This window comes from Desmodus rotundus, chromosome 3, assembly GCF_022682495.2.
Source record: "Desmodus rotundus isolate HL8 chromosome 3, HLdesRot8A.1, whole genome shotgun sequence".
NCBI lineage: Eukaryota > Metazoa > Chordata > Mammalia > Chiroptera > Phyllostomidae > Desmodus > Desmodus rotundus.
In genome coordinates, this window is record NC_071389.1 from 133,360,931 (window position 1) to 133,426,267 (window position 65,337).

A 65,337-nucleotide genomic window follows, 5' to 3' on the forward strand; every position below is an offset into this window, starting at 1 on the left:
GTGAACACCAGAACCTGATCTCTCTTTCTCCACAACTGTACCCATTTTATATTCTTCTGATCCTGCGGCTCATTTAGGATGGAAACAACTCGCTTCACATTCCCCAGGGCAAAGCAGACTCAGCGCTCTGAGGGGGGCGGGCAGTTTGACCCCAACCCTGGCTGTGCTGACGGGTGCTCCCCACTTAGACAGACCTCCGCTGAGACCCCCTGTCCAATACGTTCGCTGTGTCCCTCAGAGATGCAGTGACATTTCCACAATGCTATGACGGGACCACTTGGTACTCAGGGATTCTTGTCACAAAAAAGGGACCACGTGATGGACAGCTACCTCTAATACATCACACAGAGGGTCAGTTTTATTTTTCCCAGAGGCTTACACAGGACTGGAGGGATGGAAAGAAGGACAGACGTGGGCACAGAGTTTGGACACATCATTTTCATGTCTGTTTTTGTCACAAGGGATATTTTCCTCTTAGTGGCTCTACCTATATCTGGTACTGGTAGTAGATTTTCATCAGCTTCTAAATGAATCCATGAACAAAAGCAAGTAAACATTTTTGTAAAAACCTTCTGAGGTCAGGAGACACGTGACGAAGGCCAGCTAGTATAGAAACCTTGGAGCCAGAGCAGTGTCCTTGTCCTAGCAGACGCGCACTGCCCCCTGGTGGCCTTGTGAGAAATGGCATGAGTGCTCAGGGGTCACTGTTCTGCCCGCAAAAGAAGCCAACCCCAAACTGAAACATCTTTTCAGGCTTGCCTTTATTTATTTATTTATTTATTTATTTAATTAAACTTATCGGGGTGCATTAGCTAATAAAATTATATATGTCCAAGTGTACACTTCTATGTTACATCATCTGTGTGTTCCGTTGTGTTCCCACTACCCGAAGTCACATCTTCCTCTGTCACCGTGTTTGACCCCTTTATGCCTTCCTTGGACCTCCCCAGCCCTCTTCCCTCCGGTATCCACCACACTGTTGTTACTACCGATGAGTTTTTCTTCCGTTGTATGTCTTGTTTGTTCACTTGCTGCTTTCAGTTTTATACCCACATCTGAGGAAAATCATATGGTTCTTGACTTTTTCTGTCTGACTTATTTTGTTTAGCATGGTATTCTCAAGGTCCATCCATGTCATCACAAGTGGCAGTACTTCACCTTTGCTAATGAGTACATGTAATTTTTTATTGTACGTACGCACCACCTCTTCTTTACCCACTTACCTAGTGACGGACACATTGGCTGTCTCCGTGTCTTGGCCACTGTGGACAACCCAGCAGTGAACATAGGGGTGCATGTGTCTTTGCGAACAAATGTTTTCAAATTCTGAGTAGATACCTAGAAGGGAGGTCACTAGGTCATATACTAATTCTATTCTTAATTTTTTGAAAAATCCATTGCATTCCTATACACTAAAAATAAAATTTTAAAAAATGGAAAAAAACAATTCCCTTTGCAATTGCAACAAAAAGTATAAAATACCTAGGAATAAACTTTTAAAAAGATGTGAAGGACCTATACACTTAAAACTACAAAGGATTATTAAAAGAGACTGAAAAAGACAAAAAGAAGTTGAAAGATATTCCGTGTTCATGGACTGGAAGAAAAAACATAGTTAAAATGGTCACATTACCTAAGGCAATACACAGATTTAATGCAATCCTCATCAAAATCCCAATGGTATTTTTAAAATAAAATAAAAAGTCATCATATTTGTATGGAAGCACAGAAGATAATGAGTAGCCAAAGCAACCCTGAGAAAAAAGAACAAAGTCTGAGGTCGCACACTCCCTGGCTTCAAGTTACAGAACGAGGCAGCAATAGTCACAGCAACGTGATATTGGCAGAACAGCAGATACACAGACCGCTGGAACAGAATTGAGGGCCCAGGAATAAACCCATGTGAATATGGACAAACCATTTTCAGAAAAGGGGCAATAAAAGTACAATGGGAAAAAGACAGTCTCCTCAATAAATGCTGCTGGGAAACTCGAAAAGCCACATGCAAAAGAACGAAGCCAGACTACAGTTGGTCCCCTTGTACAATAATTAATTCAAAGTGGATCAAAGACCTAAATATAAGACCTAAAACAATAAATTACATAGAAGAGAACATAGTTACTAAACTTATGGCCTTCGAGAGAATTTTATGAATTTGATCCCAAAGGCAAGAAAGGTCAATAAAAAATAAATGGCTGGGACTACATCAAACTAAAACCTTCTGCACAGCAAAAGGAACCACTAACAAAACAAAAAAGCAACCTACCAAATGGGAGAAAATATTTGCAAACAACAGCCCCAAGAAGGGGTTGACTCCAAAATACATAAAGAATTAGTACAATTCAACACCAAACAAACAAAATCCAATTTAAAAACGGGCAGAGGACCTAAAGAGACACTTCTTCCAAGAAGGCACACAAACGGCCAACAGATGTATGAAGACATGCTCAACTTCTCTAAAAAATGCAAATCAAAACTACAAAAAATGCCGCTAAAAGTGCAAATCAAAACTACGGTGAACTGCCGCCTCACCCCTGTTAGAATGGAGACCCTCAACAAGAGAAGTAATAACAAGTGTTGGAGAGGTTGTGGGAAAAACAAGGAACCTTCAGTCACTGCTGGTGGGAATGTAAACCGTTACAGCCACTATGGAAAACAGCACTGGGGGGTCCTCAAAGAAATTCAGGCTTGCCTTTAGATCGAATTACACTCTGTAAGATTCACTGTTTGTGGGATGCATTCCAGTGTCCAGTTGTCTTGGCATTTCTCACTAGAAAAAACAGAGGCCAGCTCCCAGTATTTCAGGGTGTCCATTGGGCACCCAGTCACGCCCAGGGTCCCATGACAGCAAATAAAAAGGAAGTATGGGAAATAACATATATACTTCACCATATTGTGTTTTTGCATTAAAAACTGCATTAGCATAGCAACCAAATCATATTTATGAAATCCTCCTCATCCTATCAACAGGAAAATATTTTTTTAAAATAGGAAGTGACAGCTAAACATATCTTTATAATGCCATTAAATCCATAAAGAGTTTTCAAAAAATGAGATTACCCTGTGTCTGCAGTCAGCTTTTCACTTTATAAAAGCAGTTATCTCATTCCTATTGATTTCTCCAAATATATTTTTCATTGCTGTATAGTGTTCATTCTAAAGTCTTGTGCATGAGGGAGTGACTTGCTTCTGTGGTTCCTGCTTCCACCTTCCGTCAGCCACCGAACCCCCTTTTTCTTTGGACTGGGACTTAAACTGCAGTCGTCCCAGGCCACTTCCACGTCTAAAATTATTCATTGAACTTCCAGAACCCTTCCACTCGGTCATTTTCTCCCAGGATGCCAGGGCCTTCCCACCATCATCTTCATTCAATGTGGAGCTTCTCCAGGGCCAACTGCTGCTCAGTCTAAGTGCACTTTAGCCCTTTGCACAGTGCTTGGCATATGGGAAATACTACTTATTTTTTTAAAAAACACTATGAATCTGAATGAATGAGTTAACTTACTCACTGGGGCAGAGGATTTTAGCTCTCCATTAAAATGACTTTTCTTTCTCGAGGCCCAAGGATGGGCTACCTCTCCCAGCCACCCTTGTGACCACGTGACAATGTGGTTTGCTGCCAAACAAGAGGAAAGAAATTCACCTGTGCCATTGCAGGCCTAGCTCGTGGGGTCCTCCCTCATACATTTCTCCATGGTTTCCTCACTCTGCTAATAGATGCAGAAGGCATTGGGTACCCTAAGGATGGAGGGGCCACAGCGTGGGAGAACTCTGGTTTCCTGAGTGATCACACAAAAGAGCGCAGGCTCTCCAAACTCAACACCCACCCAGCAACGGTATTTGCAATCATGTGGTGATTGCTGGGAAATTATGGGAGTCACGTGGTCACGCAGCATAACCTGAAATGTAGAGCCAGTTCAGGCGGCTCCTCTGGCAGCCATCAGGCACCAAGACTCAGCCTTGTGGTTAGACGCCTGCTAGTAAGTGCTGGGCAGAAAGACGGACGATGGCCTCCAGTCAGGGAGGGCAGTCAGCGCCCTGCAGGGACTGCCCACGTCAGTAGTTCTCTCCCATGACAATGTCAGCAATAACTCTCTTGCCTGCGCCTGTATCACCCCGGGTTTCCTGCTCTGTGTCAGAAAGTCCAACGTTAAGGGAAGTACTAGCTCTGCCTTGAATCGCTATGTGAACCTGACGAGTCACTTTCCAGCCCTGGGACACAACTTTATGTGCACCATGGCGGGGGCAAGGGTGACGCTGGCCAGGGATTTGAAGCCCCGGAGTCACCTCACATCCATGTCATCCTCCAGTAGTCAGCAAGTCACAGTTTCTCTTTGGGAAACTGCGTGTCCATTCTGGATTGACAACTGAGGCAAAGAATCCTTCATGGGCTGCAAGGTTTAAAGAGCCGCAGAGCCATGGCAGCACCTCAACACTTTGAGGAAGAACAGAAGGTGCTCCTGGAACCTGCGTGACACCAGTCACAGGGAGCTAGGAACCTGGACGGCCTCCTAGCTTGATGCAACTTCCAGCAGTTCCTTGTATAACCCACAACTTACAATCAGTGAATTGAGTCTTTGGGGAATGCAGGGAGAGGTCAAGCCCCACAGAGGCAGAATCCTTAGATGAACGAAGGGCATAGGCCACGCAGGGCAGGGCTGAACTCTGCCAATGGGATTAGCTTTGGAAATGAGGTCCCCAGCACACTCTACCCTCTGTGGGTTTTCTTCCACTGAAGATTCATACTGGTACACACAGCCACACACAACCACTCACGTAAGAGGAGGGGTCGTAAGGCATGGGGTCAGAGGAGGAGTGACGCCTGGGCAGGTGACAAACCCAAAGTGGAAGATGGAGACTGCTCTGCTTAGGGACACCAGCATCCATCCTCCCAGGGCACAAGCAGGGACCACAGCACGGGGAGCGGGGAGATGCAAGGATGATGGGGTTCGGGACCCCCAATGCCCCAGGGTTTTGCCTGGTGGGGATTGCACCCAGGGCAGGCAGAAGATGAGACAGCTTATGGTCTGAAATCTGGGTGGAAACAAACAGGATGATCCCTGTCTGCACCCCCATTACCATCCTCAGGATGGTAATGGTTAAAGCAGATAAATTCTCCGTCTCATCCCCCATGAATGTGAGGACCTGCATGGAAAAGTGAAGATTCCCACAGGCTCCAGGATGTTACTGTCGGTTCTCTGTCCATGACCCCCTGGGCTCCCAAGGCCGTGGAGTACCCTTCTATGCTCTCGATTTTTATCGGAGCATGGAGAGGCTTGGAGCCTTGGAAGTTGAGGACTGGGTCTATAGTAGCAAATGGCAAAGCACTGGGCCACTTACCTTTGAATTTGGGTAAACATTACCTGGCCTAAGTCTTACCACCTCCTTTAGAAAAAAGGCTTATCTCACTGTCCCACTCCTGATGAGATGATCTGGGAATGAACTAGACATACCAAAGCAATGCACACAGGAGAAAGACAGGGCAAGCTTCTGAGATACCTCTTACAGCCCCCTGGATTCCACAGGTCCTGCTGCTTAGTCCCACTGGGGCCAGGAGACCCCATGCCTGGAGACTCTCAAACACAAATGTGTTGGGCTCTATGGGTTCCCTGCTCGGTGTGCAGTGCTAGTGCTGACCACCAGGGGCATCCTGAGTCCAGTGGGTTCAGCTGGAGCAAGGAGAGCAGGAGGGTCACAGGCCCCTTGCTTCCTTCCCTTTTCCTGTTCAGGCATGAGGTGCACCTCTTAACACTAACACCGCTCCCTAATACCTGAACTGGTTAATGGTGGGATGGGTCAACTTATCTTTTGTTTCAGCCACTATGCCCTGACACGTGAAACTTGACTGAGGCCACACTGCTAATAAATTGCAGAGCTGAGATTCAAGTACAGACGCTGGTCTCTTTAACCAATTCTGCTCATTCAGCAAACGGTTATTAAGCATGTACTATCAGAAGGACATTGTGTGAGAAAATAAAGAAGCACAGACACAAAGTCCCAAAGGGGAGGTTCCTGCCTGCATCTGAATTGTGAGGGTATGTGCATACCAAGAAACTGATAATCAGGTTGCATGTAATTAAACTGTATTACAAGCTCAGGGGGAACATTTTCGTTTTTTTTTCTCCCATTAGTGTACTGCTGATGCATCAGATGGGACCCTTAGAAAGACACTAATGCTTAATGCTGTCACATTCCTCCCTCTCAATTGCTTCGTTAGCTGATATAATCTTTTTGTTGTGGTTGTTATTTGTCTTCTCCAATCAGGTTGCAAGCACCATGAGATCAGGAACCTTATCTGCCTCATTTTGCGTGATGCACTCCACGCCTACAACTGTGTCCGATGTACAATAGACAATAAATGAACTCGATAAGTATTTATTAAGCATGAATAAGTGCATGAGTGAAAGAATAAACGCTCTATGTTGGCAGGACTTTTATGAAGCTAAAAAACTGCATCCTCTAAAAAGGAATTACCCTCTCCATTTACCACACTATTTTCTTATTTTATTTCTCTGAAGGAATCTTCTATTTCATTCAGCAAAGAGAGGACATCAAAAGATCTTTTAAATGACCCTATGTTTAAATGTCGATAGGCGCTTTGAATGTCTATTGTTGTACAACAAACATCTTGAGAACATAATGGGTTAACAACACCAAATATGTATCGATTCTCCTGTTTCTGCAATCTGGTCGGACAGATCTTTGTCTCCACGTGGTGTCTACTGGAGCTGAAATGCATAAGAGTGTTTCTCCGCTGACTCATGTCCAGAATGCCAGCTGTGAGGACTGGAGCACCTAGAGTTGGCCAGGTATGTCTCTGTCTCTCTCCACATGGCCAAGCCGCATTCCCTCGCAGTGAGGTAGTGTCAGGATAGCTGAGCTTCTTATGCATTTCTCTTCCAAGAGAGAGGAAGCAGAAGCTGCCAGTCCTCCTGAAGGCTTGACCAGGAATTAGTATTCATATTCACTCGGTCTAAGTAAGTCACAGGGCCAGTCCAGATACAGCATGGAGGAAAAATAGGTTCAGTCTCTTGGTATGAGGAGCGGCATGCATATACAATGAGGAAAAGCATGGTGGTGGCCGTCTTCAGAGACTATGTATCACATAATGTGGTTCTTTCAATGTTGCCTTCCTGACCGCCTGGGAATTGCTGTGACTGCGTACCAGGCTGCGACAGGCAGGGATGATGGACAGAGCAGTGCACGAGCAGCAGAGATCGCACCTCCTAGCTCCTGACTCCACACTGCCGACATGCTGACTTTACTTCATTGCTTAGTGTGGCAACAGCTCCCCCCAAGTCCCTATTGCCAGACACCTGCCCGTCTCTCCCAAATTATTACTAATTACCATCATGATGATTTTTCAATTTATAAAACACCTGTCTTCTGCACTATCCAGTAGATTCATAAAGATTTCCTCATTGACCATCACAGCGTCCCTGTCGAGAGTTTGAAGGAGGTAGGTGTATTCTCATTTTAGGAATGAAAAAAGGTGACACAAAATGAGGCTCTAGGCAGGTTAACCAAGATCACACAGCTGGTCAGCTCAAACAAAGGGAAGAGGCAAAGTGTGTGTGTGTGTGTGTGTGTGTGTGTGTGTGTGTGAGAGAGAGAGAGAGAGACAGACAGACAGACAGACACAGAAAGGGGGAGAGAGAGAGGAGAAAAACCTCTCGGTGAAAGGAGAGTTATCAAAATTATTTTTTTGTTTCTCTTCCAAAGTTATATGGCAATCACTTAAGTGTCTTAATATATTGAAAGATTTCTAGGGGCACCACACTTCTGGTAAAATCAAAGATGGAATCGTCCTCCCCAATGTCATTGTAATGACATTTAACCTGTATCGGATTCGTGTCCATTTTGATTCTCTCTAGCTCTATGTCCTTGGACAAGATACTGGCCCCCATTTACTGATGGGTGTGTTCAAAAGTTTTACAGATGAAATGAAGAGACACATGGCACATCATGTATGGTAAGTGCCTCATGAAAGGGACCTAATAAATAAGATAAAAAATAAGTGTAAGATCAAAAGTAAGTATTTTTGATCTTAAGAACATTAATATGTGAATCAAAATAGGATTTTTAAAAAGGCTTTTCTCTTCATTCTATACCTAGTAATTAAAAAAAACAACAACAGAACCGATTACTGGATGGCACGTTATGAAATGCAGCTGAGCGCGCACATTTAGTCCTCAGTCCGTGTGACCTCACACCAGTCACTTAACGTCTCTGGGCGTTAGAATCCTCATCTGTAACTTAACAGAGCTGGACCACATGATCTCCAAGGAGTTTTTGCATCTCTGACGTCTGCGGTTCCGAGGAAATAGAAAGTCTTTCAATTCTTTACTCAAGCTATCGTTTGTGACCACTTTGTCCTCTAGTGGCGAGAATCAAGGGAAAAAATTCTTTCTGAGAAGTTTCATTTCCAATGCCCATATCAAAATCTGATAAATGTTTTGATAAATGCTTAGACTTGCTTTGATATTGTTTGTTACACTTGCTGTGTAAAAATAGTCAGTTTGTAACGACAAACATTTGTGTAGTTTCTGAGGATGGGAATTCGTGGGCAGCCTAGCTGGATGCTTCTGGCTCAGGGTCTCGCAGGAGGCTGGAACTGAGGAGTCCTAACTCGATGTTAGTCCGCCGGAAAAGCGGTCATCCGAAAGCCTGGGTGCAGGACGCACTCCCAAGCTCTCTCACAGGCTGATGGCAAGAGGCTTCGGTTCCTTCCCGTGTGGACCTTTCCATAGGGTTGATCGAGACCTGGCAGCTGGCTTCCTCCCGGGTGAACATCTGAGAGAGGGAGAGAGATGCTTACCTATATGCAAGAGAGGGGGGGGCAGAGAGAGGGAGAAGGGGTGAGGGAGGGGGAGAGAGAGAGAGAAACTGCAATATCTTTGCAAACATTTCAGAAGTTGTATATTATGGATGAGTAAAGTAGAATTATGAAGACTCAACCTGAATCTATTTCAAAACAACTATTCCACAAAGAAAGCAAGCTGTGCAAGTACGGGCAGCATATATATGTATATGTTTGTTTACTATGTATCACATAATGTGGTTCTTTCATATACTTTATACACATACAACTAGTATAAAAATACTCAGGTAATTACATGCAAGCTTAGTAGTGTATAATGTATAAATATATATAAAACATTTAAAGCCTACTTATCTAGTTTAAAGATTGTGTGTGTGTGTGTGTGTGTGTGTGTGTGTGGTTGCCATACAAACAAAATGCTCATGGAAGTGATAAACACCCAGCCTGTGTAGGGATCGCCTCTGATGGGAGGGGGGAGAAGTGAAGTTGGGGGGGGCGCACACAGGGGCTTTAAATGGCAACATTTTATTTCTCCAGTTGAATTTTGACTACAAAGCATTTGTTATATTAGTCTATCTGCCTTTCTGTAAGTCTGAAAGGGTTCATTTAAAAATCAAATTATATAGTTATTTCCTCTAGAAAAGAAAATAGAGAAATAGGACTATAGACAGAGTGACTTCATTTTGCATATATGTAAGATTATATTATACACACATTTGCATAAAGCTAGATTAAAAATGACAAAATGTTAACATTTGTTGATTTTAGGTGAAGGGGTCTTGGATGACAGTTGTGTAGTTTCTTGCTTTTTTTCTTTTTTGTTCCTTCCAAAATTTTAAGAGAAAAAAATATAGCCATTTCCTGTAAGGGAACACACTTCCTGAGAGAATAATCATCACCGAAGGGGGACACACCAAGCCGCTGCAGGCACAGCCGGTCACACTCTCAGCATCACAGCATGTGCTGGAGAAACAGAAGCCAACGCACTGGAATAATCAATGGGTGTTTCAAAACCTCACAGCGAATATGAATGATTATTACCCCCACCTCCCCAAATAAAATGTTAGCAACTAATTCTTCCATCTGCCTTGTGACTGGGCCTAAGTAATTCTTTAAGTGTGTGGCTTAATTTTAATAAAATGGCGGCATGGGAATGAGGATGGTGATGAACAGGACGTGAAAATGCATCAGTCCCTTGGCTAACTCACTGCACTTACTGCGCTGCACACCGGGCTGGGGCCCCTCCCGCCTGCGTCTGGCCCCTTCTTCTGGCAGCAGCTCTCGCTTTCCCCTCAGGAACCCGCTCCTCCCCACTCACAGCCCCATGGTGTGGATGGGCGTGACCCACCTCCAGGACCGGTCTCTGAGAGTCTCCTGGGACTTTCGGTGGAACTCTCAGGAAGAAAGAAACTCCTTCTGCTGAGGATTTAATTCTGGAGCTGCTGGTTGACATCTTTGCTTCAGAAGACAACACAGAAAAGCAGAGCCAAACCCTAGATGGGGGCGGCAGGAGGAGGGGGCGGAGAGAGTGAAATTGACAAAGAGCTTGAATGTCTCAGTGACATTGTTGGGGTCCTAGATCCAACTCCCAGCTATGCAGGACAATAAATTTTCTTTCTTTTTTTGTTACTTTGAGTTTCAATAACTTGAAGTTAAATGAATCTTGAGAGGTATACCTATATGCAAGTTCTAAGTCATACCAAAATTCTCATTGTGAAAGGCAGGTGCTTATTTGTCAAGGTAAAGGAGCCCCTCCAACCCCTCTGCTCTCTGGGGGAGCTCTAAGAACAGGGGATTCAAGTGATCGTAAGATCGGGTCCAGGCGGATGAGACACTCCCCCGTGCTGCTTTAAGAGGGTCCTTAGCCTGACACCCTAGGGTTTTGTGAAAGAGCCTGACAGATGTGAGAATATCTCATCAACTTGTGGGTAAAATGTTATGTGTACCCAAATATCTGTGCTTTCCTGGGGAAAGACCCATAGAGTTCATCGCATTAATAAAGCGACTGATAAACCAAAAGAAGTGAAAATCACTTCTGAGTGACCCAGGAGCAAGTGTGGTGTCAAGTCTGAGTTTTCATGTCTCTGTGTTTCGGGTGCTAGATGTTTGAATTAGAGAATTTGAAACAGAGAATAAGCAATGTCACCATTTTGCAGTGGTGACATCATGAAATAACTTGTTTAAATATAAACCCATTACATGTTTAAAATATTCCATTTAAAAAGTTCATTTCATCACAGGCCACCTGCAGTAACTACTACCTGAAGGATGGGTGAAGCATATAGATTTAACAAATGACAGAAATCTGCTTCCTGGAAAGGTTCAAATATTCCCCCAGTGTCATGTAAACAAATAAAAGACTGTAGTTTGCTTGTTCTATTTGCATAAAATAATAATTCTCAGCAGTGTCAACACATTTCCCATGCCACCGGTTAAATCTGGGACATTCGTGTGTGCATTAAAAAGCCTCCTGTTGCCATGGGGAACCTAACACCACACATGTGTTCCAGCTGCTCTTTAGGGAGAAGAATATTACACTAAAAATTAAATCGAAGCTGTTGCTTATCAATAAGAACAATCGGGAAGAGAAAGAGGAAAGATTGCCCTGGAAAGAGCAGAAGAGGCTAGATTCGACTCCCAGTGAAATACTACATTAATGTCTCGTGGGCCTGGGGTCTGGAGAGACTGATATTCAGGCAGCAATGAGTGTCTCCAGACCCCAAGCACCGCCTGCACGTGCCAGTTGCATTGTTTGTCTGGGTCACGAGACAACAGAACTCCAGAATGACAGAGGCAGAGTGAGGGACACTGAGCAGGACTGTCCACGAGGGAGCCCAGCATAATAACGAACACCATCTGGAAACTTTGGCTATTGGTCCCAGGCAAGTTCTGCCCTAAGTAGCTAAAAAGAGTGGAAAATAACTTTGCCTTTATAGCGTGCCTGGTTAGAAGTGGAGCACTTACTGACCCTTTGAAGTAGAATCACAGAAATTAAGTATCGACATTTCCGTGTTGGATGGTTCTTTTTTGTTGGAATGGCAAACCCTTGGGCCCTACTCCAGACCTACTGACTATAAGGTGAGAGCAGAGCCACCTCTCATGTGATTCTGAGGTCGGCTAAAGTTTGAGAAATAGCAATCAAACTCAACTCCCTCACCCCATCTCCCCTGCCAGAGAGTTTGCTACGAGTGCCCCCACAGGAAGGCGTGGCTATCCTGCAAGGGTACATTGTCCCAGCACCCACCACGGTAACGCCCCCTGGAACATCCTGCTGCACAGCAGGAAACAGTCACAGAGTGGCTGAATGTGATTCTCAAACTTGGCAGCCCAGATTCCCAGATTTCCTAGGCTTTCATGCAGAACACTTCATTGTTATTGACATTATTTTCCTAAAAATGTGTTAATAACATAATTAGTTTACAATGAGGATCCTTTATTGTGTTGTTTCTTCTTGACTGCTATCACTAGATCCCTATTTTATTTTGCAACCCCTTGGAGTTAGAAGGGCCTTATTTTTACAACCATAGTAATAATTACTGTTACTGATGTTGATAGATATATGTTGATTTAAGATTTTAAACCTTTCTCTGAGGTTGACTGAAATAGAAAGCAGCTTGTGTGTGTAAGAAATTAAAAAATGTTCAACCCTATATATTTGAAAAAGCTTCTTTTGATTGCTTTTAAAAATAGATTACTGGGAAAAATCATTTTTATCCCAGTAAATGATTATAGAAATATTAAATGAAAAATAATCCATGCTTATTTGCCTAGTGTTTTTGCTCTTTTTAATAAACATTAAATGCATGTCCCACTCTCATCCCCCATCAGTGTTAAGCCACATGCTGACTTCTCTGCCCGTACCCTCTGGGTTAATTTTGTGGGAATGAAGGCCTCTAAGTCCAAAGGAGACTTGTGAGGCCAACTTGCTTTGCATGGGAAACTGAATGAGCAGGGTAAGGGCTGGTGAAACACGTCTGAGGGAGGATGGCTGCGTGTGGCTCTAGACTGCCTGAGAGGCCAAGAAGAGGGAACGTTGCAGTTAAAATGGGTCTGCCTGCTGTTGCTGTGACCCAGAGTGGATTTTCTGGGCCAAATTTATGCCAAGAAGGCCATTTTTTATTTCCCCTTTTAGTGTTATTTGTGCAGTTTCTGGGAATATCTTGCAGATCTGAGTACATTATTCATATTCAGATTTTGGAAGATGTTAAAATAAAATGATATAAATTGTGATTGATTTGACTGTATTGTGATTGAAATTGCCATCCTTTGAAATGTCTCTACACTGAGAGGTAGCGGTCAACATTGAGTTGACTGTCGTTTTATAGATCTCCCTATGAAGGCACACACACAGTTTTACATAAACAGGGTCATAAGCCTGATATATTATGGAGAACACCTACTGGGTTTAGTCTTTTTCACTGCTTTCTCTTTCTTTTCTAATCACCTTCACCCCTAAGATAGCCAGCCTTGAAAGCTTAATGTATATCCTTACAAATCGTTTTTCATTGTGCAATCATATACACACGTATTCATATATGTCACATTAGTAATGTGTAAAGTAAAATAATTATATGTAATTACTATTGTGTCTAGCACATAGAACACGATCAAGTATTTAGAACAGTGCCTGAAACATTATAGATGTTCAATAAATACTCGTTGAATGAATTGATTCACTTTATAAAAATGACATTTGCTTTATGTATGTTTAGATAATTATATTCTGTATGTATATATAATTATATAATTATAATTATGTGTATACTTATCCCATCTTTCTGTATCTGGCTTTTATCACTCAATGCCTCTGGGTACTCTCTCCATATATTTAATTAATTGTTACGAATGGTTGCATAATGTCTCACAATCATGAAGGTAACATCAATTTACTTAACTATATCTCTAATTAATAGTCACGATGTTATTTTTTTGCCACTATAAATAAACATCTAACACCTATTGAGTGTGTTCCATAAACACAGCACTTTTTTTTTAGCAGCACTCTATAGGTATAGTCCCTGATTTGAGACTATTCTCTCCATTTTAGGAAACTGAACGGGGGTGGGTAAGAAATTTGCTCAAGCCTACACAGTCAGTAAATGCTAAACTACTTAGTGTGGCTCCAAGGTGCCACTGAACTGCTTCTATACAAGACAGTAACCAACACATTCGTACATGTGCCCTAATAGAACAGTGCTTTATTTCCAGTTGACAGTTTCCCAGGAACGAAAATATTGTGGAAAAATATGTATATACTTTATACTGATTTATTGCTTTGTAAGAAGGCAGTAACAATTTACATTCCCACCAGCCTGTATGAGAGAACTCTTTCCTTCCGCAGATTATCATTAACAAATATTTTTTTTTGCCAATACGGTAGGTGAAACGTGATATTGTTATAGCTATATGCTCTTCTGACAGTAATGCAGTTGAGCATCACGTTGACCAGCCATCTGAATTTGCTCTACTATAAAGTGCTCCATCGGTCCGTGTTCTCCAGAGAAACAACAAATAGTGTATTCACGTGATTATGGAGGATTGGTAAGTCCAAAATCTTCAGGGTGGGCCCTGGCCAGAGAAGGGTTGCTGGTGCCGCTCAAGTGCAAAAGCTATGAGGCTGAAAACCCAGCCCTCCTTGCAACAGAGGTACTAGGTCAGACTGCCTGGATAAAACCCATCTCCCACCTGCCCACTGCGCTAAATTACAATTCCCAGCATGCAGTCAAACTCCCTGGTTGCAGTGCATCCTGGAAAGGCGTCTCTGACTCTCCATTGGCTACATAACGAAAGTGCTGTCGTTCGGGAAAATCCGCGGATTCTAGTGCAGGCACGCGCAGACACTGCGCCGGTGTCGTCGTCTGTGTTCTGCAGAAGTAATTTTGAGTACGGGAGCTTTAGACGGAAGGATTTAAGGACAGTTCCATTTCCGGTAACACAGGAAGCGATTGAAAGATGGCGTCCTCCAAACCGAACCGGCCAGCTACAGCGGCCGGGAAAAGTGAATTTTGTAAGCAGAAGCCGAAGCCGGAGAAGGTGGGTAACGTATGTGAGAACCGAAGTCTGAGTTTACGGTGTTTAAAGTTAAGTAGCCATGGTAGCTGGTTTTTAGTGTTACTGGCCCGGACTGCGGGACCGTCTGGCGGATTTGGTGTTGATCACGTGTTCCTAACTAATCGCTTTTGCTAAAGGCCCCCCCGAAGTGAAGGTGTTGCGGAATTCGTCTTTTGAAAATGGTGAGAATTAAGGTATTGCAGAAGGCGTTGGGGACGAAGACTCGCGGCAGTGGCTGGAAGTCATTGAGATAATGAGAGATGCCGTAGGAGTAGAAGGTCGCTCGTATTTGAGTGCACGCTGATAATGGAGACAGATAGAGTGATAAGGAGGAGATGGTCTGGCACGTCCTGAATGCAAGTTTCCCAATTCGTGAAAAAAATTTGGAACATTTGTTATTATTCCAGTTTGTCACATTGCTAAAATATTAGACGACACAATTCCTACTATTCAGTCTGCCCTGCTTTAAATTGCTGTCTTGTTTTGTTTTATGCTGTTTTTATCCATTTTCTTCAATATGAATCACGGGAAGAGAGGCTAGAGAAATAGCCTTGGGCCTCAGCAACCATTCTTATTGTAAATGTTAAAAACCTTGAACTCTCATCCTTATAGGCGTTAGAAAGTTATTAAAGGTGTTTTGCTACTTTTTATTATGAACGTATATAGCAAAGTATATGTACAGCTTAAAGAAAAAAACGTGTGAGAAAGGAGCGCCCAGACCATTGAGCAGAATAAAGAGCATTACGGAGCCCCAGAAGTCCCCTACGAGCACCTCTCCGATCATCGTACTCTTTCATTCTGAGACGGGAAGTAACCGTTCTAAGTCGTGTTGATCATTCTGTTCTTTTTCTTTATAATCTCTACTACCTATGCACAACGCGGTTTAATTTTGCCTGTTTTTGAATTTTATATGAACAAGACCGGACTGTAGGAATGGTTCTGTGCCTTGCTTCTTAAGTTTAATTTTGGTTTTGCTCTTCAGGGCAATCCTGTAGTTTATTCTTTTCACTACTGTATGATGTTCCCTTGTATTAATGTGTACTCATTTATATTTCATCCTATCATTGGTGGACATTTGCATTGTTTCCATCATTTGCTATTATAAACAATGCTGCTACAAACGTCTTTGTGTATATCTCTTGGTTTACGTGTTCGAGAGTTTTCTCTAGGTTGTGTACGTGGGATTGGAATCCTTGAAGTGCAGGGTATGTGCGGTGATGCTGCATCTTTCCCAAAGGCTTTGTGCCAGTTTATACTGGCACCAGCAGTGGATGAGGGTTCTCATTGCTCTACACACACACAGTTACACTCGGTATTATCTGAATTACGAATTTCTGTCACTTTTTGGTAAGTATGAAATGGTATCTAGTTGTTTTAATTTGAACTTTCCTTATTATTAATGAGGTTGCTCATCTTTTTACATGTTTTTGGGCTATTCGTACTTCTTCTATTGTGAAACTCTTATGTATTTTTCCAGTATTTAAATTCGTAGCCATTAAAGTGTTTGAATTTGGGCAAGGACTTGGTCAGATATGCATTTTAAGCAATGGCATTTGTAGATCCTGAGTTGTTTTGGTTTTTTTTTAAGGATATTGAGAAGTGAATGATATATGAAGACTAGCTAATTCAGTGTGATTTCAACCAGAAATAGCAAAGTGTATGTGAGTATCAGAAACTAAAGCAGGTTTACCGGACTGGGGGGTTAACTTGGACTATACAGACCTGCCTCTCAGACTGTAGTGTGCATGCACTAAATCTCCTGATAGGGTTGTTAAAACAGATTCTTGGGCCTCGCCCCAGAGATTCCAACTCAGTAGATCTGGAGGGGGGCCAAGAATTGCATTTCTAACACACTCGCAGTTTGTGTTCACGCTGCAGGTGTATGGATCTACCTTTGAGTAGTACTGATTGAAGTTATAGCTGTAGGATTTAAGAGGCTCCTGAAATCCAGAACCAGGAGTTTTAAAAAATGATGTGGGAGATAATTTATGGCCCTTCTGAGGCATTTTGTTTTAACGAAAGGAGACCTTTATGTACGCTTAGACAAGTCACAAAAATTTTTCCTTTATAAAATGGGAAAAATAATACTGTCCTTCCTACCTTTCATAGTTGTCGTGAAAACTCTTTGGGAAAACGGAAACCCTAAACCAGTGATTAATAACTGGAAGTGTACACCAGAGTATCAACTTTTACGAGTTTTATGCACATGCAAGTATATGTATGTATAGACACACGTACTCTCAGGCTTCACTTCAGTAAAATTTGAAAGGCCACTTATATTGAAAATAGTCTTGTAAGCAAAATGGTATTTGCATCTTTAACTCAACATAGTTGTTGTTGTTGTAGTGCGGTGGAAGTTACTTAGTACTCACAATGAGGCATGTGCTAAATTGTGTGGATCCAAGGAGGGTCCATGCCCTTATTGAACTTTGTCTTATACAAAGTTCAGTACAAACGGCTGAAATGTGTACAAGTAATTTTAATACAGTGTGCTGACGATAATGTTAGGGGCCTGTGGTTTGTTGACTAAAAAGCATAGGAAGAGGAAATGCATGGAGAGTACTGGAAGCTTGTAAATGCATGCATATAAATGTCCAGAAGTAGGTTAAAATCTGGTGAGCATTTTTTCTTGTAGATGAAGCAGAACTCCTCCCCTGATGGTGGGGAGGAACCAGCTTTTTCCAAAGAGGACAACCCCAGAGGACTCTCGGAGGAGAGCAGTCTTGTAACTTTGTTCCCCAAATACAGGGAGGCTTACTTGAAAGAGTGCTGGCCATTGGTACAGAAAGCACTGAATGAACATGTGTGCATATTTTGTATATTTCTTTGAGATTTTGCTCCTGTTTGTACCTTTTAAGTAAGTGTATGTGTGCTAGTGGATTATTTTTAAAGCACCAGCTAGCATAATTGGTTATTGTGGTTCCTTTGGTATTTTAAACAGCCTTCATAAGCTTTATTCTTGTAATCCATTTGTTTGTAATTTTGTGAGTAATAGAGTACTTTGAAAATTCACATACCTTTAAAATTGTAGGGATTTCATGGACTGTCTGAAATTCACCTGTGACGTCCAAGTTTCAGAATGGCTGCTCCGTGCAGTGGTAGTGGCCGTGCACCTGTGCAGTTCGAGTTGCTTAATTTTCATTTTAAATGAAAGCCCTGGATGTGCCAACTTCCCCCTTTGTTGCTGCTGCCATGCCCCTAGAGCAGTGTATTTGTTTTTGTTTTTTTTACATGTTATTTATTTTTAGAGAGAAGGGGGAAGGGAGGGAGAGAAGGCGAAAAGCATTGATGTGTGGTTGCCTCTTGTGGGCGATGTGTTCGGGGACCGAACCCCAAAGCCAGGCATGTGCCCTGGCCAGAGTTGAACTGGAGACCTTTTGCTTTGTGGGATGATGCTCAGTCAAATGAGCCATACCGGTCAGGGCAGAATATTTGCTTTTGTTTCTAAACTGTGTGTTGAAATCCATTAGTGAATTCAGAAGGCAATTTAGTGGATGTAACAGACCTATGATGTTGTAAGGATCGTCTTACGAAGCTTTGGTTCATTTTTATATGTGCATATATGTATATGGGTACTAGGCTGTGATATAAAATATATTTCTTGGCCCTGGCTGATGTAGCTCAGTGGAATGAGTGCAGGCATGTGAACCATAGGGTCACCAGTTCGATTCCCAGTCAGGGCACATTACTGGATTGCAGGCCAGGTCCCCAGCTCTCTACATCTGGGGTTGGATTTTCTCTTTCTCTCTTTCTCTTTCTCTTTTGAAATCCTCACCTGAAAACATTTTTTCATTGCCTCTAGAGAGAGGAAAGGAGAGAGAGAAACATCAGTGTGAGAGAGAAACATCAACTGGTTGCCTCCAGTGTGTGCATGGACTCAGGATTGAAGTTGCAACCTATGTATGTGCCTTCACTGGGAATCGAACCTGCAATCGTTTGGTTATGGGAAGACGCTCCAACCAACTGAGTCACACCAGCCAGGGTGCACATGCTCTCACATTCACTCTCTCTCTCTCTCTCTTAAACTCAACAGACAACCCAGCCTTATGTTGAATAGTTCATTGAAATATTCTTCAGAATATGCTCACTCACATGTCAGAAAATAGCATTTTTATTTGCTTTATTGAAATCTGGGTTTTTTTTCTTTCTGAGAGTTGATGCATAATTTACCAATTGCTGTTTCTTTAGGAACCTATGATAATTTGTTTTTACTTTGTTTGTATTTAGCTAATTCAAACCAGCTTGAAAAAAGTTGGAAAGGGAAGTCCATTGTCACCCTAAGGAGCAGTTGGTGGATAGCTTAACTCATAGTAATTGTTGGATTAAGATGGGCTCTATAGTTATCTAAAATTGAATGCGTTTCTGGACAGCTGCGTGTTTGCGCGTTCCTTTCTGTAGCACATTGACGCAGCCCTGGACCTGATCGAGGGCAGCATGACAGTCTGCACAACAAGAAGACCTTTGATCCGTATATCATCATTAGGGACAGAGACCTAATAAAACTGTTAGCAAGGAGTGTTTCATTTGAACAGGGAAATGTGCAATTACAGAGATTTTGCCTCATTTCTGACAACATATAACACTATATCCATCCATCCCTGCCTCCCTTAATCCTCCTACTTCCCTTCACAGGGTTTTCATTATTCTGCCTGGATATCACTGTGGTCTTTGAAAGACCACATCTATCACTGTGGTATTTTTGGAGTATTTTCTTTATTTTTTCAAAAGGCAGTATGAATTCTTCAGGATGATGTTGCATGTGACTGTTAAAATAGGTTCTTTAGTAAGAAAGATTTGTAAAAAGAAGACAATGGCTTATCCAAAGTATCTACACTGAAGGTACTTTTTATCAGTAGAAAACTTGAGCATCTTCCTCTGTCATTTGTTCTTCAGTATGTTTCAACTTACCGTTCTTTTGATGCAGGCACTGGAACTCTTAAACTGTGACATTACAGTTCAGGGAAACACAGTTTCAGACATTGGGCCCTTTAGAGGCTTAAACGAGGTTAGAACTACTTGCTATCTTTAGTTAATTTTCAGCAGGGAGAAAATTAAATAATTGTTATAATATATTGTTTTATGATTATTGTATTTTTTCAAGTGTGCTTTGTTTGATTACTCATTAGTAAACACTCTGTACTCCCTGGAATTTGAGGGAGTCGTCGCTCCTGGACCCTAACATATTACGGCCGACCTTTGACAATTATGGAGACGTCCAATTCTTAGTCAGAAGGTCTGCACACCATCACTCCTTTCACTGCAAATTTTAAATGGCCTTCAAGCTCAGTCTGTAGCACCTATGGAAAACACGGTGTCGTCTCATGTGCTCAAATACTAGGGAATGGAACAGATCTTCTTATTTGAAGGAATGGGTATAGATAGTAGAGAACAAACTCTGAAAATTTCTTTTCCTTAAAGATACGTTTTCTTTTGCTTGAATTTATTACGATGCTTATTTAATATTTCCATGAACATTTTTTTAACTTGCGATACGGAAATGTGTGGAGCAGATACTGTTTCAGTTAACTCCTTCTGATGCTGTCGTCTGGGTCTGCCTGTGAGACCTGGGTCTTGCTGCTTCCTCTCTGGAACTCAGTTGCCTTTCATGGGACTCTGCTGGACCTCATTCTTGTAAATCATCTGCTCTTTTCATGTGGGGCAGTGGCTGAAATTTTATACTTCTGTGAAGTCTAAATATGTTATTCAGTTCTTACAACAGATGCTTGAGATATTTTCATTTCCGCATTAAATGAGAAAGCTGGAACTGGAAAATTAAATGACTTTCCATAAACAGTGGCAGTCTCATTATTTGAGCCCACATTTTCTGACTCTAAATCCAGCCCTCTTCTCCCCTAAATCACAGTTCCAGAGTGTTATCCTAGTTCTGTCTGTCACAGTTGAGCAGGACAATTGAATAATGTCATTGTGCCCAGGGAGGGCTATTGACTATTATACCAAAGATCTAACAGCCACTAAAAGCAGTCGAAGGAACTGTTATTTCAATTTGGCAGTCACTGGCCGGGTATCTCGCAGTATAGTAAACCCCTCCTACCTTCTGCTTGGTTCAATAAAATCTTTATAAGTGACCAATTCACTTTTCTTTGCAAATTTAAGGTTTGAAAAGTAGTCCTAGATACTATTATAGTGAGAGTTAATTATTTTTGCTGTAACAGTGGTTGTCACACTTCTTTTAGCTACAGAAATCTTTCTTGAAATTAAACTTTTTATGAAAGTCTAATAGACAAAACTTAGCTATTTTGGGTAAATTAGAGGTAGAGTTCAGCCCACTCAACTCCACCAAGTCCCGTAGTTACTTCTGGAAGCTGGGTCTCCGAGGAGCCCAGTACTGACGGGGACACTGCGATGTACTACGCAGCTCTAGTACGAAGAGGGCACCACAGGATTTATCGCAGGTGATACCGATTCTGTTTTTTTAGATCGTGACCCCATGTAGTAGATTTAAAGATGTGATCTTTCAGAATTCTGCCTTTTTCTATTAAATAAAGCCTGGGATATTTCAAATTGCATTAAACTTTTTTTTTTTTTTTTTTTTAGAATTTAACACTCAAATTATTTAGTGTTAGCCTTTTGAGAGAGATCTGTTATATCCCTGTGTTCACAAGTTCATGACTGTCCTTGGACATGTAACCACGGCATATATGAGCTCTTTTATGGTGGGTATTTGTTGAGCAGTTCACTTAAATTTGATGAAGTTAATAAGTATCTATTAGATTGGTGTGAAAGAACAATTTTGAGGTACATCGGGTATTAAATATAAAGAGAACCAGTCACGCGCCTGATGCCTGGTTTGCCTCCTCTGATGTTCCAATCTCTGTAGGATTCAAACGAGTGGAGAAAATGTGAGACTATTGGTTTTGTCTGATTGTGAGAAAGTTTGCTTTTTTCCCCCTGTGGTATTTCAGGTGCTACTGAAAGCTTCCTGCTTACAGGGAGTATTATGAAGAGCTCTCCTTGGTAGATGAATTTTAAGGTTTAAAGAAATAATGGTGGAAAAGCTGAATGAGTCTTTTTAATCTCAATTTATTTTAACAATTCTGAATTTCTTAATCTCCCTTTCTGATGGTTTTCTGATGCCTGGCTAATGATGCAGGTTTGAGATCACAGGGGTTTTTGTTACGGAATAGCTTCTAGGAGCGATCGATCTTTCGGTGTCTCCGGGCCACACTCGAAAAAGAAGAGCTGTCTGGGGCCACACATTAAATATACAAACACTAGTGAAAACAAACGAAAATCTCATAATGTTTTAAGTAAATTTATGATTCTGTGTTGGGCTGCATTCATAGCCATCCTGGGCCAGATGCGACCTGCAGGCCACGGGTTGGACACCCCTGCTCCAACAGGCTAAGAACTGTTTATAAGAACAGTATTTATAATGTCTTAGTTTGATAAATGTATGACTTTGGAAATTAAAATTTTTACATTGTTCTTATATAGCATGACTGAAGACCTTAATGATTAAAAGAGAATTGGCAAAAGATTCTGAATTCAGATCACAAAGTTGGGAGATTTTTGCCACTGTTCAAGCACAAAAATGTAAACAAATGCAAGGAACCAAAGAAAAAAACTGTTAAGGAAGTGTATACACCATTCCCACCCCCACAGCCAGAAAGTCAGGTCAGTATTAAATGTTGAATTTCATTACATGAGGGGGAAACTGTTGTAATCAATTTTGTCAAAAACTTCACTGAGTATTTTAGGTGCAATTGCTGTATGTGTGTGTGCGTGTGTGGGTATGTAGAGGCAGAAGAGAACTGAATGTGAGAGTAAACAGGCTTATTTGAGCGACGTGCATGGGGGTGGGGCTTCACATTGTGAGTATGAACTATATCGAGGTGGTTGGTGTCACTTATGTCCCTGTAGCCACCAGAAAATTCAACGAGTTAGCCCCAAAAGCTCTCTACTCTGCTTCAGCTTCATTCCTGCGACCAGGAGCGATATGACTGCTCCAGTTTTGAAATCTTACACTCTAATATTGCCCTTTTTCCAAGTTATGAACACCTCTCTTTTTCAACTGTCTTCTGATTCCTTTCCTTTCCAAAAGTTCCTTTTCCATTTTGCCCATCTTTCATGCTCCCTTTTCCTTCTGTCCCACCTGCCCAGTAAAAGTCTTAAACTCGGATCAGCCCTACGACGACATCTTTTCCATGATGCAGCTACCAAACGTGGGTGGGGAAAGTCATACCTTTGCGTTCTACCCACTACAAATGTACGTTTCCAACCGCTGATAGGTCCTCAGAACTTGGTGGCAGTTCTGTGAATCCTCTTAATTTTCTAGGCACCCTCTCACTCCTAGCAGATGACACTGAATTTTATTTTACTGAAATATTTGAGACCATCAGGCAAGAACTCTTCCAACTTCCTCTTCTCTCACCTACATTTTTCCCATCTGTATCCTTTCTTTACCTGCTCTTTTAGTTCTGTCTTCACCTGTCCCCTGAGGGGTCTTGCTTCGTTATTGCCTCCCTTGGAAACTCTTCCCTTTCTGCTAGTTCTTTGTGCTGAGCACGTGAACTGTCCGTTTCTGGTACTGTCTTGTCCACAGCCCTGTGTGTGAAGTTTTTTGGGGAAGGTTTGATGAGAGGTCAAAGGGAAAAGGATGATAATAAAACAGCAGAGGTGCTGGATCCTGAGGCGGCCTCTGGAAAGGGAAGATGTGAAGACAGGAAGAAAGTGGGGGTTGGGGGAAGGGGCGTGATCCAGTCACTAAACTGCGCTTCCGCAGCGCCTGCTGTACTTCTTACGGCCTGTCCTGGAGTCAGTGATCGTCTTGTCTTTCTCCCCGACGACTGTACGCTTCTGAAACAGTGATGTCTCAGTTGATTTATCCTGCCACTTATTTGCAAGTGATTTATTTAGCCTGTGTATGCCTCAGTTTCCCATACATAAAATGGGGATAATGATAACACCCATCTCAAAGAATTATTCCTGAGAAGTGAATTAGTAATTGTAAAGAGCTTACACGTGTAAAGGGGTTAGAACATTGTCTTAAATATAACGATGCTGTGTACGTGCAAGATAGATAAAATTGTCAGTCGACTGTGGAGTGAATGGATGAGCTGTAGCTTTCTCTAATTAGTGTTCCGTAGTCACCAAATCCTGACAATTCTTGCTTTTCGTTTTGCATGTCTCTGCCTTTATTCCAGGCTTTTATTGCCTCTCCATTCTTCTGTACCTTAAAAAATGCTGCTTTGGTCTCTTCATTCTTCTCAGAAACTTCAGTCATTTCTAAATCATGTCCCACCTCCTTCACCCAACATTCAAGTTTCCTCAGAACTCTTTTTTCCAGTTTCCTGTTACACTTTTCTGAGTCATCGACCTTCCATCCCAGAAAAAGCGGTCTGTGTGTATTCAGCAAACACGTCACCTACTTTCCTACCCCTGTGCTTTTGTGCAGGTGTTCCCTTCAGCTTAGAGAATGTTCCCTTCTTTCTCACTCCCTTTGTGAATTAATCATAATCCTGCTGTTTTTACCTCATGGACATTCCTTTCTTAGAAATGACTCTCATCTACATTATTTCTGATTTAATTGTAAATATAATTTCAACAGATCGATAAAGAATTGGCTACTGGTGAATACTTTCTGAAGGCAAGTCAAAAGAAGTGGCAGAAAAGGGAAGCAATAAAGGTAACACTGCCTAGCTTACAACAATAATAGCTAAGTTCACAGAAACTTGAATTCTTACTTAACTATAAGTTGTGTTTTACTCATATATTTTTATTAATAATGTAGGCAAAGCAAGCAGAAGCTCTCAGTAAGAGGCAAGAGGAGAGAAACAAAGTTTTATTCCACCTAAAGAAAAACCGGGTGTGAAGCCTAAGGAAGGTAAAGCTTGTTTTCCAATTCTTGGTGTGATGATAAAGTCTATTACATTAAAAGTAAACCCTCAGTGAATTTATTTAAATCTCTTTGAGCGTTAATAACTGTATCTTCAATCAATTCACATAACATTTCATCCATCACTAATCGTAGGGACGGGAGACGACTGAGGTACCTTACAGGTTAGTAGCAGCCGATGCCTGTTAAGAGCATCCCAGACTGCTAGTCCTCTCCTGACCTCGGGATGGGTGTGAGAAGGACTCTTGTTTTGCAAGATAAACCAATGCAGTGACTCCTGTAAAAATCAAACCGAAGCCCTGAGATCCCTGAGCTCTGCTGCGGTGCCTCTCAGACAGAGCTTATCAGAAGTCGTGCTTTTCTTCTCACTGTGATCTGAGGCTTAAGGTTGATCCTGTGTTGTTAACGTGGATTTCCATCACCTTGGGCTAGGGGACACCAACGAAACAATGGGAGGGTTTTGTTCAGGGCTATTAAACAGATGCTCAGGGGAAACACTCTCGTGCCTCCTCTTCTCCGTTCCTAGTCTCATTTTCACTCCTGCTCTCCTCTTTGCGTGTTCTTTCCCACTAGTGACGTTGTGCTTTTTATTCCTAAAGCAACTCTGCAAAGCAGCCAGTGGCTCCGTGAGGGGAGGGTGTCACTGGCAGCATCGCTGATGACCTGTTGGTCACAACCAGGTACAGCATTACTGTTTGACATAGTGTCTTACATTACGTCAGTGTTGACCGCAGTAAAAATATAGAGGGGGTCAAAAGTAGGTTTACAGCTGTTCGTATGGAAAATAATGCAGTAACTAATAAATAATACAAGAATGAACTCTGTTTTGTGTACTCACAACTATAAACCTACTTTTGCCTGACCCCGTAGTGTATTTTACTAGGAAGATCACTGAGTACGTCAAAGCCTGAAACGTCATTGCATTGTATTTCCAGTTTGCACAGTGTGTCGGTCATGTACTTTGAAGGTCGTTTAATCTCAGCTTAGTAGGGTTAAAAATGTAGCTCTTCCACCATAGTGGAGGCGTTAACTCTCGCTTCTCAGGTTGCTGAGTAGTTTGTATGATATTTTATCTTGTGATTCTTTTATGCTCTGAGTACTATTCTTTAAATGACAGGAAGAAGTTGCGTTGTTTTTGCTGCTTTCTTTCTCTCTTTTGTTCAAGCTTTTGGCATTGATTAGATGGTTGAGTTCTGTTACAAGGACTTATAAATACTTGCTTATTATAGTCAGTGAACTAATATTTGGAAAACTTTAAGTTTTTATATGATATTAAATTAAGAGATTTTGACTTAAAACTTTAAGATTAGTTAATTAAAATTAATGAAGCCAAAGGGACTACATGTAATATTCTTCATGAAATGTGATTTTAAATTATTTTGACGTGCAAGATGGAAAATTGGCATGTTGACGAGCACTCTGAAGTTCTAAAATAGGGAAAAGAATACAAGTAAAAATAATCTCATTTCCACTATACTATAAGGGGAGAAATGTAGTTTAATACAGATGAACCCAGTAATTTGTTCAAATGCCTAAACTATAATGCCATTTTCATGTATACTTTCACTAATGTGTTTTTATGATTTTTTTTTCTCTTAAAGAAATTTCTAACTTTCCTTTAGGCAGATGGCAGGTGTTTTATATTTTATAATATAGCCTCCCCATTATAGTAGTATTCTGAAATTGTCTTAAATACATATTCTTTATGTTTTATTCAGTAAAATGTAAAGAATTAAGTGTACTGTATTTTTAATTTGTCTAGCTTCTACTGAAACTGAAATTGACGTGGCTGCCATCAGGGAAGAGACTAAAAAAGCAAAGAATAAGGAACTGCGAGCTGTTACACAGCTTTACAGAGGAGCTCCGGCCAAGGTGGAGGCGTGGGTAGAAACCCTTTGCTCCTCCCACAACCAAAAGGAGCATAACAACCAACCTAAAATCAATAAACAACCAAAAGTGCCAGAAAGTCAAACTGCATGGAACTCTGACAACCAAGGAATTAAAGAAAAGATTAACCAGAACAACCAGACCAGTAAGGCGGCAGACCATGTGGGCCGACTCAGAAAAACTGCAAGGAGACGGCAGACCATGGGGGTGGAGCTGGCTGTGGCGGTGGGGCTGGCTGTGGCAAGGCTTTGGGCTGTGTGGGAGGGGCTGACTTAGGGGAAACTGAGACTCAGAGGTAGCTGTGGGCTCTGGCAGTTGCTATGGTGGGAGATACTCCCAGTCTCACGCAAGAGTCCATTGGAAAGTGTGCTAGAGCTGAGCAGAGGAGCTTCACTGTTCCCTCCCTGGCACCGCCCCCTTACAACCTATCAGCTGTGCCAAGACAAAGAAATATGGCCCAAGTGAAAGAACAGAGCAAAGCTCAGGGAGAGAGCTAAACGATGAGGAGATTGCCAACCTATCTGATGGAGAATTCAAAGCCCTGGCAATCAAAATGCTCACAGATCTGATTGAGCTTGGTCAAAAAATGAAAAAACAAATTAAGGATACCCAAAATGAAATAAAACAAAATATTCAGGGAACCAGCAGTGACAGGAAGGAAACCAGGACTCAAAGCAATGATTTGGAACAAAAGGAAGAGATAAACATCCAACTGGAACAGAATGAAGAAACAAGAATTCAGAAAAGTGAAGAGAGGCTTATATACCTCTGGGACAACCTGAAACATTCCAAAATCCGAATTATAGGGGTGCGAGAAGGAGAACAACAGCAAGAAATTGAAAACATACTTAAACAAATAATGAAAGAAAACTTCCCCAGTCTGGTGAAGGAAATAGACTCCCAGGAAGTCCAGGAAGCCCAGAGAGTCCCAAAGAAGTTGGACTGAAAGAGGAACACACCAAGGCACATCATCATTGAGTTGCCCAAGATTAAATATAAAGAGAGAATCCTAAAAGAAGCAAGAGAAAAGGAAAGAGTTACCTACAACGGAGTTCCCATAAGACTATCAGCTGATTTCTGAAAAGAAACCGTGCAGGCAAGATGGGCTGGAAAGAAGTATTTGAAGTCATGAAAGGCAAGGTCCTACATCCAAGATTACTCTATCCAGCAAAGCTTTCATTTAGAATGGAAGGGCAGATAAAGTGCTTCCCAGATAAGATCAAGTTAAAGGAGTTCATCATCACCAAGCCATTATTATATGAAATGTTAAAGGGACTTATCTAAGAAAAAGAAGATCAAAAATAAGAACAATAAAATGACAACAAACTCACAACTATCAACAAATGAACCAAAAAGAAAAGAAAAACAATGAAAACGAAAACTAAGCAAACAACCAGAATGGTAACAGAATCAGAGAAATGGAGAACACATGGAGGGAGTTCAGTGGGGAGGAGGAGGGGAGGAATGGGGGGAAAAGATACAGGGAAGAGGAAACATAATTGTTAGGCATAAAATAGGGAGAGATTAAAAAATGGTATAGGAAACAGAGGACTCAAAGAATTTATATGTATAACCCATGGACATGAACTAAGGTGGGGGGGAATGCTGGAGGGTTGGGGGTGCAGGGTGGAGGGGGGGGAAATAGGGAAAACTGTAATACCATAATCAATAAAAATACTTAAAAAATAAAAACTTTTAGCTTTATATAAACACAGCATTGATATTAAAGCTTAATTTAAAAACCATTATAATAATTTAATTTTAACCAGCATAATTCTAAGAGGCAAAATTCTCTTTGCATTCTGAAATACCCAAGCCCAAATCATTTTGTTATTTGTCAGTGGAAACATCTCCATACCTTGTCCCATCTTTTATTGAAAACATATCAATTCCTTCCACATTATTTAGAATTTTTAACACTAACAGAGATAACATATTTTTGTAAGTCCAGATAAAGTAAAAAATATTAAATATTGCTAACTTGAAAGACATGTCTGTTTTAATTAAACCAACAAAGTTAAATTAACTTTATTACTAAATAATTTATCAGACTATGTGATCCTGAAAAGCATTTGGGAAATTTATGTAAACAATTTCTTTAAACCAGTTAAACACAGCTCTTTATATAAACTCTTTCTAATAATTTCTGGAGGTAGATATACATGCACAAATATAGACAGACACAACCAGATAGTTTCACCAAAAAAACTGGGAGCTCTTACCGCTGGAGAAGTTAAGATTGGAAACAGATGGAAAAAAAAAGTAATACAAAAACACTGAACTAGAACTTAGAAGTTATCTCCTTTTTTAAATGACTTTGAGATACTAGGGCATTCGGTGCCTTATGTGTAAGAAATAATACTCATTACTTTTTTCTGAGTTTGTTTTGTTCTTTATGAGTTTATATATACAGCTATTCTTTATAAACAAATTATTATATTCTCCATGTGTTTTTTGCAAAATTTTATACTACAGAGGGGTGTATCTATGCCTGTATACATTGCACCTACTGTGTTCCAGGCAGGCCTGGTCTAGTGTGATTATAGGGATACTTCAGGTTGTGTATGTAAAGATTTTGAAACATGGCTGCTGTAATTATCCGTCAAATCAAATGTCTTAATGATACCATTAGTCTTTAAATATAGCTGTGTCCCAGCATTTTGTTTTGAGGAAAATAAATGCAGATTTTTTTAGTGCTGTATCTATTAATAACAAATATTTAGGCTTACGCCTTTTTGTAATCTCATTTTACATTTTGTTCCTACATTAACCCATAAGCAAAACAAGCAAGGCCTAGTAAGTCAATTACCTTAATTACCCTTGAGTTCTAAGTCCGGGGAAGTGATAAACCAGAAACATCAAATTATAAGTGGGTAAAACCAGATATTTAGAGTTGAGTCAGCATGCAACAAGTTATGTAGAAATGTTTTTACTACTGAAGGCCAGTGGACTTATTTATGATCACCTAAAACTGGCTCACTCATTTTACGTTAGTGAAATCGCAGCTGTGGCAGCTGAAAACAGTGCTTATTCACAGAAGAGTGGGAAGCAAACAAGAGTTTGTCCTGTAGAGTCAGGATGTTGAACAGCTGTCTGTTTTGATTATGGCTTTACTGCAGCAATGTGGTTTTTTTTTTCCTGGAATGTATTAAATTTAGAAATACACCCAAATGTCATTTTTAAAAAGTCATATGTAAATGAGTTTGTAAACTTTTCTTCTTAATTGTATTAGCCCCAAAGAACTAAATGAGGCTATTTGTGCTTGACCAAAATGGTAATAATAGCACTCAGTATTAGTATTGGTGGACTGACAATGAGAAAGAGAGATAAGTATCTATTACGCAAGTATATCGGCCAGCTGGGATACACAACAGAGTAGTAACCTGTGAAGCAAACATACAACATCTTAAACGTTGTTTCTCATAATGCAGTAACATAATTCACAAAGACCTTAAACAAGATTTATATACATACGTGTGACTTTGTCTCGCTGTGGGTTAACTATAAAGTCAGAGAAAAGAAAAAAAATTAGTAGGTACTGATGAGGCTTTTGTTTTATTTTAAAAAGCCAAGTTGCTAATTATAACCATTAACTGTTACTTTGACTTTATTGTCAAAATAACTTTGACTTGATTTTAGTGATTTTCAAAGATTAATTTATATTTTATTGTATTAACTGCACTAACTTTATATTTTTAAAGCAACTTTTTATATAAATTTTAAACATTTTGTATGCCACTACTATAAATGGTAAATCATTTTATATGCCATTTCTAGCAGATAATGAATATAACTAAGATAAAGACATTGGAATTTAAAAATAAGATAAAGATTTAAATATTAGAATATTCAATGTGAACAATTTATTAGAATTTTTTTATGAAAATAAGTTCCTCCCTTAGAAGAATGATCAGTCAGTACTAGAGACAGTGGCGTCTCGCATCCATTCCAGTATGCCATTAAATTACCAATAGGGCATTTGGCAATCATAGAGGCGTAATCACTCCTCTCCCTCCACTGAGCTTTATTCGGAATGTGACCTTCAGAGCCTCAGGAAGAGAACTGCATCTGCCTTAGCCTTCTTGGCCCTTTTCTTTATTAGTCAGACACGTTTTGCACACCAGTTCTGCTCCCGCTGCTGTTGGAGTCCTGTGGTGGAACCGAGAAGGAGCGGCCCCTCTGGGTGCTGTGAGCATCCCTGATCATCATACTCGCCATTGGGCTTCTCTAGTCAGTTACTGTGAAGCTGCTGCGCCTTTAATTTTTCTTGGCAATTATATCCATGAAATCAGGAATGTGATGCGCTACTTACATATATAGTGTAAACGTTAAATATTCAACTTGAATATTGAGACAAGTACATCCATGCACTAGCTAAAACCTTCCCGTGTACCATCCAGTCCGCCTAGCACATTTCACAAAACTGCCCTGACTGGCCTCCATGGGGACCTATGGAACCGACCAGCAGTTTCTAGGAGACCCCAGAGGAGTTTTTCCCCCAGTGTTCGCCATGATTTGTCAGAGATGGACTCTGTGAATGAAATCTATTAGCCTCTAACCTTCACCTCCTGGACCAGTTAGCATGTATTTTCCCTTTCTCTTTCTTAAGAGCCCAGGGTCTTTTTATTATTGGACTGGAGTCTTAGTTTTCTGAATTTTATTCCACAAGATTGGAGTCCACCCCCAGCTGGATCTCCTACATCGAAAGCTGTAACAAAACTCCAGCAATCCTCTTGTTTTTGTGTTGTTACTAATTAGCTGGAATTTTTTTAAAGTTTTTTTTTAATTTGTTTTCCTAGGAAACACACACTCTATTAGTGCTATTTGCTAGCCAGGATAGGCACCTCGGCTACAAAGTGAAGTGAGTAGGCCTGACTCCTACCTGTCTGGAACGTAAGAGTTGAGTGGGAAGGACAGACAGCTATCCAATGGCGACAATTAAATTACTCCTTAAATAATATGAAGTAATTGTCTCAGTTTCAATCACTGATTTTAAAGAGAATTGTTCCTGAGCATAAGAAAATTACCTGAAAGTTTGGACATAAACTACCAGAACAGCAAGATTAAATTTAATATTTGGGATTACAGGGAGGACGGATTTGGGGATAATAGAAAATATTCACGGAGTGCTACTGGATGCCAAGTCCATGTTTTGTGGGTGTGTGTGTATTTTGTTTGTTTTCTTTGAATTGTTTCACCCAGCCTGTGAAGAGGTGTATCATTTACATTTTAGTATCGAGGAAATAGGTCCAGACAACTTTCATTCGGGACATGTTTCTTCGTCTCTGCATTTCGGCTGCCTCCCTGTGTTTGTTTCTGTGGATTAGGTAGAGCTGCTGTTCTCCAGTCATGGCAGAGTGGCCGTCTGTAGGAGATGCCCTGGGGGGCCCAGTGGTGCAGTCTCCCTGGTCACCTGAGTCGGGTTCTCCGGGCGTGTCCCTTGTGTGGGTTGTGCATGCCCTCCTGTTGCAGCTGAGCTGAGAGCTGCTGGCACATCAGTGGGAGGGATTGACCCTCATGCTGGTTTTTCATGAGGACTGGCCGTGGCTGCAGTGTAAGAGCTCTTGTGCAGGGGTTGACCCCACAGAGCAGGATTCGCTCTAGCAGGGCTCTGGTGCCTGGAGAGTCTGCCCTTTAAGGGTGTCATTTGCAAAGATACTGAATAGTTGGCTGGTGCTCTGGTGTGGTCTGAAGCTGGCCACCAGGTGTGTTGGTTCTGGAGCCTCTTGGGAGGTGCAGGCCAAGATCAGCCACTGCCTGTGCCCTGCCAGGGGTCACCTGGTATGAGGTACAGATTGATGCGCAGTTGTTTGCCACTTGTGCTGGGCTCAAAGGTGCCTGGGAGAGGGTAAGCTGTGAACCACATCTAGCTGCCACTAGTGCCAGGCCTGAGAACGTTTAACAAGAGGTATGGGGTATGCTGAGCCTAGATGTTGTTTGGGTTTGTGAACTTTTGAGAGATTTTAGGAAAGTCCAAAGCATGAGCCGAGAGAGACCATTTGTATAGAAAGACCACTGGAAGTGGCTTAGGTGGGCCCAAAAGTTGGTGGGTCGGGTGTCAGGGAAACACCAGGGCGGAGAGAGCAGTGTTAGCCAGGTTGATGGAAACTTAGATACAGTGCCTGCCTGTGCCTGCAGGGGGAGGCCTCAGCAAAGGAACGATAGCTTCTGCCGGTGCTTTCGTCTCAGAGAAAGCTGCCCCGCCCCCTGCTCCGAAGCCAGACAACTCAGTTCCTCCCTGTTTGACCCAGGCACCATTTGAGCTGCTGTCTCAGGGCTGGATGCCAGAGTGAATGAGTCCAAGTAAGTCTGTACAGGTCCTTTCAGAGGAATGCCTGGGACTCCAGAAGCCCAGTCTCCACTGGTTTTCACAGGCAGAAGTTAGGGTGCGGGGCTGGGACCCCTGGCTCCTCAGGGGGCATCCTCTGCAGCTGATTTTAACCACCATACATGGATGCGGGACTGGCCAGTTCTGTGTCTCCATCCCTCTTACCAGTTTTGATGGTGCCTTCTTCTGTATATACCCTTAGTTATACAGAAGAAGTTTTAGTTACATGTAGACGTCTTCTGTTCAGCTGGATTTCAGGCAGTTCTCAGTGAGGGTGGTTCCTGTAGTTTAGTTGTAATTTTGATGTGGGTGTGGGAGGAGGCGAGTACCACGTTTACCTACACTGCCATCTTGACTGGAAGCCTCGGCACGTTGCTTCTAAAATCTGCGGTCTCAACTCCTATGTTATACTGCCTGGCTTGTAAAAAAAAAAATAATAATAGTAATAATGTGCTTTCTAATGTTGCGTCAACGTGGAAGGAAAAACTCAGTTAATATATTGGTACTCTGAAAAGAGATTTGTTGCACGTGGACTACACTTTACAAGTTATTTTAACAAAACTGATGGGAATGCAATGAGTGGTTGAACTGGGGAGAAGGGACTGGCTCACAGAGCGCGGCGATAAAGCGTTACTGTCCTTGGAGATGAGAGTTAAGCGTTTACATCAGGAGAAAGGGATCCTATTAGACCTTGAAGAGACCTTGGACTTGTAAACAGGGGAACACTTTTGCCAAACAGGTAAACTCAGTCCGTTCTCCCTGCCTCTGCTCTAAGAACCCACCGCATCTCCAGAGGTTTAGCTGGTTACAGACGTGGGCACAGAGGTGCTGCAGAGTTGCACAACTCTGATAGCTTAACTGAGGTTTCCTTTCCTCACATCATGGGGAAATTTAAAAACATACTGGGATGGAAACGAATGTTTCTGGAAGAGGAACCATAAATAAATTCTTGGCCAATTATGGATTATTTCAAAATTACAAAGCAGAATTTTGCTAGGACATTTAGTAAAACATCCTTGAATTTACCTTCATTGTCTTTCTACATTGTTTCTCTTTAAATGCTGTTTGCTAATTTAAAAAGTGCCACATTGCAGCTTTATTTATTTACTTCTACAGGTGAAAATGCAAGCCTTGAGTGCCTTGGACAAGTAGTATCACAAAATTCAGAATCCTGTTGTTTTGTGTTACTACACAAATTTTTGATCTTGCTGAAATGAGCAAATCTTCGGTCTGTGGTTTCCAACACCATAGTAATTTTTTGTTGTACTGACTACAGCTACATAGGAAGGATATTAATTGCTGCCTTATATTTATCTTAAACATGTATTCATTCCTAGGATAATAAGCCACTGTTTTGATTGCAGCCTGATCCAACCTTCCCTGAAAATAGCTATTGGGATAAAGCAAATGTTTGCATTCTTCACTGTAGAAAGTAACCGTTTCAAACACATTGTATTATTTCCAGATTGTTTCTTTTACTTACTGCACATATTGTCCACACACTTGTCATTCTGGGGGCAGGCGCTGCAAGTGGGTCCTTTTCTATATGGCCAAGTGGGGTAATTTCCTCTATAAAGTAGAAGAAAAATCCATTAGAAGAGGTGACTTTTTCGTTTGTTTGTTTTTTACAATTGCAATTTACTATGGGTCCTTCACTGAATCCGCAGCATGGACGTCCACAGATTCAGAGGGTTGCTGAAAAGTGGAGAGAGGGAAGCAGAAATGGAAGCCTGTTAATACTTCGAGTCTATTCCATGTGCCTATGTCTGTGAACCTGTGTCTTAATCTACAGCATCTCATTTAATTCTTAAGACAACTCCGAGGGGAAGATTTTTTTATTTCTGTTTTATTGACCAGGGAACTAAAGGTCTAAAGATGAAGTAATTGGCCAAAAATCACAATATGTATCCCACTGTAGGTCAGAGTCAGAAGGAAACTAGATTTGGCTGGCTCCCGGGCGGTGCTTCCCTCCCCTCAGCGCCGGGCCCGCACGTGCTGCCATCCAAACCCCTGTCCGCCTTAGAAGAGGTATCGTGACCCACACGTACTCTCAGTCAGCGAGCCCCCGTGCGTTTCATTGGATGGGAGCCTTTTGGCTGGAAAAGAACCCAACAAAAGAGAATTGGAGATACGAGGGAATTTGTAAAGTGCAAATTGTTTTTACATACAAGATGCGACATGAATAATAATTAGAGTATGCTTTATGTGCTAGCACTCTGTTCTACGCCTTAATGAATTAGTCCTCTTATCCCTATGCGGAAGACACGATTACTTATCCCCATTATATAGCTGGAGGCTGAGGCGCCGAGTGTGAGTAGTTCACCAATGTTACAGACTAGAACCTGAAATAATATGCAGACATTTTGTATCCCCACGGGTGCCGTCAGAGTAGCAGGGAAGAGCTGCGCATCTGCACTCACCCTCTTAGGAACTCTGCTTTGGAAAGGTGTTCCTAACTTTATGCCGTGATAGCCACAGGTGGGGCCTACGGACTCTTTCTGAAAAGAGTTTGTTTTTAATGCATGAAATAAAGTGCATGTGATAATAAAGGAAACCAATTAAATTGAAAGTCAAAATGGTAAAAATATTTCTGATATGGTAATATGTGCTCCTCTGTTAAATATTAGATAAGATCGAGCAGGGAGTCTAATCACATTAATTTCATAGTGATTACTAATTTTTAAGATAATCTATAGTAACTAGAATATGATTGAAAATATCTGTGATATTTACAAAGATATTGCCAATATGAAGTCACAGGTGTTGCTGATAAGACTGGAGTGTCACCTTCGTAATGAAGTGTTATTTTCAGTAGAGGTTAGTGAAAATAAAGATGTTACTTTTTTCTAATCCAAGTACATAGACTTCCCTCCCCTAGTACTGTACGTTTACCTCCAAAGTTAACCCCCTTTTCAGAAATTATATATAAACATTTCATTTCCAACACAAAAATACATGTTCTAATCTTGTTTGGCTCCAAATTAATTTGGGTTATTTTGGAAATTAAATTTACCCTTACGCTAACTTTGCACCATGGAAAATGGTCAAAGGAATGTAGTAGAGATTCTGGTAACAATTATAAAGGTGTCCCAAATGGCCATTTATCATGGGAAAATCTTTCATTGTTAAAAAGCACAATGCTCATTGAGTGGTTAAGTTCTAGAATATTTGTAATAAAACCATTTATGATACTTCATTCTTTGTATAATTGTGCATTCTGAACTATAAAGAGAGAAAAATTGCTACTTCAAAAACAAACTAAAAATGAGGCAGTTTTACATTCTAGGGAAATGCAGGATTCGTCTCGGGAGAAACATGCTCCTGGGAAGGCCTGGAATTTTCTAGGTGGGAATGATAAAGACAAAGGGACCTAAAGTACTCTGTCCAAACACTAAAGTACTCTGTTTTAGTGTTTCCCCTGGTGGCCTGCGAGATAAAGGGTTGGGGCCCTGGGATTCTGGAAAATAAATCTATATCTTTAAAGAAAAAGATTAGTGTGAGTAAGGGTCCCCAGGGTGGTGGCAGCCACAGCATACAAGGTACTGTACTATATGATCCTGTCGTTTTCTCTTCTGTGCTATAATCCTCTCTTCCATAGTCCACTGAGTGAAGGTCTCCTACGCAGCGTGGCCTTGCTCAGTAGGGCCCGGGAGACAGTTGTGTCTGTGTTTGGGATGATACACATCAGACAGACTGGAAGCTGCCAGGAGGAGAAGGGTCAAAACCGTCCCAGGCGACTGAAATGAGCTGCGGGTGTGACTCTGGAGCTGCTGGAGTCCAGCTGACTGGAGAACTAAGTGCACGGCACCCCGTTGTGAGGAAGTCTCAAGTATTGGGGAGGATGTTGGGCTTCTTAGAATAATGTGGAATGGGGGCCTATGACGTTTTGTTTATGGAAGAAAAAAGCCATCTCGGAAGGCAGAAGGAAGTGAGAACTTCTAGCTTCCTCACCACCCCCCCATGCCCTCCAGTCTACCCGCACACCCCATGCTGAGAAATCTCCACATTTGAAGCAGGTCTCCTCTCTCTCTCACTTAAAATAGTTGCACGGCTTCTCTTGTGATGTGCGAAAAGTTAAATTTGCCGTGGCCTACCAGGCTCTGCAAGGGCTGTGCTGCCTCTTCCCAGTTGCGTCTCATTCAGCGGCCTAAGCACCCTGGTCTCTGTTCTTTAACCCTCCCCACAATTGGTTTCTCCACCAGACCATCTGTTCCTGAAGTTGCTACATGACTGGTCCCTGCTCATTCTTCATGCCTCAGCCTACATATGTCTCCAAGCTCTTCCCTGATCATTTTAGCTTAAGTAGGGGCCCCAACTATTGATGGCATTGCTTACAGTATCATTTATATTTCCTTAATTATTCCTATCTAATGCAGTTATTTTATTTGTATTTTTATTGCCTATCTGCGCCATAAATATAAATTTCACACGGGCAGGGAGTTTGCTTGGCTTGTTCTTTGAAGCTCAGTAAGCAAATGTATTTTTTGAGTAATTGAATGTACGAATGGATTTATATGATTGAGTGAATGTTTATCTTGATAGAAGCATTATAATTGGTTATAAGCTTTACAATTTAACATTGTTTATAACTCCGGAGGCAGGTGAGGTGAGTCTAAAGCAAGAGAATTCACACTTGTACCTCATTATTATAAGAACAATAATTATGAATATTTCTCAGTCGCCATTGCCAGGCATTGCATGCACTTGTTTCTCATGTAATTTTCATAGCTAATTGATACTGATCTTTTAGAAAGAAAGCAAACTCAGAGAGGTTATGTAATTTGTCCAAGCTCACATACTCACACAGGAAGTGAACTAAGGTCTCAAGAGCCTGTATCTTAACCATTAAGTCATACGTGTGCACATACATGGGGTCCAGCACAAATAACGTCCCCCTTTTTATCACAAAATCTTATTACAAAATCATAAGCATGTAATTCTGTAACATAATATCACACTCGAGCATACCATATGACATTTTAGGTGAAATTTTCAAAATAAACTATAAATTATTTCACCCATATTATTACCCTACCAACCACACTCAGGCAGGCCTTACTTCTGCCGGACCCTGCATCTGCATAGATAGATAGACAGATGGACTGTCCAGAAAAAGTCTGGCCATTGTTAATATAACAAGAATGGTTTGCATGACATTGATGTATCCTGACAGCTGGGGAGCGTGGACTGGAATGTGCATGTGTGAACAACGACGACTTCACTGTACTGGTCAGTGGGGGCAGTAGACGCCATTGAGTGAGCCTGTGTACTGTGTGGCCGTCACATTCAAAACGACTGAGTGAGGAGAGCAATGAATCTCTGTCCAACTTTGCATTAAGCTTGAACATTCCTCCATGGAAAATATTTGGATGATTCAGAAGGCTGCAGCTACGGGCAACTGGTGATTGACAGCTTTGTCACGACAGTGCAACTGCTCATGCATCACGTGCAGTTTTTTTGGTAAAACATCAAATCACCCAGGTGACTCAGCCCCCTACAGCCCAGATTAGTGCCCTGTGACTTCCAGCTTTTACCCAAACTAAAATCACTTTTGAAAGGGGAAGAGATTTCATATTGTCGATGAGATTCAGGAAAATACGACAGTGCAGCTGATGGCAATTGGGAGAACTGTGTGAGGTCCCAGGGTGCCTATTTTGAAGGGGACTGAGACATCATCGTTAATGTACAATGTTTCTTGTATCTTGTATCTTCGGTAAATGTCTCTACTTTTCGTAGTACATATAGTTCCTGGCTGGATATTTTTCAGACAGATCACACACACACAATTATCTCCCACTATTATTTCAATTTATATTATTAACAGTGGCAGATAATTTGACACTATGTATTTTTTAAAAAGTTAAATGTGATTATGTCTTTTATTTAATATACTATTTCTAAGAATTATAGGGAAATAGATGTGACCAAAGACCAAAGTTCAAGATTGTTCATCACATATTAAAAACAAAATACGGGGAAATATCTAAATTCCTCAGTAGGATGAGCTGCCCTGTGACTGTGAGAGCACAGAGGCCAGAAGCAGACCAATAGTCCGGTCACCACACTGACCACCTGAGGGGGCGGGCAGGCTGCTCAACCCAGCAGTTTCCTCCTCTGCCCAGCAGGCAGTAACAGGAGCTCCCTCACAGGCTTCTGTGGGGATGAAATAAGTTACTGCAAGTGAGGCACTCGGAGCAGTGCCTAGCACATGACAAGCATTGCACAAGCATTATCTCTCACTTTTTATAGTTGGTGTAATGACCTGGAAAATGCTCATGGTATAATTTTAAGTAGAAAATAGAGAACATGTATTTCCAGTAGGATCTCAGTTTTTTAAATATGTGTATGATGTATAAGCACACAAAGAAGTTTATAGGAAGATGGGGGAGAGGTCACATAACTTCCCCATTTTCCAAAGGGAGACAAATTGTACCTATTTAAAAGCAAACCTGTAAAAAATAAATAAGGTACATAAATTGAGAAATTCAATTTAGTTATTTTGACAGTTGTACAAAAATTGCAAAGTTTTTAGTAAGCCAATAAAGTAACATCGATCCCCCCATTTTGTGGTTTTATTGCCATATCCAATTGATCTATGTCCCTGAAAACGTTTTAGTCTCGTTACTGTTAAAAGTGTGTGCATGTATTTATGTAGTATTTATAAAGTGTGTGCATGTACTTATGCAGTATTTATAAAGGGTGTGCATGTACTTACGTAGTATTTATAAAGTGTGTGCATGTGTTTATGTAGTATTTATAAAGGGTGTGCACACACATACAAACACACAGAAAATGTACCAGAATGGTAACAAAGTAGATTTGTGGGCAGGGGAGTTAAGGCTGATATTAATTTTCTTTTTTCTCTTTATTTAGTTTTTCTGCAATGAAGATAAGTACTTGTAAAATGGAACTTAAATTTTTTTTAGAAAGAGGTTGGTTTGGACACTTACGCTGGTCCGTAGTTGCATATAAAATGTGCTCCGTTGGAAAGACTTTCAAAGCCAGAGACTTTAGGACAGTAGTGTACCGCACAGCCAACTTTGTAACTATCTGCCCAAACAACCTGGAAGAGCAAAAGGATATTTAACAAGAGAGAAAAAATGAACATTTGATTATGACTGGGCCTTCATGAACACCGTGAGGCACATTCACTCTAGTTAGGTAGTACCCTCCCTCCCCCCAGGGAAGTCTCAGGTGCTCGGAATTCAGGTGGAAAGAAGACTTGTAAATTATTATTATTATTTGTGTTGTGTCTTTGTGTGAAGTAAACATATAAAGAATAACAGATAATTTTTGAAAGTGCTGTGAAGAAACAGTAGCAAGATAGGGGGCCGCTGACCTGGAGGAGGAGGCTGCTTGAACTTCGGTGTTCAGGCAAACGGTCTCTGGGGAGGTGGCATGTGAGCCGAGACCTGAGCGAGGATGAGGAGGCAGCACTGTACTGCGAATGACTGTGCAGGAGAGCCCTGTGATGGAGGAAGAACACTCCATGCAGAAGGAGCACTCAGGCCCTGAGATGTGGGCGGCAGTGAGGAGAGCAGCTGGGGTCCAATGGGTCAGGGAGACCCCGGGGGCAATGAGGTCAGAGGCAGAGCAGCAGGTCACGTGGAAGTTTGTGTGTGTGTGTCACAGGCTCTGTTTTCTTGTCTTGGAAAAGATCCCTTTGGTTGTCATGAAGTAAATGGACTGAGAAGAGCAAGAGAAGAAGAGGAGGGAGGGGGAATTTGGGAGGCTGTCTCTGTGGTACAGGAAAGACAAGGTCACACTTGGATGATGGTGGAGTTCCTGAGGACGGATCAGGTTCGTGGTTCAGCTTAGACGTAAAGCTGAAAGGATTTTCTTTTCTTTTGCTTTGAGTGTGTGGCTAAGAGGAAGGATAAAAACCAAGTTCATGTTTTAGGCCCAAACAACATTTACTAAGGTGGGCACATCACAGGAGGAGGAAGATGGGTGGGAACATGGACGGGTTCTGTTCGAGTTACTTTTGAGATGCCTGTTTGGATGTTCACGTGCACACTGACTTGGCTGCTGCATAGGCCCACCTGCAGCTCCAAGCTATGAACCTGGAAGACACACCTAGATTAGAGCTCACAGGCAAAGACAGTAGAAAACAAAGAGTGAGATTACAGGATGAGGAACAACAGCCAGCAGAGGAGACTGAAAGGAGTGGTCAGTGACTAAGGAGGGAAACCAGGCTGGAGCAGCTCCAGGGGGAGGGACTCTGGTCAGAAGGGCTGCTTGTTCGCTTCATTTCAAAGCTGTCGCATTTTAGTGGCACTTTGGTGGCACTTCCTTCCTTATTTTTGAACAGGGACTCCACATTTTCATTTTGCACAAATTGTGTAGCTCATCTTAAAAGAAAAAGTACTTAAAGAGCTAGTGTCTGGAGCTAAACCAACTATTTAAAGCACTCCTTTTTACAGTCATACCAAATTGCATTTTAAATTATTTTTACACATGCATTTGTTCACAGCTTTGTGACAAGAACGGTGCTGAGTATGGGGGATGCAAAGGTGAACGGTTGGACCGAGAGAGAAGCCGTCAGGAGACGTTACCCAGGGCTCTGGCTGTGAGGAGAAGCAGAGGCTGTAAGGGAGTGCAGGGCACGGGCCCTCCCCAGTTAGGGAAGTACAGCTGAAACTGGAGGGAGCTGGTCTGGGAGCCAGAAGTGTTCCAGCCCAGGGCAACATCCCTGTGAACCCAAGTGAGACTCAGAACTGAGGTGGGGCCATGAGGCTGCAGAAAGAGATGAAGTTTACTTGAAAAAAAAATCAATCATAAAAAACACACTCTGGGGAGAGAGTACAACGTGAGGGAAGAGGGGGCTGAGGATGGAATCTGAGCTCAAAGGCGGGGTCTCAGGGAGGGGCGGAGCTCGCAGGTGGTTGGCAAAAGCTTAGGGAGGCCGGGTTGCACGTTCTGTCTGTCAGGAGCCCCGCTTGACAAAGGGGAAGGAGCTGGGGAGACAGCTGTGGTCTCCCATAGACATGCAGTGCTCTCCTTTGGTAAAGACGCCCCACCCTGTACCCCTGTCCGAGTGAGGTGTTTTCCCTTCACATCTCACGCCCAGGAATCCCCTGCAGAGACCTCCAGGTAACCAAGTAGTTTAGGCTTCTATTTCTTTGAGAGAACCTAGCTTTATGGCAATGAATTCTCAGGTTTGGTCTTTGTACTTTTACTTTCATTTTCCAATCATTTTTGTATTTATTAAAAATTTTAAAAAATGTTTTACTCACTGCATCTCAAAGTGATTTCACCTGGGTTATATTTAAAATGCAGATTTCTGGACACATCTCAGACCCACTGACTGACTGGCTGAATGAATGAACGAATGATTGAGACTCACTAGAATTGTCCTTGAACTCTGTATTTCAGCTCTAGTGATTCTTAGTTATGCTAACTGGGTTCACTGTTATCTATACTCCTTATCCTATCAATTTAGCTCATTTTTTTTTACCCTTCGGTCTTGGAGAACTTTCTTTAATGTTGTATTTCAAGTATTCTTAATCTTTGCCCTCCCCCCTTTAATTCTTTATGCTATTCTTCTTCTACTTTCTTTTATATTTCTGCTCTCTTTTTTCCAAGAGTGTGCAAATGTTAATATTAATTTTGTGTTTTAGTTGATCTCTTTTTTTAGAAGTTGGGTTGTAATTGACATACAGTAACATCCATCTGGTTTGGGTGTACAGTTCAATGAATTTTGTCAAAAGCATATAGTTGTGTAGCCTTATTCATATTCAAGAACTAGGACATTTCCATCACCTCAAAAAGTTCCCTTATGCCCCTCTGTGCATTGCCCCACCCCCAGCACCCCTGCAATCACTAACTTGTTTTTTGTCTTTGTAATGTTGCCTTTTCCAGAATGTTATACAAAGGTGATTACTTTAACTGTAGCCTTTGAATCTGGTTTCTTTCATTGAGCATAAGCCTTTGGAGATCCATTCATGTTGTTGAATCCATCAGTAGCCTCTGCTTTTCATTGCTGAGTAATAGTTATTGCAGGGATGTACCCCAGCTAATGTATCCACTCAAGCTGGACTCTGTAAAGCTTCATGGGCATTCAGATTCTGGGTTGAATTTGTGAGCAACAAAGTCTGAGTTCGCATTCCGGCTCACCCACTCACTGTGTGACCTTGGTCTTAGCCTCCTGGTCTGTTCAATGAGGGTAACACCAACTCCACAGGCTTGTTTTGACATTTTAAATGGGCTAATAAGAAAATGCTTAGAACAGCTTCTGGAACATAGTGCGCACTCAGCAAATGTCTGTGTTTAAGTCTCTTGTAATTGTTTTTCTGCTGTAAAGTTTTTGAAACTTTTTTATCAGGCAGATTACTGTTATGTGTTTCTTTATTTCATTTAATATGGTAAACAAAAACCGTAATTATAAAAAAATAAGAGCTACTCACTGAGAATTTAGCCAGTGCCAGGGCAATGTTAAGCACTTTACATGCGATATCATGTTTAAACTCCTAAGTCGAGAAATAGGTTCTGCCCTGATTTTTGTAGGTGAGCAAGGGAACCCAATTCTACTTGATGAGGAAGTAATGTGAGGACAGTTCATGCCCCCCACAGGATGCCTTCGTGTGCTTTCCCTTCTAGCAGAACCAGGAACGACTCTCTATACCTTACTAATAAAAAACACTGCATTTGAGGAACTCATTGGGGGCTGGCATATGTCTTTCCCTTCTAGCTAAGAACCCCTTCCCACCTTCTTCCCCTTTCAATCTCAGTATGAGTCCATCTGGCTCATTATCAAAAGTAGGGCAAGCTTGCAGCATATAAAAAGTCAGCTAGAAAAACTGTGAAACATGACACACTGCCTTTGGTTCTGTGAGAGTGTAAAAAAAAATTTTTTTTCAAGAGGATTGGGATGGGGTGGGGTGGGGTAGATATAACAACAAACATGACACCTTCTCGTGGGCATCTTCAACACTGCTGAACCTAAGCTGCAGCCCCGCACAGATATTGAAGTAAAATTATTCCCCAACTTTACAAAGCTGAACTAGTGGCAACAAAATATATAACTTAAATGCTCTTCCATATTAATATGCCAAAATTCTTCCACAATACTAATAATATCTAATGAAGACAGAACGAAAGTGTTAACATGTTAAGAAATACTACACCTTTGTAAGGTAGTGATGGATCTGAATCTGTTGTCCAGATACAACCACGCCGCTCAGGCCCAAATCTGAAAATCACTTGCATTTTGTTAGTAGAAGATGCCAAAGAGTGGGAGATTCTATTACCCACTGGAGGTAGTTCCAGCATGAATTTAGAATGGCAACCTCCAGGTCTGTGCAACCTTCGTGAACCTCCCAGGTCTGCGCAGGCAGACCTTTCTTCCACACAACTGTTGGGAAACCAGCTCCCAGAGGAAATGTAATCGTTGTTCAGTGCAAACTAAGTACTCACACCTTACTAGATAATTTGCATACATTGTATTATTTAATCTTTACAACACACCTGGTATCCAAATCCAGCTCTTCTTACCGACCAAATGACATTGGGAAAACAATTTCTTAACCATTCTGAGGCTGTTTATCTACAGATGGAGAACAGTGCCTCTCTTATAGGTCTGTGACGAGAATTAAATGAGATCTTAAACATGGAGAGCTAAGCACCACACTTCTTTAAAAAGCAGTTGGTGGTGGTGCGTCTTCCCAGACCCAGGGGTACTGGACATGTTCCCCACAGTGAGGGTCCCTCCGCTGAGGTGGGGTAGATTGTCCCTTAAAGAGGACAGGTTAGGATCACTCAGCTTGGGCTCTGATGCTTGCATGTGAGGAAGTGGATCTTAGGAAATGAGTGTTCTCATGTCATAAACATTAGTCCTCCTTTTCCCCACGGGATATAAGGGCAGATTTTAAAAGTATGCTCAGTTTACTTTGGGAGGGCCGTCTCTAAAATCTCAGGCCTATATGACATAGAATCAAGTGTGGCTTCCTGGAACTATAGATACAGTGTCTTAACTTGCAAGGTTTAAGTCTTTTGTCTATTTGACAGCCTTTTGAGTTCCACCTACTTGGTGCACCACGTTACTAGCCATCCTTCTGAAGTAAGATTAGCCACCATGCTAATCTTACACCTTGTACACCTCCTGCACCTTGTTAATCTTGCCTGGCCTTGCCTTCCCTTTCCTTTTCATTTGACAGACTCTCACTTAGTTTTCAAGAACCAACTCCTTTTTTTCCTGCTGTGTGAGCAACTCCTATGGCTCCATATCTCCCTTTGGCCAGAGAAGTCGCTCTGTCCCCTTTGCTCATATGGTACCGTGTCAGTTTCTCCAAACTGCACTAGCCATGCATTATAGTGAGTCCATTCACATGTATGTCTCTCCCCAAAGAAGGTCAACTGCTAACGGTCAGGGCCATCCCCAGCTCTGTCCCTCAGTCCCCGGCTCACATCCCTTGCCATTCTCCTCACTCCTAGTTCTCTGCGATTGTGCTCCCCAATACAGTGTTAGCACATGGTGATTTCTGGTGCTGTGTTTTAGGAATCTGGAGTAATACATATGACCAGTGCCTTAGTGCCTGGTGCAGGGTAGACGCTTAAACACTGCCCGAATCAGAGTTGGCATCCTCAAACTGACCGTTTCCCGGGACTTAAACACCGGAACATGTAATGTTACCAGGTACTACCTGTAGGCAGTCTGGATTTAGCTTTCTTGTCCTCTTGGACTTGTGGGAACTCAACAGAATTTATCTTCTGGTTAATTTTATTTGTAAACATAAACCAGAATTGATGGTTTATGGGATAAGTCCAGGGGAACCTTATTTATATTTCCAAGATAGGGACTAATGCTGCTGATGACCTCATAACCTCTCCTTGCTTACAATCATCTTGAGATGAAAACTTCACTGAAATTAAATGAGTCCTGTCCTCATCAAAATAATCTCTTATAACTTTGCCAAACTCATCTCACCTGTAATATTAGCAGTGAAGTCAAAGGCTTTATAAGGCTGAACTGTATTGACAATTTTTCTAATAACATTTGCTCTTTAAAAACACCTAATATTCCAAGTTAACTGCCTTGTTAAGAATGCTTTTGCCATCATACCTCGTTTTAGCACATTCTTGTGCATTCAGACCAGTGAAACATAGATTGAGTACCTTTAGTTATTGGTTTAACAAGGAATGCCAGGAAATAAAAGTAAAAAAGCTCTCAGTGGGAGGCTCTGGATGAGCTTTGGGACCGGGATCGTCAGTCTGGGGGGAAGAAAAGCCACAGCACGGTATATGCAGGTTTGGATGTTGGCCTCTCCATAGCGGGTGTGACTGTGGGTTTCTTTTCTCTTTTTGCGGTACTGGGTAGGTTCTCGGTCCATTTTTGAAAGACTAAGAGGATATGAAAGCATCAATTCTTATTGCTACTTCTGTCTGAGAGGCTTATTTCTCCCAATTTTATAGTTTCAAAACAACTGCCTCAAATTTTATAGAGCGCTCATACTTGAAAATCCACTCAAAGGCCTTTGATTGCTCACAAATGGAATAGAGGCCCACGGGAAGAGAGCTGTTATCAAAACTGTTCAAAACCTTGATGGGCCTCACATTTTACCTATGACCAGTTAACTAAGCTCTTCAACTACTATCTGGCTTGGTATTAGAGTCTGTTCTGCTTATTTATTTTTAAGAGTAAGCCTGTAATCCTGACTCTTGCATTTTTACAGATATACTAGTTTCCTGTGTATTTTCTTAACACTAGGCTCTGGTTTTCTCCTCACCCATGAAAAAATGGTTTCAGGAGAATATAGGGAAGATGCTTACCTGAGTGTAGTGGCCACAGACCTTCTTGCATTCCCGAGTCTTGAAGTCATAGTATTGAGTTTCACTGTACCAACTGGTGATGGCTGAAGACACAGAGAATCTGTGGAGAGACCCAGTCCAGATGTTTTCTCCCAGCGAAGTGAAATTTGAGTGCAGCTTGTGGGGTTGCTTCAGCCGCTCATTATGGGCAAACTTACAATTTCTTGCCCATGCTTTTGAGATCTGGGCTAGTTCTGGGTCCCAAGTCTGCAAAAATAAATATTAAACAGCAAGAGGGTCAAGAGTGGAATCTGTCATCCAACAATGTAACTGGAGTGAGCCGCCTGGGAACCTGGGGAATGTGGTGTGATGATGAGAACCGAGAAGGCACCGCTGCACACGGGTCCTCTGCGTAAGTGGGTCTTCAGGTAATAACCAGGGGCAGGAGGAAACATGCTCACTAGTTCCACGAATTTTAAAATCTAGGTGATTGACACAGACCAACATTTCACTGAAGATGTGTCACAGGTTTTCCTCACTATCTGAAGGTAGAACAGACTATGAAACCTTTGGTAAGCCAAAAGGGTGGGCAGCGAAAAAACAGTGAACTCAGGACACGTCTTGTTCATGGATGCAGAAAATAAATTGAACTGAAAAACAGATGTTCACAGACACAGATCAAAGCTGAGGCAGCTGGACGCCGAGGGGCTGAGTGTGGTTCCGGGAAGCAGGTCAGCGGCTGTTCTCGCCGCTCAGGGTGTGGCTGCCTCTAAAACGGCTGTGAAGCAACCACTGAACATTGCCTTCGCATTTCACTATTTCCCCTGCAAGCGAAAAGCCTCTCCAGGTTTCTTTTGGTGGGCGAAAATAGGCACGAATGTAGTAGGACTTTTGTAAAAGCAAAGTGGCAGAAAGAGAACTTTGGAAAAGTGAAGGATCCTGTGTGTGCAAAATACTGCGTGCCGTTTCACACATTGTATCAGATTTAACAATCACAATACCTTCCATCTCAAGAAGTTCAGAAATGTTACAAACCGGCTCACAGCCACAGAACTGGGATTCAAACCCAAACCTGAGTGAATCAAAACCTTATCTTTGCCCCAGACTCTGCTATCTTCTGGAGAAAATCAGTACTCTGCTAGCAAACAAAAAGTAGAGTTGGAGACAATACAGGCAAAAAAACCTCACAAAAATTAAAGGGAAGAAAAAGACAAAAAGAGAAGGGCAAGCCTGTCTGTGGCCAGAGGAAAGGAAGTGTGTAAAACGAGCAATGAAATGTACTTGCTGAGCTGTTGACAGAGCTACACAGGTCTGTTTTGATCACAGACGGTACATTTACTGAGCACGTAAATCACAATGAAAAAAATCATTCAGGGTTACCAAGGGTTTGCCTCCCAAATCTGCATGCATTCGTTGTTTCTGACGGACTGATGCCACAGACACTGACAGTTTTCTTACCATGTACAGCATGTCACTGGCTCTCGGCTTCACCTCTGATCGAAACTTGTTATGAATGTGAACACAGTCTTTGATAAATGCTTCATTGTCGATATCTGGCAAAGTATTTGTTGAATATGAGTAACTGGAGACTACAGAAACCACCCAGGCTGTCAGAGCCAGTGTGGCCCGCATGGTCGGGTGGTTGCTCTGGCGCGGAGTCCAGGGGCTGGGATTCGGAGCTGCGGCAGGTTCTTGAAGAGCCTGCTTCCTTGTCTCTCTGTGTTACAAAGCACAGACGACTGCAGCTTTAAGAAAGTGGAACATGAATGACAATAAGATTACGGATATGGGTTTTCCCATATATGGTTTGCTGCTTTTAATCTGTTTCCAGTGGTTCTCAGTGACACAGCACCTATTACAACATAGATTTGTTTGCGGCTGAGTCTGAGTTTGGGGGAAATCTCCAGAAATAACAGTTTCAGTTTTTACAGAGGTTCTGCTGGTTAAGTAAAAACATATCTCTTACTTCTAGAAATGTCTTGCAAAAATGCTTTTTAAAACTTTGTTTTTTGGACTCATCAGCACACAGTGGATGAAATATCTAGTTAGCATCATAACTTGACCTAGATAAGTCCTTTTAAATACATGATGAGGTTTCTTATTTCTCAGGGATAAATGATGTATAATTCCTTATACCCCTATATATTCCTCTCTGATTAGAATCTATAAGTATTTAGGCTCCAAAAGGCTCCAGTCACCTCTCCTTGAGGATGCGGATGGGTGGGTGGAAATGGACAAAGATAAAGATTCCGAAAAGGGAGAAAGACTATCATATTCATCAACTGAACAACAGGCACATCACTGTTCCATTGTCTGTGGATGATGCCTCCCACAGTAGTAAGTCGAGATGAGCCTGTTTCAGGTGTGCCAGTGTACGTGAGTTAACTCTATCTAATCTATAGCCTCTGAACACTTAGCTTTGTAGCACTCCCGTCAGAAATCTGCACTCCAGAGGTGGCTTTAGCACTCACTTCAGGGGTGGTTGTAGAGATCGATTTCAGAGTTTGTTAATTACATTAGGAAACGTCCCAGAATGATTTCCTCTGGCCACATGGATGGTTTGTAGGAAAATTGAACATGCCCTCCTGCCATTGCAAAAATCAGGTGTAGAGAAGCAGCCAAGCGCAGCTCTCTAGAGACCTGTCACAGAAGCGGGCCCCTGTCCCCAGCCTTGCCCCCGTCCTGACTTCAGCGTGTGTCACGGGAGCCTCTCCCAGGGGTGTGGTTGAAGTGTCGGTGGACAGAGCAGGGCTGTTTGTGTAACTGTTTGCTAATGAATGTCTAGGCCTTTAGCGGCATTTGTCCAAGACTTGTTTTCATAGTAACATACCTTCAAATATTGGGGTTGTGGGGAAGGGCAAAGTAGCCTTTGAGTAACCAGCTCCCACCGCATCAGGCAGCCCATTTTATGAAAAGAACCTGGCGGTGGAGGCTATGCTAGTCTGGGCCGGGGATGACAAGCACCAGCCTGAGTTCTGGTCATATTCATTATCTCACTATGCTCCCGAGACATACTATTTTCTCTACAGATGATGATACTGAGACAAAAGGAGATTAAATAATTGGACCACGAGCAGGGCACTAGGAAGGTGTTAACATAGGTTCTGTCTGATTGCAAATCCTCTTTCTAGTTGTTAAGCGCACAAGTTCTTTAAGTTGCCTGGGGTCAGGTCAAGACCTAGGTGCTGGCTGTAGGACTTTGGACTTTTCACTGCTCTGGGCCTTTTCTTCCTTATCTGTAAAACTGGGATGACAATATTGCGGTGCCTCCTCACTGGATGGGTAAGAAAGTATTTGTAAGAGAAATCTTAGGAAGTGCCCTGATGTACAGTAAGTACCACACGTATTAACTATTATTATTATTACTTCCCTTTAATTATGCTAGTTATAAATATGCACATTCCACAGGTACATTGAACATCAAACATTTTCATATATTATAGCAGTACAGTTAGGTCAGCTAAGTGTTTGGAAAAAATATATCAGGACACCATAAAAAGTATTGCTGTAGCTTTACAACAGTTTTGGTGCAGATTATGTCGCACATGCGGAGATGTGTTTATTAAATGAGGACATGATTTCGTGAGGTTTTCTATGCTGCTCTTTCTCTCTACTTACCGTCATTTTATAAGTATGTTTTTGGTTACTGCGACACTTTGTAAACATTACGTGGTTGTGCGATGCTTCCTCAAATGAATGCGTCATAGTTTACATAACAAATTATTGTTGGGTATTCGGATTTCTTTCAATTGTTTCTTTGTTACAGATAATGCTGCTGTGGATATCTTTATCCATAAAGCATAGCCCATATTTAATAGAATTGATTCCTAGAAAGAGAATTACTGGGTGATAAGGTGTAAGTGTTTTGAAGATTTCAAATATAGGGTGTCCAATTACTCTCTCAGAACTTGTGCTGACACTTCTATCGCCATCCTGTGGGTGTTGAGTCCGTGTGTTATTTTAAATGTGAGAACTACGTGTGTACATGTATCAGGTTGTGCGTATCATCAGAGGGCCAGAGCCAGACGCTGGTTAAGGCAGTAAAGATGGCTTTTATTCGGAAACGATTGCAGTAGGGGAAAAGACCTCAGTGTAAATTGTGCTCAATTCTGAATACGATAGAGATAGCTAGACATTTATAACCAAGGAGTAGAGTTGGAGTGAAGGGGAAAATGGGTGGCTGGAAAATTACTAAGAGCAGGCCCGAGCGATTAGATGTCAAGAGTGGGGGCTTAGGCGTTCGGTTAGATATTGAGAGTGATCAGATGTCAAGGGTGGGAGAGACTCTCTCTAAACTGACGTGGCAGGGTTTTGCCGGCAGAGGGCTCTGCAGGCCTGGCAAGGATGGAGGGGGGGCGGGACTGCGGCCTCGTCCAGAGCAGGGCTTAGAGAAACCTGACTGAACTTTGGTCGAAGGGAGTATTTGTCCGTATCTGTATTTAAGTCCTTCTTCTCTTCCCTCCCGTTGCATTCTAGATTTTAGTTTATTCTTAACTTAAACTGACCTGAAGGCATAGGTTTTCCAAAGAAGCCGCAGTGGAACTTCTCAATTTTGACTCTGATTTGTTGTATGGTATAACGAGAGAGACAGCACCCAAACCAAATTCACAAACCCTGGGATCGATTCTGCTTACACTTCGACAGAGTAGTCACTTTTTAAAATAGGAAGTTAATGTTAAAATGAGAATCGAGTAACATACATTTCTAAGCTCTTAAACATTGCTATACTTCTCCTTCTACAAATAATTCTGAAAACTTTCTTTAGCATAGATTTTTTCAGAGAAAAATATTTATTGAAGGTTCACATGCTCTTGTTGCATTTCTTAATTTGATAAAGGTCCAAATACCAGTTTGCTCAGTTTCAGCATAAAATCTGCCTGGTGTTCCCTTTTCTGTTTCTCTATGGAGTCATGCTGTTCTGGTCCGAATAAGGCCAACAAGAAGTTCTCACTGTGCTCTCAGTTCCTTCAGGGCCTCCCTGCTTTGTTGACACGAGAGAATGACTCCTGGGCTTCTGCAGTGACTCTAGCAGCCACTCAGCAGCTGAGCAAAGACCTCGGCACACACTGCAAGTCATGCGCAGGGCAGTCAGCTTTTGTGTGGAGAGAGAGCATGCGTGCAGTTTCCAATAGCAACATACTCTCACCTTCTACCCTGCCCAAGAATGGGGAAGTTTAATAGTTGTATGTCGGACTATTCCACGTACTCAAAGAGGGCAGCTTTCTTCTGCCATTCACGTGACAGAATGGCCTTTTCATTTCATGGTGTTGCATGGTCCAGCATGTTCTCAGTTAATGTTTACTTCATTGTGATCCTAGAGGGTGTGTATTACATAGATGCATTTTTGATGAGGAAATGAAGGGCCAGCATTAAGTAATTTGTTCATGTTCACACAGTTAGTAAAGGGAAGCAGTGAATTAAACTCAGGGTTCTCTCTCTTCTTTGTACTGATGACTCACATCTTGTTGTGCGGTAGAATATTCACCTTGAAAGCACAGGTTGTGCTTTTTAAGCAGCCCTCTTGGATATGGCCAAGGTTTGAGAACCTCTGTTTTACACCGTGATGCTCCTCTTTGCCTGGGTAACATCTGATCTGTGTCTAAGGGCTTAGGCTGAAGGCACTCATTCACTCTCTTTCACTGCATCTGAGGACGCAAAATCCTCCCAGCTTCATACCGCTGCTTCCAGGCCATTGCTACTCCGCCTTTCTTCAGTACACTTCTTTGAGGTGTATGAATTCATTTCTACCGAATTCTGCTCTTGCCATCATCATCCTCAGACCTTACCTGCCACCCTTGAGGACTAGTCTTTGTCTTCATTTGAATTACCTAATACTCAACCCACAAACTTTTTGAACCAACTCTACTTCGTGGATTTTAACAAATCATCCACATAGATATATCCTGGGCTTTACCAACTGGAGTTTGTCTACTTCCAAATGCCACCTGAAATTGCTCTGTCTCCAAATTCTTACTCTTTGGCTTCAATTTGCTTCCTTCCACCTCTCAAGCACTGGCACTGTCCCTGCTACTGAGGCTGCTCTCCATATTTCTGATGACTCCCAAGCCTCTCACCTGCTTACTCTCTCAGCCCATCATCGCCCCCTCCAGCCTGTCTTCATTTCTTTCCATTATCTTGCCTAGGCACCGATAATCAAAAAATCATCACCACGTCCATGCCAGTATCTTCAATACTCTCACTCGTGAGATTTCCCTGTAAGGTAGTTCAGCCCAACTGACATCACAAAATGTTTGCTTTTCTAGTGTCTATTAAGTAGAACTGCAGAAAACAGAAACATTATGCTGACGGGCATCACAGTTTTTTGTTGCTCAGTACACTTAAATCAGATCCACTTTTTATTTTGAACAGTGGCTTATCCAAACCTTTTGCAATTCTCAAGCCACCTACCCACCCTGAGATCTGGTTTCCTACAACGTTCAACTGCCAGGTTTTTTTGCAACTCATGGTTTTTGTTCCTTTTGATACACTATATCACTTCTTTCCCTATCAAAATATTCATCGTGTAAGGTCCAACTCAAATATTGCTTTTTCTGTGTTGCATTTTTTTTTCTCTTTTCTTTTTTTACTTTTTGTGCTTTTTTAAATTAAGTACTTTTAAATTGTATTGTTGTTCAAGTACGGTTTTCTGCTTCCCCCCACTCCCACCACCCCAGCCATCCTCACCTTCATCCCCTGCTTCCACCCCCCCATTTTATTTTAAACATTTTTTTTATTGTTCAATGACAGTTGTCTGCATTTTCTCCCCACCCCTCCACCTCACCCCAGCCAAACCCATCTCCCTCCCCCACCTCCACCCTCCCCCTTGGTTTGGTCTATGCGTCCTTTATAGTAGTTCCTGAAAACCCTTCTCCCCACTACTCCCTCCCCACTCCCCTCTGGCTTGTTAGATTGCTCTTAACTTCAATGTCTCTCATTATATTTTGTTTGCTTTTTTCTTTTGTTGATTATGTTCCAGTTAAAGGTGAGATCATATGGTATTTGTCCCTCACCACCTGGCTTAATTCACTTAGCATAATGCTCTCCAGTTCCATCCATGCTGTTGCAAAGGGTATAAACTCCTTCTTTCTCTCTGCTGCATAGAATTCCATTGTGTAAATGTACCATAGTTTTTTGATCCACTCATTTGCTGATGGGCACTTAGGTTGCTTCCAGTACTTGGCTATTATAAATTGTGTTGCTATGAACATTGGGGGTGAGGTACTTTTGGATTGGTGTTTCAGGATTCTTAGGGTATAATCCCAGCAGTGGAATTGCTGGGTCAAAGGGCAGTTCCATTTTTAGTTTTCTGAGGAAATCCATACTGTTTTCCACAGTGGCCTCACCAGTCTGCATTTCCACCAACAGTGCACTAGGGTTCCCTTTTCTCCACATCCTCTCCAACATTTGTTTGTTGATTTGTTTGTGTTGGCCACTCTGACTGGTGTGAGATGGTTCCTCATTGTGGTTTTAATTTGCATCTCTCTGATGGCTAGTGATGCTGAGCATCTTTTCGTATGTCTCTGGGCCCTCTGTATGTCTTCCTTGGAGAAGTGTCTGTTCAAGTCCTTTGCCCATTTTTTAATTGGGTTGTTTGTCTTCCTGGAGTGGAGTTGTGTGAGTTCTTTATATATTTTGGAGATCAGGCCCTTTCTGAGGTATCATTGGCAAATACGTTTTCCCTTACGATTGGTTCTCTTTTCATTTTAATGCTGTTTTCTTTAGCCATGCAGAAGCTTTTTATTTTGATGAGGTCCATTTGTTTATTCTTTCCTTTATGTCCCTTGCTTTAGGGGACATGTCTGTGAGGATGTTGCTGCGTGGAATGTCTGAGATTTTCCTGCCAATGTTTTCCTCAAGGACTTTTATGGTGTCACAACTTATATATAAGTCTTTTATCTACCTTGAATTTATTTTTGTGTATGGTGTAAGTTGGTGATCAAGTTTCATTTTTTTGCATGTAGCTGTCCAGATCTCCCAACACCATCTGTTGAAGAGGCTGTTTTTGCTCCATTTTATGCTCCTGCCTCCTTTGTCAAATATTAATTGACCATAAAGACTTGGGTTTATTTCTGGGCTCTCTGTTCTGTTCTATTGGTCTGTATGCCTGTTTTTATGCCAGTACCAGGCTGTTTTGATTACAGTGGCCTTGTAATACAGTTTGATATCAGGTATTGTGATCCCTCCTGCTTTGTTCTTCTTTCTCAAAATTGCTGCAGCTATTCGGGGTCGTTTATGGTTCCATATGAATTTCTGAAATGTTTGTTCTATATCTGTAAAATATGTCATGGGTACTCTAATAGGGATTGCATTGAATCTATAAATCACTTTGGATAGTATGGCCATTTTGATGATGTTAATTCTTCCAATCCATGAGCATGGTACATGCTTCCATTTGTGTCTTCCTTAATTTCTTTCTTCAGTGTTGTGTAGTTTTCTCAGAATAGGTCTTTTACCTCCTTGGTTAGGTTTATTCCTAGGTACTTTATTTTTCTGGTTGCTATATCAAATGGGATTTTTTTCCTGATTTCTGTTTCTGATGTTTCATTGTTGGTGTACAAGAATGCCTGTGATTTCTGAGTATTGACTTTGTATCCAGCTGTTTTGCCAAATTCATTTATTAGGTCGAGTAGTTTTTTGGTGGAGTCTATAGGATTTTCCATGTATACTATCATGTCATCTGCAAACAGTGACAGTTTCATTTCCTCCTTTCCAATTTGGATGCCTTTTATTTCTTTTTCTTGTCTGATTGCTGTGGCTAGGACTTCCAATACTATGTTGAATAGGAGTGGTGAGAGAGGGCATCCTTGTCTAGTTCCTGATCTTAGTGGGAAAGCTCTAAGTTTTTGTCCATTGAGTATGATGTTGGCTGTAGGCCTCTCATATATGACCTTTATCATGTTGAGGAATGCTCCCTCTATTCCCACTTTGCTGAGTGTTTTTATCAAAAATGGGTGTTGTACCTTATCAAATGCTTTTTCTACATCTATTGATATGATCATATGGTTTTTGTCTTTGCTTTTGTTTATGTGGTGTATTATGTTTATTGATTTGCGAATATTGTACCATCCTTGCATCCCTGGGATGAATCCCACTTGATCATGGTGTATGATCTTTTTAATGTATTGCTGGATGTGGTTTGCCAATATTTTGTTGAGGATTTTAGCATCTATGTTCATCAGTGATATTGGCCTGAAGTTTTCTTTGTTATGTCTTTATCTGGTTTTGGGATTAGGATGATGTTGGCTTCATAAAATGAGTTTGGGAGTCTTCCATCTTCTTGAATTTTTTGAAATAATCTGTGGAGGGTGGGGGTTAGCTCTCCCTTAAATGCTCTTTAGAATTCTCCTGTGAAACCATCTGGTGCAGGGCTTTTGTGTGTCGGAGGATTTTTGATTACTGTTTCATTTTCATCAGGTGTTATTGATCTGTTCAGGCTTTCTTCTTCTTCTTCATTCAGTTTTGGAAGGTTATATTTCTAGAAATTTGTCCATTTCATCTAGGTTTTCACATTTCTTGGCATATAGTTCTTTGTAGTAATTTCGTACAACCCTTTGTATTTTGGTGGTATCAGTTGTAGTCTCTCCTCTTTCATTTCTGATTGTGTTTATTTGGGTCCTCTCTCTTTTTTTCTTGATGAGCCTGCTTAAAGGCTTATCAATGTTGTTTATCTTTTCAAAGAACCAGCTCCTGGATTCATTGATCCTTACAATTGTGCTTTTAGTCTCTATGTCATTTAATTCTGCTCTGATCTTGGTTATTTCCTTCCTTGTACTTGCTCTGGGTTGTCTTTGTTGTTGTTCCTCAAGTTCTTGTAGGTGTATGGTTAGGCTGTTTATGTGAAATGTTTCTATTCTTTTTAGGTAGTCCTGTATCTCTATGAACTTCCCTCTCAGGACTGCCTTTGCTGTGTTCCATAGGTTTTGGATTGTTGTGAGTTCATTTTCATTTTTTTCCAGAAACTTTTTGATTTCTTCCCTAATATCATTCTTCACCTATTCATTGTTTAATAGCATGCTATTCAATCTCCATGTTTTTGAGTGTTCTGGGTTTTTTTTTCTTGAGATTTGTTTCTAGTTTCAGACCTTTGTGGTCAGAAAAAATGCTTGATATGATTTCAATTTTCTTGAACTTGTTGAGGCTTGTTTTGTATCCTATCATGCGGTCTATCTTTGAAAATATTCCATGTGTATTTGAAAAGAATGTGTATTTTGCTTCTTTGGGATGAAAGGCTCTATATATGTCAGTTAAGTCCCTTTCATCTAGGGCATTGTTCAATGCCACAATATCTTTGTTGATATTTTGTTTGGAAGATCTGTCCATCTTTGGCATGGGGTGTTAAAATCCCCTACTATAATTGTGTTGCTGTCAATATCTTTCTTGAAGTCCTCCAAGATTTTCTTTATGTATTTGGGTGCTCCTATGTTAGGAGCATATATATTTACAATGTTTATGTCTTCTTGGTGGATTCTTCCTTTGAGTTTTATGAAGTGACCTTCTGGGTCTCTCTTTATGGCCCTTTTTTTGAAGTCTATTTTGTCTGATATGAGTATTGCTACCCCTGCTTTTTTTTCCTGTTCATTTGTTTGGAAAATTTGTTTCCAGCCCTTCACTTTCAGTCTGTGTAGGTCTTCTGTCCTGAGGTGGGTCTCTTGTAGGCAGCATATGTGTGGGTCATGCTTTCTTATCCATTCAGCTATTCTATATCTTTTGATTGGAGCATTCAATCCATTTATACTTAAGGTTATTATTGATAGGTACTTATTCATTGCTGATTTTTTTTGTACCTATGTTCCTCTTGTTCTCTCTGTTTTCCTTCCTTTCCTTAAAGCAGTCCTTCTAGTATATCTTGCAGTGCTGGTTTGGTGAAGGTGTATTCTTTTAGACTTCTTTTGTCTAGGAAACTCCTTATTTGGCCTTCTATCTTGATTGAGAGCCTTGCTGGATAAAGTAGTCTTGGTTGCAGGTCTCTGGTTCTCATTATGTGGAATATTTTTTGCCATTCTCTTCTGGCTTGGAGCTTTTCAATCGAGAAGTCAGTTGCTAACCTTATCAGGGCTCCCTTGTACATTACTTCCTATTTCTCCCTTGCTGCCTTTAAGATTCTTTCTTTGTCTTGGAATTTTGCCATTTTAATTATGATGTGTCTTGCAGTGGGCCTCTTTGGGTTCCTATTGATTGGGACTCTCTGTGATTTCTGGATTTGTGTGACTTTTTCTCTCATCAAATTAGGGAAATTTCCCATCATTACTTTTTCAAACAGGTTTTCTATCCCTTGCTTTTCCTCTTCTCCTTCTGGTATCCCTATTATACAGATATTATTTCGTTTCATGTTGTCCTGTATTTCTCTTAACCCCTCTTCGTTCTTTCTGAGCCTCTTTTCCTTTTCTTGCTCATTCTGGGTGTTTTTTTCTACCTTGTCCTCCAGTTCGCTGATCTGATCCTCTGCTTCATCGAGCCTGCTTTTGAATCCTTCTACTGTATTCTTCTGTTCAGAGATTGTATTCTTCATTTCCTCTTGGCTCTTGTTGATAGTTTCTATTTCCTTTTTCATGTTGATATAGTTTGCAGTGAGTTCATTGTAGTTTCCCTGTAGTTTTTGGTAATTCTGTGTGAGCTCATTAAGCTTCCTTATAATCAATTCTTTGAACTCAGTATCTGATAGTTGACTTGCCTCTATTTCATTTAGCATTCTTTCTGAGACTTCTTCCTTTCCTTTCATTTGGGTAATGTTTCTTTGTCTTCCCATTGTTTGTGACACTCTTCCTGTTAGCCTCTGCTTCTTAAGTTGCTCTGTTCTGTCCCCCTGGGTTTATGGTGTGAACTTCTGTGGTAGAATACCTGTGAGATTCAGTGGTACAGTCTCTTTTATCTCCCGATCTTACTTGTCTTGGGCTGTGGTTTATGTTGCTCTACGTATGTCTTTGGTTTTTGGTTCTTGTTGGGTCTTTATTTGGTGGGTCTTTCTCACCAGCTGGTTATCTGAGGGTCAGTCTGTCCTCCACCTCTTGTTTTCTGTTGTGCAGGTGTGGGCAGGTTGTGTTGGAGCTGGTTCTTCCATATGTACAAGGTTTTGAGGCTTTTCTCTTGCTCGTGTTCCATTGTTTGTTCTTAGTAATTTCTTCACTATTTAGTTGTATTTCCAGATAGGTCCTGGGTTGAGTTAGTTTGACTTCCACTCCCTCCTTCACCTTTTCCTGTTCTTAGCTGTTGGTATTTCCTTCGTTGGTGGGTTTCCTCTTCCAGGAGGTATCCTGGTGTTCATGGCTTCTACCTACTCTTTTTTGTGGTAGGTTGTAGGGGGAAGGCAAAATGGTTTAAGAGAGCAGGAGTGTGTTATATGATATTTAAAGTACCAGCCCTTAGAGAAAAAATAGGAGATCCTTTGTGTGTATGTATGTGTGTGTGTGTGTGTGTGTATATATATATATATCGTGTTAACCATGGTATTTCACCCACCTAGCCACTTTTTAGAAAGGGTGGAAAGAAGATAAGACTCTTGTTTGGGGGGAAGGATTGTGAGTTGGATCTAGAAGGCTGTGAGCTTGTGGGAGGTCAGATTGTGAAGTAAAGTGAGAGTAAAGGGTAGAAAATAGGTGTAATTTGTGAAGGAATAGATTTAACCACACCAATAATAAAGTTCAGGAAACAGTGAAGTTGGCTGAGATCTGGGAGAAGTTCTGTGTAGTATTTACGGATGTATGGAACAGCTATTATTTATAATAGTAATGGAGCTACAATCATATGACAGAATCTATGTGATCTGGATAACTAGAATAGGGAGTATAGGTCCTAGAGTAGTGTGCTAATGGAACCCAAGTGAAGTGAAAGACAGTTAATTAACAATACACTGTGAGAGAGAGAACAAGGGGAAACCTGTCAAGCAATGCAAATTAACCAGTCAAGCGAAGAAGACTAAACAGAAAGAGAGATACAAAAATACTAATAAAATGACTGCTGTAAGAATAATGAAAAAAAATACAGATATACAATATCTTGCAAATTCTCTGGAGTAGCAAAGTGAAATTTGTTTCACTGTCTCAGCTGTTGGGATGCTCCCTCTTTGGGTCCAACTTTGGTCTTTTCACAGTTCCAGGTTTTATTGTCTTACTTGTGGGGATTAAAAAAAAAAAAAGACTGAAGGAAGAAGACATATAAAGGGAGAGAAAGAAGGAGTAGAACAAGAAAGAAGGAAGGAGAGGAAGAAGGTGTTAAAAGAAAGAAAAAGTAATAATAAAGAATTACTTAAAAAAAACCCAAAAACACAACCAAGCCTGCTGGCCAAGCCAGTTTTGCTGGTCTTTTTTGTCTGCAGCCAACGCAGGCAGCCTAGCCCAGCTCTTCTCTGTCCCAACCAGCACTCCGGCAGCCTCCGGCCCAGCTCTCCAGTGGTCCCTGGACCCACAGGTTCAGGCACTCACCCTCCTCCAGGCTATGGGTGTGAGCACCCTGGGCCTTCCTTGATTCGCACTCTCCCCGGTGCCTTTGGTCTCACTTCTCTCTGAGTTGCACTGTCCCTGGTCAGTGACTGTGGTCTCAGGCCCCCCAAGATGTGCACTCTCCCCACCACCATGCTTCGGATCTGGGCTCCATACCCCCCATAGCCCTGAGGGAGTGCCAGGTAGGCAGCTGGATGGGGAGAAGACTGGAGCTGTTGCTGCAGGGGAATTCTCCAAAGTGCCCCCAAGGGTCTTTTTCTTTTTGAGAAAACCCTCCTGCTCAATCCTGCCACTCCATACAAGGAAGGGCCTGTCCTCTAACATAGCCCACCTCTCCAGCTAGACCTGGGACTGTCTGGGTCAGGGCCCCACATGGCCCAACACCCCCCCCCCTTGTTTTTGTTGATGTGTCCTTTATAGTTTTTCCTATAAACCTTTCACCCTTTCCCCCCCATTATCCCCTCCCCTCCCCCTCTGGTCACTGTCAGTTTGTTCTTAATTTCAATGTCTTTGGTTATATTTTGCTTGGTTGTTTGTTTTGTTGATTAGGTTCCAGTTAAAGGTGAGATCATATGGTATTTGTCTTTCACCACCTGGCTTACTTCACTTAGCATAATGCTCTCCAGTTCCATCCATGCTGTCGCAAAGGGTAGGAGCATTTTCTGACTCCCCTAAGTATCCCCTTTCCTCTGTGCTCCCGTGTTCCCTTACATACACCTTTCTTTTCCACTAAACTGTGAGGCCAAACAGTCTGTTTTCATTATGTTATCTCTTAGTGTCTTTCCTCTGTCTTAGTCAGCTCAGGCTGCTCGAACATATCATAGACTGAGTGGTTTAAACAAGAGAACTTCATTGCCCAGCTTCTAGAGCAGGGGTGTCAAACTCATTTTCACGGGGGGCCATATCAGCCCGGCAGCTGCTTTCAAAGGGCTGAATGTAATTTCATCTCCTTATCAGTTAAGGTATAGTTACATTTATACAGTCCTAAAATTATTTCCGCCCTTTGATGGCAACCACGAGGCTGATGTGGCCCCTGGTGAAAATGAGTTTGATTCCCCTGTTCTAGAGGCAAGAATGTCCCCTCTTCTGGGTGCTGGTTGATTCATTTCCTGGTGAGGTCCTCTTCCTGACTGGCAGAGGGCCACCTTCGTGTGCTTTGTCATCGTATGGTAAAGAGAAACCTGCTGGTCTCTTCCTCTTCTTATAAGGAGACTAACCTCATCATGGGGGCTGCCCCTTCAGGACCTCATGTAAATCTAATTACTTCCCAAAGGCCCCCCCTCCTAACACCATCACAGCTGCAACACATGAATTTGGAAAAGACACAGACACTCAGTCAATATACCATCGAAATCAGAAGTCCCATCTCAAATCATATTACATAAGCACAAGGCTCCTTGGACAAGATATGCTGTAGAGCTGAGGCACTAGCAAGAAAGAGCTCCGTTTTTAAACCTGCGCTGTCCGGTGTCATAGCTGCTAGCTGCATGGGCCCCTGAGCACTGGAAAGGCGACTAGTCTAGATTGGAATGTGCGCTAAGTGTAAAACACACACTGGGTTTTAGACTTGGTATGAAACAAAGGGTGCACCACATCTCAATACTTTTAGTATTGATTCCATGTTGAAATGGTAATTTTTGGATATATTGGATTAAATATGATTTATTATAAAAATAAATTTCACTGCTTCTTTTTACTTTATAATGTAGCTATGACAAAATTTAAAATAACACGTGTGATTTACATTATATTTCTATTAGCCAGTGATGTTTTAATAAATAATTAATGATGTTTAGTATGAATATAATGACTAATGGAAGTATAGACTGATAAAGTTTAGGAATATTTTCAACTAGGAACTTTATTTATAAATATGTACTTAAAAGAATATTTTGGTTTTTATAATTCTACACACTTTATAACTTTAAATTTTTTATTAATATGAGATTAGAATTAGAAAGAAGTTGTTAGCAATGTCATTATTAGATGATTTGATAGATTCTCTCCTTACTTATTCTTGTATAACAATGGAAATATAAGGCGTCTGCATTATTCAAGTGTTCATACCCAAGTCACGACGTTACAAGGGGGGATATGGCGGCTAAAGCAGTCACACACAAAAACAAAAACATTTGTTAATGAATCCTCATGGAATTACTTGCAATCCGTACATTTCTATTCCCCTATCACTAGCACTCCATCCTTGCGGGGAGACACCAGCTTTGCAGTTCTCTCGCTAATTTGACAACACTGTCCACATCTTACAGTACAAGGCAAATGCAACAGCATAAGTCAACTACAGCGTGAGATGGAAATTCTTGCAAAAGATTTAGGATTTTAGAAATTTATTAAAAAGCTCTTGACACAATGTTGACTACAGTTAAACTGGTTAGCCTTTGAAGGAGAATCAAATATGCAAGATAATGACTCCGTTAGTCTTTAAAAGGAGGATGATTTAAATGTCAAAGTATTAGAAATCTTGGGAAAGTTGATAAAGAACTCTGATTACATATAAATAACCCTCTTCACTTTGAAAGTCAAATGTGAAATGAAATATGCTGTTTTGTGTTAACACATAACTTTTTAAAAAATTATGCCAATCCTCTCAATGAACCAATCAACTCTAAATATATTCTTTTCTGTTTCTAAGAATTAGTCTATAGTCATACATCTCAGTTAAACATTTGTTAACTATGAGAAAGAAAATTTCCAAATTTTGACTTCTGTGTTTTTTAAAAAATCCATTAAATTTTTTTTCACATTTTATTTTGAAAATTTTCTTCTCCTTTAAAGTATATTTACTTTAAACGGCTTTCTCTGATACCAATTATCCTAAGATCATTGTGATGGCTAAATGTAAAAATTTATTATAAATTCAAACAAGATAAATGTACTTTCTAAACCAATAAAAATGCAAAAACGAACAAGTCTTAACAGGCTCATGCTTGTGTTTATGAGGTGTTTACATCATACTGAACAACGCTGCTAGAGTTGGTCATTCATGAGTGAAACTGGTCAGGCACCTGAGCAAAACTCAAGTGCTTATAGGTAGAAACACAGGGTATGAATGGGCAAAGAGATAATATAGCCAATATAATCTTACAGTGTTGAGACTTAATCAATGTTTACACTATTCAGTTACTTACACACTTTCAACCTAGTTAACATTTCACTTCTAAGAAGGAAATTCTTTTCGACTGGATCAACCTAAAGGAAGTGGTGGTTTCAACAACGGTTTTGCTGTTTCCTTTGAACATTTGAGTTCTCAGCTTCCTGCCCCACCCCCTCACCCAGCGTGTTCTGTTCACTGTGGTTGGTTTGGGGGCAGTCGTGTTTTTATAAGATTATTTGATTTTTTAAGTTATGCATGTGTAGATCGTTAATATAAGTAAAATTTAAGAAACAGAAAATGTTGTTAAAAGCTCTAGCTCATGGCCACTGCTGGGAGTAGGATACCGCCCTTTGCCTCTACCCCAGATGTCTCATTGTCTCTCAGCATCTCTGAAACTGTGACCGATGGTGCTGTTAATGTGTGAGCGGGCCACAGTCTCAGACCTTTCACAGTTTTTGACGTGAGACTGCTCAGGTTCTTTCTTCATTCTCACGTTGGTTTTGGAAGTGGACTCATTTAAGAATGTGCTCATTCCACCTAACTTGTCGAATCTATTGACAAAAATTTATTCCTTATAGTCACTTATTATTCTTTTAATTTCTCTAGGACCCCTAGCAGTTTCCCTTATTTTATTTTTAATATTGAAATTTTTTATTTTCTCTCTTTTTTTCTTGGTCACTGCCAGGGGTGTCCAACCTGTCGCCCATGGGCTGTGTGCAGCCCAGGATGGCTGTGAATAGGGCCCAACACAAAATTGTAAATTTACTTAAAACATTATGAGATTTTTTTGTGTGCGTGATTATGTATTGCGATATATTTAATGTGTGGCCCAAGACAACTGCTCTTCTTCCAGTGTAGTGCAGGGACACCAAAAGGTTAGGCACCCCTGGTAGACACAGCCAAGATTCAATAGGGCTTCCAGTTGCGAGGAAGGTTAAAATCTTAGGCCAAAATCAGTGTTGGGACAGCTGAGCCAGGAAGAGAGAAAGGATTGAGAACAAGCCAGGCAGATCAGAAATCGAACAGGAAATTTGCCAGTGGGCTCTGTCTAAGGTAATTGATATGTAAACTTAAAGTCAGCAGAGATGAAGTCGAACAGTTAGACACGGGAACAAATGAGTTGGGACTGATAATCCTTTTATGAGGCAGACATCTGTCACCAATGAGACTGCAGCTTACAACTTCAGTAATAAGTGTGGAAATGTAGAAGGTCATACTTTTATTTAAGACAAACTGAACATGAAAAATAGAATTAAAAAATATATACTACAGGGGTGGGCAAAAGTAGGTTTACAATTATGAGTGGGTGAAACAGGGTTTATTCATGTATTGATATTATTTATTAATTATTGTATTATTTTTTATTATTAACCTATGTTTGCCCACTCCTGTATTTGTTATTTTTTAAAAAAGGAAGCTATCTTCTTGTTTTGAGCCACACAGGTATGCTAATACTAAATCACTAATAATTATAGTTGACTTTCAGAGGTTTGTGTGAGTAGATCCAGAACCAGTTCATTAAAAATAGCTGTTTCATTTTGATTGCAAAAAAAAAAAAATCACATCTACAGTGAGTTAACCATAATGGGTGTAATTTTCTGAAATAGTAAGTAGTCCAAAGGTACGGTAGCAGTGTGGTGTCATATTTCCAGCCCTGCCAAATTTCCTGCCCCATCATCCTCAGCATGTGTCTTCTTCATTCATACCTCTATGTCACAAGACAGCTGCTGCATCTACGGCTTCACATCTATACTCCAAGCACAAGGAAGGAAGAGGGGAGAAAGGATGGTGTCCATATCAGACTGGGGATACAATGGTTAACTTCTGCTTTGTGTAAGAAGCAGAAAAATACAAGTTACCTGAGGAGAAGTTATTCAGAGAAATCTCAGCATCCCCAGCCACGGTGCCTGTGATGGATTAGGTGGAGTTGCTCCAAAAGATATGTGGGTGTCCTAAACCCTTGTACCTCAGACTGACGTTTGGAAAAGGGGTCTTAACAGATGTAATTGAATTAGGATGAGTAGTTTGGATGGACTCTAATCCAGTGTGACTAGTGCCCTTATAAGAAGTGAAGAAGAGACAGAGAGGAGAATGCCGTGT

The 65,337-nt window shown here is 41.3% G+C and overlaps 1 protein-coding gene and 1 non-coding gene across 4 annotated transcripts; one reads left to right on the top strand and one right to left on the bottom strand.

Moving 5' to 3' along the window:
- The first annotated feature begins 14,756 nt into the window (after positions 1–14,756).
- LOC112322137 (KRR1 small subunit processome component homolog) lies at positions 14,757–27,984 on the top strand. Of its 3 annotated transcripts, none has more exons than XR_011651024.1 (6): positions 14,757–14,854; positions 22,328–22,507; positions 24,441–24,518; positions 24,624–24,716; positions 25,302–25,408; positions 26,491–27,984. It is a non-coding gene; the product is annotated as a KRR1 small subunit processome component homolog (transcript). The 3 variants fall into 3 exon arrangements; XR_011651022.1 differs by having other exon boundaries at positions 25,328–25,408; XR_011651023.1 differs by lacking the exon at positions 25,302–25,408.
- A 356-nt stretch (positions 27,985–28,340) lies between these two features.
- GLIPR1 (GLI pathogenesis related 1) lies at positions 28,341–48,415 on the bottom strand. Its single transcript, XM_024579706.3, has 6 exons — positions 48,148–48,415; positions 46,711–46,956; positions 39,894–40,006; positions 34,427–34,512; positions 30,090–30,116; positions 28,341–29,998 (listed from the first exon to the last, which is right to left on the bottom strand). Exons 1-6 carry the CDS (start codon positions 48,319–48,321, stop codon positions 29,868–29,870), a joined length of 777 nt encoding a protein of 258 aa, XP_024435474.3. The 5' UTR covers positions 48,322–48,415; the 3' UTR covers positions 28,341–29,867.
- Between the last annotated feature and the right edge of the window lie 16,922 nt (positions 48,416–65,337).

What these genes read in the sequence shown, in the direction of transcription:
- GLIPR1 (XM_024579706.3), bottom strand. Translation starts at nt 48,321, where the DNA reads ATGCGGGCCACACTGGCTCTGACAGCCTGGGTGGTTTCTGTAGTCTCC. An exon ending in ATATGCAACTACGGACCAGC is followed by an intron (nt 34,513 to 39,893) that starts GTAAGTGTCCAA and finishes TCTACTTTATAG; the next exon opens with AGGAAATTACCCCACTTGGC. An exon ending in GTGTGTGGACAATATGTGCA is followed by an intron (nt 30,117 to 34,426) that starts GTAAGTAAAAGA and finishes CTGACTTTATAG; the next exon opens with TTAACCCACAGCGAGACAAA.